Here is a 72,089-nt window from a genome sequence, read left to right as displayed (position 1 = left end):
CAAAATATATACAAACGTTTCTCATTAAATATACACAGTGGCATTTTCTCCCATAAAGACAGTTTTAAAGTAACTTTTATTGCAAGCAGCAGAAAAATTGTCTGAAAGCACTTTTGCTTGGTATTTTACTCTCATTTTAACTGAACTGCAGGCCATGATTTCACTGGTGGTTAAATATTTAATGTGAGATGAAGCAGGTCTATATTTCTGAGCATCTTAAATGGGAGTTCACAAGATCACAAGATTTTGGAGCAGACGTAGGCCAGTTGGCCCATTGAGTCTGCTTTGACATTTTATCATGAACTGATCCATCCACCCACTCACCCCGTCTCCCCGGCCTTCTCCCCATAACCTTTGATCCATTGACTAATCAAGTACCTGTCAATCTCTGCCTTAAATACACCCAACAATCTCACGTCCACAGCCGCCTGTGGACCACAGACTCGCAACCCTCTAGCTAAAGAAAATTCTCTACATCTTAGTTTTGAATTGACACCCTTTTATCCTGAAATTGTGCCCTCTTGTCCTAGACTCCCCTATCATGGGGAAACAACCTTGCCACATCGACTCTGTACTAAGCTCCACTGGCCTTTATCATTCATAGTTCCAAGGACATATTTGACGTAACTGTAATATTATGGGCGGATACCCACTGTCAGTGTCTCCCCATTAGTGGGGAACAGTGGTATACCATTGTTTATTCGCCTGGTCCAGCTTTCAAACCTGACATGTTGTCAGCATGTGCAAGGCATTAGTGCTACTGCCGCCATGTCCATTTAACCTGGGCATGTGATGTAGAACCATAGAACATTACAGCACAAAAACAGGCCCTTAGGCCTTTCTAGTTTGTGCTGAACTATTTTTCTGTCTAGTCCCACTGACCTGCACCCAGTTTGTAGCCCTCCATACCCCTCCCATCCAAATTCTTCTTGTATGTTAAAACTGAGCTTGCATTCACCACTGTAGCTGGTAGCTCATTCCACACTCCCATCTCTCTCTGTGTGAAGAAGTTCCCCCTAAACTTTTCCCTTTTCACCCTTAACCCATTTGCTCTGGTTTGTATTTCACCTATCCTCAGTGGAAAAAGTATATATTTATTCTGTCTATATCCCTCATCATTTTAAATTTGTTCCATCAAATCTCCCCTCATTCTTCTCTCCAGGGAAAATAGTTTAGTTGAATGAATTTACGGAAGTGTATGCGCACAGTCGACGTAAGAGGTAGTAAAATAACAGATAATTACTGCTCTGTCTTTCTTAGATGCCATTACAGCAATTTGGCATTTTCCCTCCTGGCTCACGTTCTCGCCAATAACGTGGCCGGGACAGATTATCAGCACTGGATTACTGAGCATGTCTTGACTAAAATTGGAATGGAGCACACTGGCTTTGAATTCACACCATCAGTCCGTGCTCAGTTATCCGTCGGCGTTTACAGCAATGGGAAAGCAGCTGAGCTTTATGACCTGGCTTGGTACCGGCCCTCTGGCCAGATGTATTCAACCGCTGCCGACCTGGCCAAACTCTGCATGGTGTTGCTGGGAGCTGTTCGCAAACGTGTCCTGGAGGCCGAAACGCTGAAAGTGATGTTCACGCCGGTGCTCAGGTGTTCTGAGGATTACTTTGCCAACAAGACCGGAACGCCTTGGGAGATCAACGAGCAACTTGGTCACGATGTCATCAAAAAGGATGGCGATGTGGATGGTTACTCCGCTACGTTCTCCCTGATACCTCGACTCAAGGTAGGGTTTATTATTTTAATGTCAGGTTCCCGACCCCAGGAGGAAGACTTGACGACGGGAGTTTATAATTATCTAATCCCAGCCATGGAGTCTGCATTTCGGCAGAGCAACAGGATTCTGTTCCCACCTCCTGAATCCAAGCCATACATTGGCTACTACACATTTTCGAATTTGACCTTTTATGAGATAAAAGGGGATAAGCACGGAATTTTAGTGATGCGGCAGTTTGGCCCTCACATTGAAACCTTGATACCCGAGAAATACAGAACGATCAAGCTGTGTTATCTGGAAGATCGGGTCTTTCAAATTGTATTTGAAAAAGAATACCCTTGTGTCCTGAAATTCAACACTGCTTCTGTGTCACTTGAAACTCAAGACGGACAGCTGTTTAATTTTTTTCCGTTCAACAGCAAAGGCCTATCTACCGGATTTGATGCTCCAGGTCTGAACACGTATAATATCCTGAGAATAAGGCACAAGCCACGGTTTTGAGAATTGCTGACAGATTGTAGATCCTCTTTTGGATGCTTTTGAAAAGTCATATTTATAGCATCAGGCACATGAACTCTGAACAATGAAATGAGTGTCAACCCCTTCTGTGTTATTATTCTACCGTGACTCCCACATCTGCTGTTCCCCTCATTTAACTGCCGGGAATTTCCTGGATGCTGCTTCCTGACGTGACCCCTAGTGACCTTCAGTGGTGAAATGGGCAATCTGAGCAAGTATTTTCTTTGCTCTCCCCTCAAAAGTAATCAGTTATATCTTTAATATAATCCTCAACAATCCTTATCAGCATTTTATTGGTCTGACTTAGAAATGCCAGTATTAATTGGTCTTCCAATGAGCATAATCTTATTTTCTGTGCTTGTCTTTTAATGTTACCGCATTCTGAAGGGCGAGTCCGGGTACATAGTAAACTTTATTGGCTGCTGCTTGTGGTATATCTTTGGATAAGTAATGAAGAGATCTGTTCCCCTTATAACGATGAGCAGATTTCATTGTATGTACCACACCCAGAGTAATTTTAAAAAAAATACTGTAGGGATATCATCCACCTTCAGAACAGTGAGTGGCAGTTATGTGGACAGACTCCCTCTGGCAGTTGACATTGTTAAGGCTGGTCTCTATTTACGAATGCCTAGCCAGAATCTAACTTGATGGTGAAGATCCACAATTTCATACTATTTTAATGGATGCACAGAAACCATTTGAGACACTGATGTTTAGCATTGATGCATCTGTTAGTATTTATCGCACTGTACAAGTTTATCAGTGAATAAAATTCATTGAAACCTGCGATGAACTGGATGTAACTGAGAGCTGTCTTCTTGATAAATGGATTCATGAGAGTCGGAGATAGTGGTCCAAGAACGCATGACCCAATTATCTGAACGATTGCTTTGAAATTGTGCCTGTTTCATGATCTAAATGGGATATGTAGGATATAAATGGGATCTGGCTTGCTCAGTCCTACCCTATTTTTTGACCCTTCTGATGCCAATAGGTTAGCTGTCGGAGTGAGGGGAGCTGCAGCCCAAACCTTTCTGGGAAACCAATAAAAACCACAGTTGCTTTCTGAGCACTGCTCTACACTGACTGATGCCACTTGCCTCCTCATAAGGGCAGCAGTCCCCGACTACACAACACCATCCCAGTTACTGTGCTCCCTTTAAATCTACCTGATTTGCTGTAAAATTTATAATGCAATGATGCTGTAACGTGTATAAATTAAAAGTGTATTGGGATATAACTAGAAATAGCTTTCAATGATCCATAAGATCTCTCAGTTATGCACCACCGATGTCCCTCATGTCCCAGGTTGTCTATTGCTGCGCCCTCCTGGGTCTAAATGCCAGGACTCGCAACTCAAGCCAACTGCTTTGGGTCAAGATTGTGGTAAATTTAGACTGGGCAATAAATGCAACAACAAATACTAAATTATTTCTTTAGAAGTGGGAACGCTGCAGAAAATAAATGTATTTTAATACTCCAATCATGGAAAGGAATAGGAGGAATTAATTAAACCACAGTCCATTTATAGTAGTGAGACATTTCAGTCCATTGAAGCAATATTGGTAAATAGATGTTAAAAGCTAGTTATTCATATTTTGAAAGCACATTTAACATGAACTAGAGTGGAAGTACTATTCTTGACTTTTTTTTCAAAAATTTCTGTAAAATTGCACAGAGAAAATCACGAAGATGCTTTTTATATACGGTAGAAGAAAATATCTTAGAAGCACGGATCATACAGTGATATGTGGGTTGCAAGAGGAGAACAAAGTGACACAATTCAAGTAAATGGAAGGTCATCTTAAGGAATATCATTGCAAAATGCTCCACGCTGACAAACTGGGGTCAGGGATACCATTCCAGATGGGGTAGAGGAAGCACAATATCTCAAAGCAACCATGAAGCAATTGAATGCTGCAAATGGGGGCAAGGTCAGTTTGAACCATACAGAACAAAGTCTACAATAATGAACGGGTCATAGTAGTGGAATATTCATCTGGCCCTGCTCCCAGTGACAAGCTCCCTCTTGTTATTACCCCCATAATGTGACCACTCTGCTGTGCCAATTTCATGTTTCTATCACAACAAAGACCCACCACTATAACACCTCATTTGTTCACAAGACCTTACCAATTATGGAGTTAAACAAGAAAGTCTGTAGATGTTGTGAGTGTACTTCAATATTCAATGTAAGGCCTCTATTTTGGAGAGACTGGACATGGACTGGGAGATTGCTTCACTGAGCACCTTCGCTCTGCCTGCTGCAACAGCAGGGACCTCTCAGTGGCCAACCATTTCAATTCCATGCCCCACTCCAGCACCGACCCGTCTGTCCATGGCCTTATGCACTGCTAAACCAAGGCCACCTGCCAATCAGAGTAACACCACCAAATATTCTGACTAGCACTCTCCAACCAGATGGCCTTGACATTGACCTCCAGTTTCAGTTAGGCCACTGCCTGTCTCTCTTTTCTCCCCATTCCTCTGTCTCCCTTCCTCCAGCTCCTCACCCCTTCCCTCTCCATTCAGAGAGCTATTCCCTCCACTTACCATCCCAGCTTTTCTCTCTTCTGCCCTTCCACCTCTTGCCTGTTTGCCTGGGTTATTCCCTCCTCCCCCATCCCCACCATTTTGGTGCTTTTGCTCATTCCTTAATGAAGGCCTCAGGCCCAAAGCCTTGCTTACACATCTTTGCTGCATAAGGGAATGCTGTGTGACTTTCTGCATTTCTCCAGCACCTTGGTGCATTGAACCAGTCACCTGGGAGGCAAAGACCATTTAGTTTTCCAGTCACAAGAAAACTTCAGAGCTCTCCATTGATCAGCCAGGGCAGCAACTAAGCAAGAAGGAATGGCTTTGGTTCCAGTTGTTAATATGGCACAAACAGACTGGGGGGGCAGGAGCAGGAAGGTACTGGTGCTCATGGAGTGGCTGGTGAACCCAGCTTTCTGAACTGTGGGGAAAGGAGTGCTGCTATCTGGGCTGCTGCCACCAGGATCTTGGGGGAGGGTGGACATGTGCAGAATTCACTGATAGTGCCGAGGTGTCTGCCACCAAACCAGAAATGAACTGCGCAGTTGAGTATCTTGATGCTGGGTTGTCATGGGCAGATTTTTTTAAACTCTGTTGATTAATCCAACAATGACCAAGATTGGAGGCATTGTGGACAGTGAAGAAGGTTTTCAAAGTGTGCAGAGGGATCTGGACCAGCAGGAAAGATGGGCTGCAAAATGGCAGATGGAATTTAATGCAGACAAGTGTGAGGTGTTGCATTTTGGAAGGACAAACCAAGAAGGGGCATATATGGTAAATGGTAGGGCACTGAGGAGTGCGGTAGAACAGAGGGATCTCGAATACAGATACACAATTCCCCGAAAGTGTTATCACAGGTGGATAGGTTTGTAAAGAGAGATTTTGGTAGATTGGTCTTCATAAATCAAAGTATTAAATATAGGAGTTGGGATGCTATGGTAAAGTTGTATAATACATTGATGAGGCCAAATTTGGAGTATTGTGTGCAGTTTTGGTCACCTAACTACAGGAAAGATATTAATAAGATAGAAAGAGTGCAGAGAAGATTTGTTAGGATGTTGCCTGGACTTCAGGAACTGAGTTACAGAGAAAGGTTAAACATGTTAGGACTTTCTTCCCTGGAGCGTAGAGTAAATGTAAATGGACTTTTTCCACTGAGGGAAGGTGAGCTATAAGCCAGAGGACATGGGTTAAGAGTGAAAGAGGAAAGATTTAGAGGGAAAAGAGGGGGGGGGGGGGAAAACTCCTTCATGCAGAGAATGGTGTGGAATGAGCTGCGAGCTGAAGTGGTAAAGAATTTGGACAGGTTCCTGGATGGTAAAGGTATGGAGGGCTATGGACTGGGTGCATAGTCCAGTGAGACTAGGCAAAAAAAAAGTTTGGCACAGATTAGAAGGGCTGAAGAGCCCTGTTTCTTTGCTGTCGTGTTCTATGGTTCAATGATGGAAGAGGTTTCAAAATATTCTGATTGTTGCATTCATAAATCCCACAGAGTTTTACAGGTATTTGAGGGTTTTTTAAATCCTTGAATAAAAGCAAAGTCTTTTTGAAATTTGATGAAAATAGATGAAATCTATTTTCATTCCCTGGTGCACTTCGAATCATAATCACTCAGTAAAAGGAATTTTGCTCCTTCTCCCACCACATTTCAGATTTATTGTCAAAGTATTTCGAGACTTGTTCATGTTGATGAATTCTGATACATGGGAACATAGGAAGTAGGAACAGGAGTAGGCCAAAAATGGCCCATCGAGCCTGCTCCGCCATTCAATACAATCATGGCTGATCTAATTTATGACCTAACTCCACCTACCTGCCTTCTCCCCATATCCCCTAATTCCTCTATCATGTAAAAATATATCTAACCGAATTTTAAATACGTTTAATGAGGCAGCCTCAACCACTTCCCTGGTTAGAGAATTCCAAACATTCACTACTCTCTGGGGAAAAACTATTTTTCATCATCTCTGTCCTAAATCTACTCCCCCGAATCTTGAGACTGTGTCCTCTCGTTTTAGTTTCCCCGGCCAGCTCAAAAAACCTTCCTACATCTCTCCTATCCATACCCTTCATAATCCTATATGTTTCTATAAGATCTCCTCTCATTCTTCTGAACTCGAGCGAATACAATCCTAGACGATTTAATCTTTCATCATAAGTCAACCCCTTCATCCCAGGGATCAACCTAGTAAACCTCCTCTGGACCGTCTCCAAAGCCAGTATATCCTTCCTCAAATATGGAGACCAGAACTGGACACAGTACTCCAGGTGTGGTCTCACCAGTACCTTATACAGTTGCAACATTACTTCCCTACTCCTGAATTAAATTCCTCTAGTGATGAAGGCCAACATTCCATTTGCCTTAATAACCTGCTGCACCTGCAACCTAACGTTTTGCGATTCATGCACAAGCACTCCCAAGTCCCTCTGCACAACAGCATGCTGTAGTTTTTCACCCTTTAAATAATATTCAGCTCTTTTTTTCTTGCCAAACTGGATAACCTCACACTTACTAATATTGTACTCCATCTGCCAAACCTTTGTCCACTCATCCAGCTTAACTATATCCCTCTGCAGACTCTCCACATCCTCATTACAATTTGCTCTTCCACTCAATTTGGTGTCATCCACAAACTTGGCTACACCACATTTTGTCCCCTCCTCCAAGTCATCAATGTAAATGATGAACAGCTGTGGGCCTAACACTGACCCCTGTGGCACCCCACTTACCACTCTCTGCCAACCTTAAAAACTCCCATTTATCCCGACTCTCTGCCTCCTGTCGGACAACCAATTTTCAATCCAGGCCAATATATTTCCCCGGACTCCACTTTCTTGTAACTTACTGATAAGTCTCTTGTGCGGCACCTTATCAAACGCTTTCTGGAAATCCAAATATACAACATCAACCTGTTCCCCTCTATCCACCGCACCCATTATATCCTCAAAGAATCCTAACAAGTTTGTCAAACAAGATCTTCCCTTTCTAAAACCATGCTGCGTCTGCCTGATTGAACCCTTACGTTCCAAAAGTTTCACTATTTCATCTTTAATGATGGCTTCAAGCATTTTTCCAACCACAGACGTCAAGCTAATTGGCCGATAATTTCCAGTCTTCTGCCTACATCCCTTCTTAAAAAGTGACGTGACATTTGCTGTCTTCCAGTCTGCCGGGACCTACCCAGAATCCAAGGAATTTTGGTATATGTCCACCGATGCATCAACTATAACTTCTGCCATTTCCTTCAGAACCCTTGGATGCATATCATCAGGACCAGGTGATTTGTCTGGCTTTAGTCCCATTAGTTTCTCCATCACTACTTCCTTTGTAACAACTATTTTATCAAGGTCCTCCCCAACATTCACATCCTTAACTCTGCACTTGGGCATGCTGGACATGTCTTCCACCATGAAGACTGACACAAAATATTTGTTTAATGCCTCAGCCATTTCCTCATTGATTCTGAGTACATACATGACATCACACACAACCCTGAGATTCTTTTACTTGCGGGTGCAGCAGAATTGGTAGAACAAAAAAAACTGTACATCACATGCACAGGTAAACAAATAAAGAAATTAAGCAAACTTAACTGTGATGCAGAGAGAAAAAAATCAATAAAATGCCAAAATAAGAGTCCTTAAATAAGTCCCTGATTGAGTCTGATGGTGGAGAGTTAGCAGCTACTCCTGAACCTGGTTGGGCGAATCTTGTAGCATCTAAACCTCTTTCCTGATGGCAGCAGCAAGAACCGAACGTTTGCTGATGGTGTGGATTCTTGATTGCTGCTGTTCTCTGACAGCTGTGTGGATGTTCTTGATGGTGGGGAGGGTTTAAACTGTGATGTCCTGGGCTTTGTCCACTACTTTTTGCAGGGCTTTATGCTCAGGGATCTTGGTGTTTCATACTCAACCGTGATTCAGCTGGTCAGCACACTTTTCTCGACATATCTGTAAAAATTTGCCAAAGTTTCTGGTGTTATACCAAACCTCAACAAACTCCTGAGAAAGTAGAGGCTCTAGGAAAGATCCTCTGAGATGGTGACTTTCAAGAACTTAATGCTCACCCTCTCCACCTCTGACTCCACAATCATCACTGGATTGTACATCTCTGAATTTCCTGAAGTCAACGATCAGCTTCTTGGTTTTGATGACATTGAGAGCGAAGTTGTTGTTGATGCACCCTTCAGCCAAGTTTTGTGTCTCCATCATGAGTGCTGACAGTACCCTTCGTTCTTTTGCAGTTGACCTCAATCTTTGTCCTCTGATTAACTAAACTATCACAATCTTCCCCCCCCCCTCCCCCGCCCCCCCCGCCCCCAATTGGATTTTAAGATTTGGTTGCAGGAAAATGCACAATTAATATTAGTTTATGCAAAACAGTTTGCACATTTCAAGCATAGCCTCGTGTGCTTTTTTTTAATATACTCTTCAACCAGTAGATGGTACTGTTTGTTTAAAAGTTCCCATTCCCACTTGTAGCTGCCTGTGGGATAGGTACAGCCTTCATCTGCTCGTTATAACCAACCATAGATTAACAGAATGGTGACAACGCTTGTACACGAACAAGTCCAGCTACAAGTCAATGGTTCAACCAAAATACCAAAGGTGATGAAAACGCTTGGCAGGCCAGGTGATACCCATGGTAAGAGGAAGTCAATTCATATTTATGCTTTAATGATGATTCATTGAAACATAGATCCTGTTTCTCTCTCCTCAGATGTTGCCTGAGCTGCTGAATATATCCAGCATGTTTAGCTTTTATTCTACATCATCATTACCTACTTCAATGAAGCACGCACAGATGTCGGCTGTGTCCTAAACATCCCCGAGTCCAAAGTCCTCGACCAACCTGCACACTGCCCCAACAATGGTGATGTACAAGAAGATGCTAGAAAACGTGGATCATTTCCCCGAGCTCCTACATTCATCACTTCCACTGCACCAACAAAGCCTTTGGATGATTGATAAGACAATGTCCTCATGGTCTCCTGAACTTCAGTGCCTCCCACCTTCCTCGAAACATAGAACATTGCCGCACTTAAAACAGGCTGTTTGACCCTCCTCGTCTGTGTCGAACTACCTAGTCCCACTGGCATGCACCCATTCCATATCCCTCCATGCTCTTCCCACCATATACCTTTCAAAATTTTTCTCAAATGTAAAAATTGAATCCACATTCACCACTTCCTGCATGGAGAACCTCAAGTTGGTTTATGGTTACACACCAAAGGTGCAGTATTGAATCTACAATGACCAACCTTCTTCCACAGAATCCCTTTGACAGAATAGGCTAACAATTTCATTTCACAGCCCCACATCCCCAACACCATGGCTCTGAACACCTCTGAACAGCTCCTGCGGGTGATTCCAAACCTGTCACTGCTTGCCCAAAACAAGCTTAGTGCTCAGTTGTGGCTATACATTTCTATACATTCCTTTGGCCCATGATGTTGTGCCAACTCTTATATACCTACAGAAAAAAAACCAAGTCCTTGCTACCTCAAAATCTTCTATTTTTCTTTCATCCATGTGCCACCACCACCCCTGGCAATGTGTTCCAGGTACCCATAACTCACTTGTGTTTATTTTTTAAAAAACGTTCCTGACGTTTCCCCTAAACTTTCCTCACTTCACTTTGCTATTCCTGCCCTGGGAAAAATATGCTTACTTAAGTAAAATATGAAATTCTGCAGACACCAAAGAGAGAAGACCCAGCTCTGCCTCATAAAGATATATTTTCCAATCCAGGCAACATCCTGATAAGTATCGTTTGCACCTGCTCCATAGGTTTCACATCCTTCCTATAAATGAGATGACCAGAACTGAATACAAGTGTGGTCTGACCAGAGATTTATAGAGCTGTAACATTACCTCAGGACTCCTGACCTCAAACCCCCCATTAATGAAGGAGAAATGCTTCAAATCCTCCTTGAAAACACCACGTAGTGTGCCAACAGGCTCACGAGTTCTTGTCCCTGTATTCCATGGGAGATACAGAGGCCAAATCTCTGCAGTGGAAGGGGCACATCTCAACTCCAATAACCCACCCACATGTCAGTCAAGAAACCTCCCCACACCTCCAGGCCTCGTCGAATGCCTCAAAAAGCGTACACTGGAGTGGAGTCAAGTTAGACCTGACCCCGAGAGAAAGCAGATTGGGGTTTTTGTTTCGCAAGGAATGCACCGACTACCTTCGCACCGACTACCCACTTCGTCCTGACAACATTCGGGTTTAAATCCATAAAAAATGCAGAATCCTTCCAAAATGCAGACTTGGCTAATCGGGGCAAGGGGGGAATAATTCCACGTTACAGAAACGCATTTACGACCTGTTTTATAAACACAGTTCCCCAAATCTCTCAACAATGCTCATTCTCTTTTAAAAATACTCAACCATGTGAATTTCAATTCTGCCACCTTTCCGCTGGCTATAAAACAGAGCGCCGGATTCTCATGGGATTCGTAAAATTTCTTGTAAAAATTCTTCGAGGTTGGGAGGAGGTTTGTGGGGAGAAAAGGGAAAAAAATATATTTTGCAAAGCCCTGTCTCCTATGACATCGTGTCGGGTTTCAATGTTGGTAGCGTTTTGTGTCCATTCTAGGGGAAAAATGAGAGGTGCGGATTCTTGACATGCTTTTTGCTTTGGGGTTTGCTCACAGCGAACGTTTAAAATTTAGACGTAACAGAACCTTTCCACCCTCGAGTCCGTCCCACCCAATTGTTTCCCCATTAACCGACACCCCCGCATGTTTTGGACGGTGGGAGGAAACCGGAGCCCCCCCCGGGGAAAGTCCATGCAGACACGACGAGACTCAATTGCAGACAGCGTGGGATTCGAACCCTCGTTGGCGCTGCGAAGGCGTTGCACTAACCGCTCCACCAACTCATTCCCTCCTTCACTTCAATACTGTACTTACTTCTACCTGTGGAATTTCTGCCCATGCCAACCGAAGTATATTGTGTTTATCTAAAGGAGCAAATGTTTTTAAAAATCCCACCAGGAGACTTGTCTGATTTAACGAGGATTTATTGAGTTAACTGTCCTCCCACCCAAGGCGACGTTGTAGTAAAACAAACAATCGCTCTACCCCCCACTTCGTCACCAAATTCTGAACATTTCAATTGTAGGAACTGACAGAACTTTTGCCTAAAATGTATTTATGACGCGAATGGTGGCGGGTTGATGCATAGCATTTTTAAGCATATCACGGATTGGGGATTTAAAAATGAGATTAACACGAATCCAACAGATTGCGAATACCTTTCTCTTGATTAAAAAGGGCGATGTCAATCTAGAGGGCGGCTGGAGTTGTATTTCATCTAAACCTTGAGGTTCATTGCAGAACGTACTAACTTCGTGTCTCTCGGCACTCACATTTTCTGTATCTGTAACACTTGACTGACTTCACTTGCTGCGCGCACTAATTGGGGTTTGCATTCCCAAGAGACATGACTTCGCGCAGCCGACACATTTGGTCGTCGACACGCCGTTTCTTTCCCCGATGCTCTCAATTTCCTGTGGCCGACGCTCCTGGCTGGATTTCCACAGAGACCGATTCCTGTTGCTTGCAGGGTTACTTTTCACAGTGTCAGTTCTGCTAATATCCCCCATTACCATAAAACGCACTTAGGTTCCATCACAGGGTTGGACTTGGGTTAAAAAAACGGTAACGTCCAGCCAGATCCCAATAGTGCCGTTTTGCTTCATATATGACACCAAGGATGGGAAAAGACTGAACCGGTCTTTTGTACATCATTTATTGCAAATTAAGTTTATTTTTGAAGATAATACTAAAAGGGTTGATCTAAATAGGTTCCACATTTATCACAAGAAGCCAAATAAGTGACCAAGAATAATGTGTTTTTATTACCAAATAACTTTAAAATCGTTATTGTTCTAATGTTTATAACTTGCTGTAATTGCACTGATATTACCTTTTATGCCATTTATTTAAAGGTTGATAAAATGTATCAACCAGCTTGTTACATTTTATGTGACGCATTTAGCTGAAATTTTACATTTAAACATAGCTATTTTATATTCTTCGGTTGATGTAAATCCACTGCGAGGACGAGCTTGCAATGTCTCGTTCTGGCGTCTTTTTCGTGTATGTTATGTTTAAAATGTTAGAGAAATATGATCATATTTATCCGCCACGGGAACGCGACGAATGATATGGCAAATCACTGATGGTCAAGCGCGATAATGCAACCTCGCGCTATAAATGTGAACAATGCCCCAGGGAAGGCGATGAAAGGCAGTGATGGGTGAGGGACTGTCACAAACCCTGGGTTCAGACTCCCTCTCAGGGACTCTCCTCTTTCCCGCGGCGTCCTATTAAAAAGAGGCAGACTCGGAGGGAGCGCGCCTCCTCCGCTGCGGATAATGGATTAAACAGACGGCACACAGACTCGGTGGGGGTTAGCTCCCCGCTCTCCTCCTCCTTCCAACAAACAAGGAGCGAGCGATCGGAGGCATGTGAGAAATTCCTAACCTCTCTCTCGCTGCCTCCTGGAGTGATTCTGAGCACTCCTGTCGTCCGGATGGTCAGGTTATTGGGATCCAATCCTTGACATCTGACGGTCAATTCCCTCCGAAAGGAAGATTAGCGTGAGGCAGAGTTTTCCTTTAACATCTTAACCCCCACCCCACCCCCTCCCTCTGCAACCGTGAGTGGGATCGGATTAAAGATAGCGAGGCCGGGCGAGGAGCGGAGGGATGTTCCCGGAGCGGCGCCTGAAGTCCGCAGCTGCGGGAACCCTCGCACTTCACCGGCCCCACTAGCTGGCCAGAGCGAGTGGCCAGCTATGCTTCATCTCAGCCCGTGGACACTCCACCACTGCCCCGGGATTTAGTCCCACTCTCCCCGTCTCCAGTTTTGTTTTTAACCCCCGCCCCCCAACATTTCTCACATTTGGGCCGAGAAAGTGGTGTTTCTCTGACGGAACCCCCATCCGATTCACCCACGTGTGAGGACGGCGCATCCCTGAAGCGGTCCGGCATTCAGTTCATCGCACCGCCACTTTCCAGCGTTGGTTTTTTTTACCGCCGCTGCGCTGACGATGAGAGGCTGGAGAGCGGCGATCCTGACCACCGTCCTGTGGCATCAGCTCGCCGTGTTCAGACAGGCGGCTGCCAAGAGGTCGCCGAGGGTAAACCAGCACACCGAGCCCTACAACACCAGCCTGACCAACAGCGAAGAGGTGAGCAAAGGTGCCAACTTGTTCTTTCTCGCCTGTCTACCTTTTCATCCTTAAATAGCAGCCACCTTCTCCAGGTTGGTAGAGCTTCTGGGGACATTTGTAACCACCCCGGGTCAGAGGTGGTGAGGAGCTTGGAAGGGTGAGGGGAAGCTGCAGAGCGACCCTCATCTCAGTGTAACCCACAAAGGGGCGGTTAGATGCAGTTCGGAACAGTTCTGAGAAATGGAACGCATTGACACGGGTGGTGAATTTTGGCCTGTAGGGAGAGGGAGACGGCGGTGTGGGAAAGCAGCTGCCGAGAGGGAGAAGGCCGGGATGGGAACGCGTTCCTGGGTGAACGGTCGGAGGTTGGAGGCGTTGCCTGCATGCCCAGGACCTGCACTTCCGCGTCTCAGTGACAGCACCCAGTGGGAATCGGACTGCGGCCACGCATGGGAATCGAGTCGCCGTGCACTTCTCCGCCACTTTTCATCTGCCCAGTCGGGCGAAACCAGCGCAAAGTAGCTCGGGGGACTGGAAAGAAGGGGTGGTGCTTTCTGGCATCTTTTTACACTGGTACAAGAGCGGCCCACAGCGAAATTCCGAGTTCAGGTGAATGGTGGTCATCACCGCGCCAGTCAGTAGGTTAGAGGCGAGGCGGGGCCCAGGGAGAAAAATCTAAACCAAGTGACTGTTTGTTCAAGAAGCGGAGGAAGACAGAGAAACTGCATCCTAATATACGGCGGACAATTTCTCCAGGAAAATGCAGTGAGCGGAGCAACAAAAAAAAATCACTCTTCTTGGTGCAGTCTAATCAGGGGAATTGCTCGCTGATCCCCAGTTCAATAGGGTTGTAATAGAGTTTCCACCATTGCCCTGGTTCGGGAACCCCCTTGAAAACTCCTCCAGTTATCTGAGAAGCAGAGAGAGACACTTCGTTTTTTTTTACTATAGATCACGATCTCACAGTGAGGTGAGGATTACAATTTTCTCCAGGCGCTTTCACTTTTTATATCAGGTGTACTTTTAGTAAAACATCTACTTTTGTCCTTTGTGCTTAAATCAGTGGTTCTCAACCTTTTTTTCTCCACTCACATACCACTTTAAGTTATCCCCAACTAACCACAGAAAACCTAGGGCATCGTGCTCCATGTTAGTTAGGGATGACTTAAGGTGGTATGTGAGTGTGTGGGGGGAGATTGAGAACCACTGGCTTAAATCCTTCAAGGAGTGCTTTTCTATGCAAAGAAAAATAATATTCTGCCTCATCATGTTAGTTTTGCACTATAATAAAAAGATCCAGAGCGGGCAGCTGGCCAGGCGAGGTGTCCAAGAGGAGGATTTTGATACCTGGATGAAGGACTCAACCTTGAAACGTTGGTTATATAGCTTTATCTTTACTGCATAAAGTACATTGTTTGACCTGCTGAATTTCTCCAGCGTTGTGTTTTTACTGATAATGTTAGTCAATGGAAGATTTGACATTTGGTTAAGTTAAGATTTAGTATTTGTGATAACACAAATGTCAATGTAAGGAGAATATAATCAATTCAATTCCAAGCATGTCATGAGAACAATTTCACAATCTCTCCAGAGTGAAGGCGTCACCTGAAAGGTTTTTCATGGTGGGCTGTTTGAACAAAAAGCTGTTGGAGAAATATTAAGTGTGTTTGATTCATGAGTTGGAGGAACTTCAGGGGCTTGCAGACTTCACTGCCCAATTGGCTCAGCAATGGCAGGAATGGAATAAGGTGGTGGTTCTCAACTTTTTTTCCACTTATATACCACCTTAAGTTATCCCTCACTAACCACAGAGCATCCAGGACATCTTAGTAACAAGTAAAGTGAATTGAACAACACACAAGAACAATGACACCACTGCTTTAGATAAACCCAGATCATACTTTTTTTTGGAGGGAATTGTCTTCATTGAGACAAAGAGCAACGGGTATAGAAGTAGCAAGAATTTAAGGTAAATTCAGGGCATGGATGTTATCAAGTCTAATGGTTGATTTTTGGCAAATGATCTGGTGAAAGTATCTGGCACACTATTCTCAAGATCAGCAGATGAATGTCTTTCACCCACAGGTACTCCTGAATGACTGCAGTTCTAACAACCTCTGGTTAATTCTTTGCTTGGTTCCTGGGATAAAGAGGTTATTTATAGTGAATAGCTACAATGATATACCACATCTCCTCCAGTTGGGTTGCATGCTAATTTAGCCTATTATGAATGGAAGAGAGCATATTAATGTGCTAACCACCAGGGAAACTCTTCATATCTCCCACTCAACCCATTGGTAAGAAAATGTATTTCCCAAATCAGGCAAAATGATCAGGGGTCTAATTTTTCTGACCATAGTGTGAGAGAAAATGTTTGTTTGATGAGTGTGAACTTCAATTAATTTTATAGTCACAGAAGTGAGGAAGAAGGGGTTTTTGATTTTAGGATCCAATCCAGGGTCATCAACTATTAGGACCCTGCCCTAAGATCAAAGACTCTGATGGTAATCAGATCAACAAAATTCAAAGGCACTTCCATTCTAAAAGTCCTTTAATTTTATCCTTCAGTAGCAACCAACACACCGTCAGGGCCAGGCCACCTTTAGGCTTTGACTCCCAGTGCCAGACCTTTCCCATATTGGAACCACACAATGACTGGATCATGCAAATAACTTGGAGATGGGTGGAGCTTGACACTTTGGATGCTGTAGTTTTGTGTCCAGGCAGTTACAAATAAAATTGGTATTCTGAAATAAAGCAAATCAAGGTAATGCTGGCTGATAAGAAAACTGGGACTGATAATATATAGTCTAATTGAGCTCTTGCCATCCATTCTCCATAGTTAGACTGATCTCTTGGAATTTCAACAATTCCTTGGCAAGGATGATACAGAACTGTAAACTGGCACTGTGAATGTTAATGGTCTAGTTTTCCCATGTCCTTCAGTGACAGAATTTTGTTTCAAACTGTATCATTAAATAAGGAGTGGACATGAAATATGCGTCACAGACTCATGGATTCTCAGAGACCAGCATGAACTGAGGAGTCTTCCGACAGCTCCTTCTTGCATAGTTCTTTCATCGAAGGAAAGTTGGCGTTTTAAAGACGTGTTGTTACAAAAAAAAAAGGCAATTGACAAAGCTCATAATTTTGGATCCTGAGAAGCATTTGTAATTGGTGGCTATTTTCAAAGTGCAGCCATGACTCGCTGCTCGCTGTGGTGGTAAAATCAGGAATGAACACATTTCCACTCCATCTGAATCTGAATGGTCAGTCAGTCAGCAGACCATACCTTTCATCTGGTGAATGATTCTATTGCGCTGGTTCAGTAACTTCCTTGTGAATTCTGCGCCTGCTGCTTGACTAGTTTTATGGTTTGACATGTTATGTTAATTGTGTTCACTCATTGGGTGCAAGGCACACCTCCGCAGTCACCTCTTCCATGAGAGCTTCCCATGTTTTCCGAGCTAAAGTTACTAATTTGCTTATTTTTGCTTAGTTTGTTAGTTGAATACGAGTCTGACTTGTAACTCCTTCAGATTCCTGAATGAGCAATGAACCACAAGACACCGCCTTTCTCTGTCTTTTTCTTTGTCTTGCACTATATCTTATTTATTTTATAATGTGGTTTATAGAAACGTTTGCACTATAATGCTGTTGCAAAATAACGAATTTCGTGACAAGTTCATGATTCTGATTCACACTGACACACCTATCTCATCCATACATATACAATATTGTTCTGCAGAACACCGTGCTTATGCCACTTTGATGTGACACTTATAAAGGGTACTACACTGATTAGGGAGATCTTGATCTTGCCAAATGGCCCTGAAAATCCCCAGCAATCCATCGTATGTGCACCCTATCGATGTTCATTGCTGTCAGAGGAAATGTGGTTACTTTAAGTAAAAACACAAAGCTGGAGAAACTCAGCAGGTCAAGCAGTGTCCTTTTTATAGCAAAGGTAAAAATACACAGCCGACGTTTTGGGCTTGAGCCCTTCATCAAGGTATGGAAAAATGTTGGCAGGCTTATTTTAAGTTTGCATCATGACCTGGCTTTCCATGAATGATTTATGATCGGAGAGAAAGAATTTTAACTGCTAAATCAGGTCAAGCTATTTCCACCAGTTGGCAAGTCAGGAAACAGAGTGCATAAGTTTAGGATATCATCAAAATATTATAATTGGTCAAGTGTGCAACATTCAGCTTGTTGGGAACATCCTTTATCATTGGTTGAAGTCACTGTAAAGGAAGGAGTCACTGTAGTTAGGGTGTTTAATTTATGCTTATTGCAAAGACCATGTTGATGATAGATTTACTGAACATGGCTCTGGGAATAAGACTGGGCAGTCATTGTATATTGTTCAATGCATACTTAAGCTTGTTCTGATGGAAGGTTGCTTTGAGCCACACCTGTTCCAGTCAATTTATTTGCTTAGAAATATAATTTTAAGTGAATCTTCTCAAAGATTTATACTTTGACCTTTTTTTCTCCATTCTGCCCATGGATGTCCATAAGCAGGACACATCCAAGTTTCTGCAGCAAACATCTGGCACAGAATGTCACGTTTAAACTGTGGCTCGTTGCTTCTCACAAGTGAATGATCCATGTTAAGGTTGGGAGAGCTCAGCAGCATTTGTTTTTAAAATTTATTTGAAGAACAAGCAGGAAAGAAATTACTCTTTTGCTGTAATCAGTTTTGTGAGTTCCCTCTTGTTTAATTTATCTTGATAATGGTCTTTGTTAGAGGGGGACAAGTGTGTCTGAGAGGATGCCTGTTCATGAGGTGATGTGCCAGTAAAAGGTAAAGGGTCCATTATTGTCATGTAAAACTACATTTCGAATGTAACAACCATGAAATTCATTAACTAAGGCAGGCAGAGAGTTGTCACTACAGCACCTGATGTTCCTACTCGGTCTCCCCTCCAAGTACTGACCAGTCCTGTGCCTGCTTAGCATCCGAGATCAGACAATCCCAGCCATATTCAGGCAATTTGGTGCTGTGTAAGTAGAAGATAAATAATTAGTTGGATTTGTTCAATAGATGAATCAGATTGAGATGGAAATGTCAATATGAATGTATGTTTAAAGTAAATCACAAAAATCTGTATGTCTATATGCAAGTACAAGATAGACATGTCTGCATGGGACAGAGATGCTAATAAAGATGGATAAATGAGATGTTTGTGTCAGTATAGGATAGATGTGCCAGTACAAATTGGGTGTGTCTATAAGAGTTAGGTGTGTTGGAACAAAGTGAATGTGTCAATAAAAGGTAGGTGTGTCAGTAGAAGACAGGTGGGTCAGGAAGAAGATTCACATATGAAAAAGGTATCACCATGTCAGAAAGAAATGGTTGTATCAGTGCAAGATGAGTATGTCAGGATGAAATAGGTCTGTCAGTACTAGGTGACCATGTCAACATGAAATGGGCTGGACTATTCTCTTTATCTCATTAGTTAGGTCACAGATATATTACGAATTTTTTTTTAGGAAATCTGTTTGTAATGGGTCAGAAGAAATGTATCTGAGGTTGCTTGTTACCTATTACACTCAGTAAAATTATCCACAGCACCTTGAAATCTTGATCTGTAAAGGAACTTTAGAAAATATCTTTTTGGTTGAAGCATTTCAGTTATTGTAATTAAAATTTGAGAAGAATGTTGTCAAAATAGATGAATGCAGTGTAATATGTTTGACACTTTTAGAGAAGAGTGTTTGGACTTTTACTTTCTTTGTCAGGTAGTCCTGATGGATTCATAAAAGAACACAACCAGATTGTTTAGAGTAAGTGCTGTGGGTTCAAGTTAAGAAAGTCTTGCTGCTGGTGACTGTTGTCTTGGACTTGCAGACAAAAGCATCTTATGGATGTTTGTAAACATGGAATTTTTACATGTCCTGTATTGCCTTTTTTCAGTTTCTCTTGACTGAACTGAGTCAGAGTGGTAAGGCTTTGGCGAGAACAGGTAAGAGGCAAGGAATAGTAGAAAAAGTAAGAAAAGGCCACCCTTTTCAATGAACAACAATGATTCAGCAGGTAGGCACAGGTAAGGGCAGGTTTTAGATATCATATATCTTGTTCCTCTAGTCATAAACAGTGAGAATGGCAGCCAAGGCAGGGGAATGCTCCTCTTGCAGAATGTGGGTCATCAGGGAAACCAGCTGTATCCCCGATAACTTCATCTGCGAGAAGTACATCCAGCTGCAGCTCCTGACAAGCTGAGTTAAGGAAATGGAGCTGGGGGAGTCTCCAGGTGGCGCTCATGGAGTGAACACGTTTTGGTTTTTGCTCCATAAAATATACTATTTTTAACCTGTATCCACCTTTGAACTAACTTCACAGAAGTCAGAAAGATCTTTATTATTTCTCTAATTATACTTGAGTCTGAAAATTTTGAAGAAATGACTGAAGGAAAAGCTACACGAGCCAAAACCCGGGCAGAAGAAGGTGACGGCCGAGAGAAGAAACAACCAGACATTAAACTAAGTGAGATGACCTTCACTGACTTTTTAAAATTCTTTCGTGATGAATTCAAAGATGTTTGTCGCAAAAAAGACCTAGCTGAACTTCGTACAGCTTTAATTGCCTCAGAAGCTGGAAATGGAGCTGGAGTTGGATGAACTCCGGATCATTCGGGAGGCAGAAGGAGTGATAGTCAGGAGTTACTATCACACCTAGGAGGCAGGAGGAGGGTAGATGATTAACAGTAAGGAGAGTAAAAAGGAACAGCAGGCAGTTCCCCTCAATAACAAGTATACCATTTTGGATACCATTGGAGGGGGCAACAAGCCATGGCGATCAGGTCTCTGGCACAGATTCTGGTTCTGTGGCTAAGAAGGGAAGGGAGGAGAAGAGGCGAGCTGTAGTGATAGGAGATTCCATTGTTAGGGGGACAGATAAGAGGTTCTGTGGAAGAGATATAGTATCCCGAATGGTATGTTGCCTCACTGATGCCAGGGTCCAAGATATCTCAGATTGAGTTCACAGCATTGTCAGGAGGGAGGGTGAACTGCCAGATGTCATTGTCCATATAGGGATCAATGACATGGGTAGGAAAGGTGAGGAGGTCCTGCAAGGAGTGTTCAGGGAGTTAGGTGCTAGGTTAAAGGACAGGACCTCCAGGGTTGTGATCTCAGGATTGCTACCCATGCCACATGCTGCTGAGGATTGAAGTAGGAGGATAATGCAGCTTAACACATGGCTAAAGGCACGGTGCAGGAGGGAGGGCTTCAGTCTTCAGGATTATTAGGCTCTCTTCTGGGAAGGTTGGACCTGTTCCAAAGGGATGATTTGCATCTGAAAAGGAAGGGGACTAATCTATTTGCAGAAAGGTTTCCTTGTGAGTTTACGCTAGATTTGCAGGGAGATGAGAACCAGAGTGGCAGAGTAGATAGAGGATTGGAGGAGGGAAAAGATGTGAAAATTACATGTACTGTTAGAAGTCAACAGGTTGTACATGGAGGAATTTTTCTAAAGTACATCTATTTCAATGCAAGGAGTACTGTAGGAAAGGCAGACAAGCTTAGAGCATGGATTTGCATGTGTTATTAAGAAATTTGGTGGCAGGAGTGGCAGCTCGATGTTCCAGCCTTCTGTGGCTTTAGACACGATAGAACAGAGCAGGGGGTGGGGGGGGGGGGGCCAGGGTAGGGGTGGAGTTGATGAAAGGGGGAGGAATAGCATTGCTTGTCAGGGAAAATATCACAGCAGTGTTCATGCAGGACAGACCAGAGGGCTCGTCTACTGAGGCTATATGGGTGGAGCTGAGAAATAGGAAAGGTATGACCATATTCATGGAGTTATATTATAGACCCCACAATAGTCAATGAGAATTGGAGAAGCAAATCTGTGGAGAGATAGAAGACAGCTGCAGGAAACATAAGGTTGTAATAGTAGGGGATTTAAATTTTCTACATATTGTCTGGGACTCTCATACTGTAAAAAGGCTGGATGGCTTGGAGTTTGTCAAATGTGCTCAGGAAAGTTTTCTAAATCAATATATAGTGGTGCTGTCCACTGGATTCACTAGGGGGTGCAGACCTCATTATATGACACCATCAGAGGGGGCGACACCAAATTGACTGTCCATAAAATGTTTGTGCAGTGTTTCAGTAGAAATTTATTATTTTTTATAAAAAGTCCCTGTAATTGGTTATAACAACAAAAATATTTTTTGTAAGCCCAACTTGCATGTTTCAGTATATCTACAAGGCTAAAACTCGATGCTAATTTACATTTTGAACTGTCATTATTACCCAATTACAATGACGCTTCGAATCACATGCTTTCTTTCGTCTGCACACGCTACAAGCACACGCTGTTGTTTTCGTGGCTGCTGGTGTTTTTATAGTCACTGCTTTTGTCAATTTTTCTGGTGCTTTAGCAACAATATTGTGGTAATTAGTATTTGTGAACCTATTATCAATAACTTTTTTCAGAATAAAGTAGTAATTAAAGGAAAAGAAGGAGAAAAATCAAAAAAATCAGTTACTAATAATGTTATATAACCATATAACCATTTATGGAGCGGAAACAGGCCATGTTGGCCTTTCGAGTCCACACCGGTTCACTAATTTTGTGCGCCCTCTTCAGGCATTGGTCCCGGTAGATCTTCATTCAATAACGATGGGCAAATTCAATGCAGGTGGAATCAGTCGTAGATAATCTCGCATGGAAGACCTGGTTGAGAGAATATCATGTCCTTTTCCCATTTGGGTAGCATTCTGTTCACATGACAGAGCTCAATGTCTGTTTCAGGAGTCTGGTGTTGGACATCTAAAGAACGTGAGCATCCAGCCAAGCTCAGGCCTCAGTGTTGGGGATACTGGCCGACGTGATGAGGCCATTGTTGGTTCATTTATCCTCCCAGTTATTTTGTAAGATTTGCAGAAATGACTTTGGTGTATTTTTTACCCAACACCTTGAGACAGCTGCCATATGTACTCCTGGTCTCAGAAACATAAAGGAGAATGGGGATCACTGCTGACCAGTGGACCTTGAGTTTTGCATCTTTTATCATCTTGATCTTTATAATACATTTTCTTCAATTGACCAAAGGGTATAATGATTCTTTGAGGGAGGTGGTGAATTTTATCACTGAAACTTCCCTTCTCTGAGAAATGTCTCTCAAGGGATGAGTGATGTCCACATTTTTAATGTCAGAGGACAGCAGTGTGCAGCAGGGACAGATTGTAGAAAGATTTTACAAAAGTTTAACATTAAAATCAACATAATTTTAATGTAGTTCTTAAATGTTTTTATTTTGAATTCTATTGCTTTCTTACCAAATTTTCACTTTAACCTCATGAAACTATGTAAATACATTTAGGCTGTGCATATGATATTGTAATTTAAAGGTGCAATTTTAATTGTGCTAGTTGTTTATCTCACTGCTATTGCCATTACATTCAGTGATTATTACGGGAATTACAATTTATGAATAACATGGGTACAAAAAAGATTCTGTATGGATTGGTGTGGGAGGAGGTCCATCGAGAGGGGTGGGTGACACCATGAGTTACTGCACTGGGTGACACCAACCCTAGTGATGCCACTGGTACAAACTATAGAGAACGCAACACTGGATCTCCTTTTAGGGAATGAGACAGGACAGATGACAGAGGTATGTGTAGGGGAACATTTTGGCTCCAGTAATCATAATGCCATTAGTTTCAAGTTTATTATGGAGAAGGATAGGGTTGAGATTCTAAACTGGAGAAAAATTCATTTTGATGAAATGAGAAAGGATCTAGAATGTGTGGATTAGGATAAGTTGTTTTCAGGCAAAGATGTGTGAAATAAGTGGAGGACTTTCAAAGGTGTAATTCTGAGAATATAGTTTGAATGTTCCTGTCAGGTTTAAAGGCATAGGGAAACTTGGTTTTCAAGGAATATTGGAGATCTGGTTTGGAAAAAGAGAGAAGTGTATAACAGGTATAGGCAACGTGGAGCAAATGAGGCACTTGAGGAGTAGAAAAAATGCAAGAAAAACATCAAGAAAGAAATCAGAAAGGCAAAATAAAAGACATGAGGTTGCTTTGGCAGACAATGTGAAGGAAAGGCCTAAAGGTTTCTTCAGGTATATTAAGAGCAAAAGGATAGTAAGGGACAAAATTGGTCCCCTTGAAGATCAGAATGATTGGCTTTGTATGGAGCCAAGAGAGATGGGGAAGATCTTAAATGGTTTTATTTCATCAGTATTCACTCAGGAAACTGCCACAGAGTCATGGGAAGTACGGAAAACAAGTAGTGAGGTCATGGAAACTATACAGATTAAAGAGGAGGAAGTACTTGCTGTCTTAAAGCAAATAAGGGTGGATAAATCCCCAGGGCCTGATAAAATATCCCCCCGGACCTTGAAGGAGGCTAGTAAGAAATTGCAGGGGCTCTGGTAGAAATATTTCAAATGTCCTTAGCCAAGGGTGTGGTGCATGGGATTGGAGGGTAGCTCACATTGTTCCATTGTTTAAAAAAGGCTGGTGAGCCTGACTTCAGTAGTAGGTAAATTATTGGAAGGTGTTCGAAGAGATCGAATATTCAATTATTTGGTGGGCTCTGGAACACTGGTCTTTACAAGTAGTGGGAAGAATCAAGAAAGGTGATTGCAACATTGATGTCAAAATTGAGAGTTAAAAAATGAGGACATATGGTCTACGTGAGCATTCAAAGTAAAGGGATAAGCATACTGAGAATGATTAACTGAGGAAGAAGCAACTCCATTGTGACTGGGAGGAGCGGTTGAACAGAGCAAGTATCTCATCTGGCTGGGCTCCAGCACTGCGTCAAGAGAAGGCTAATCCGCTTTTATCAAAACCAATCTGCCTGAATTTAACAAATTAAGCAAGTGTGAGTTTTTCAGTCAGTGAACTTTATCTGGTCAAGATCTGGATTAATTTGGAGGCCAAAACCTTCACACAGAAAGATATGATCTTGGAAAAAATCCTTTCATCGCAAAATTAAAGGATAATAAGCCGCTGGCTCTCAAAAAGATCTTCTTGCTTTTAAAAAGAATGTAACATAGATGGGGTGTAAATCTCCAATCAAAAACTAGCCCGACCTTGGTGGTTGGCCCAAGTTGGGCTGTGGTTAAAGATTGGCATGTCCAAACAGAGCATACCATCATGAGTGCGATTGCTCTGATTTTAGCTTTATCCAGCACACCACTGTATGTGTAATATGGATGAGATATTGCCTCTCTGTATCAATATACACCCCTTGACTAACAGGGAGGCTCACATAAATTATATTTTAATATACAGGTGCCAGTTTATCTACAATGGGTAAAGTATCCAACCATTCCACTGACTTATTCAAAATATAAAACCATTCACAACCTAATATACCCTCTTAACATGAAGAGGGATTCAGGTCCAAAACAGTGATTATATATGTTTACCTCCAATGAATGTTTCGAGATCTGCTGAGTTCCTCCTGTATTTCTGTGTCTTCACTACAATCATAACATCTACAGACCTCATGCTTCACAACCTAACATTATCCTATTGGTGAAGATAATTATTTAATTGAGGGTAGTGGCACTAAAGTGGACAAGGGAGAGGCTGTGGATGTTGTGTATTTGGATTTTTAAAAGACCTTCGATAAGAGATCTTCGCATAAGAGGTTGCTTAATAAGAAGAGGCCCCATGGAATACAGGGAAGATATGACTGGATGGAGCATTGGCTGATAGGCAAAAAGCAAAGGGTGGGAATAAAGGGATCCTGTTCTGGTTGGTTGCCGGTTACTAGTGGCCCTCCGCAGGGGTCAGTGTTGGGGCTACTAATTTTTACAGTTGTAGAGCGCGTTGAAAGAACCAAAGACTTGTTGATCCAAACCAAGGCTTTTATTAACTAAAAGACTGGAGCATATCACATGTAGGTCGACCAGTCCAGAATGACCTGGTATGGCTAGGAGCAATCTCTTAAGACCTGCCAGTAGGTGTGGCTATGCTCTCAGCCAATCAGAGTCATCCTACATATACACATTGGTGATAGAATCTGTACTATCACAACAATGTATATTGATGATTTAGATTATGGATTGAAAGGTTTTGTGGCAAAGTTTGCAGATGACACCAAGGTAGGTAGTGGAGTAGGAAGTGTTGAAGAATCCAAAAGGTTGCAGAGAGACCTGGACAGTTTAGGAGAGAGGGTAAAGAAATGGCAGATGAGATACAATGTTGAGAAATGTACAATTGGACATTTTGGAAGAGGAAATAAATGGGCAGATTATTATTTAGATGGGGAGGAAAATTCAAAATTTGGAAGTGCAAAGGGACTTGGGGCTCCTCGTTCAGGATAACCTAAAGGTTAACCACCAGGCTGCATCAGCAGTAAAGAAAGCGAGTGATACGTTGGCATTTGTTTCGGTGGAATAATGTATAAGAGTAAAGAGATGTTGATGAGGCCCTATAGGGCACTGGTGAGACCTCATTTGGAGAAATTTGTGCACTTTTGGGCCCCTTATCTTAGAAGGGATGTAATAATATTGGAGAGAGAACAGAGAAGGTTAACCAGGATGATTCCTGGAATGCAAGGACTAACATATAAGGAACATTTAGCAGCTCTTGGACTACATTCATTGGCGTACAGAAGAATGAGAGGGGATCTCATATGTGGTGAATCCAGGACGAGAGGGCACAGTCTTAATTGTGCTAGTTGTTTATCTCACTGCTATTGCCATTACATTCAGTGATATACGGGAATTACGATTTATGAATAACATGGGTACAAAAAAGATTCTGTATGGATTGGTGTGGGAGGAGGTCCATCGAGAGGGGTGGGTGACACCATGAGTTACCATTTAAAACAGTACCTATTTAAAACAGAGATGAGAAGAAATTTCTTCAGCCAGAGGGTCATGAATTTGTGGAATTCATTGCTACATCCAGCTGTGGAGGCCCAATCATTGGGGGAGTTTATAATTGAAAGGTATATAATTAGTCAGGCTATCAGGGGATATGGGGAAAAGGCCGGAACTTGGAACTAGATATGAAAACAGTTTAACTCAGGGTGGCATTGTGGAGCAGACTCGATGGGTTGAATGGCCTACTTCAGTTCCTTTATCCTGTGATCTTGTAAAAGTAGGTTAGGGTACAACGGACATCTTGTTTGTTTCCATCTTATGTGCTTACATGTTCTGCGACTTTGCAGAGTAATACCTAATTGGCACATAGAACGTAGAATATTACAGCACAGTACAGGCCCTTCAGCCCATGATGTTGTGCCAATCTACTCAATAAATTAAACCTTCCCAACTCGTATCCATAACCTTCTATTTTTCTTGCATCCATGTGCCTGTCTAAGTGTACCAGCCTCCACCACCACTCTTGGCTGTGCACCCACTACTCTGTGTAAACAGTACCCTTGACATCTCCCCTAAACTTTCTTCCCTTCACCTTTTACAGATATCCTCTGAGGTTTGCTACTCTGGCTGTCCACCCTATTTACATTGCTCATCATCTTGTAGACATCTATTAAGTCACCTCTCATCTTTCTTCACTCCAAAGAGGAAAGCCCTAGTTATGTTATCCTTGCCTCATAAGGCACGTTCTCCATTTTAGGTAACATCCTGCTAAATCTCCTCTCCATAGCTTCCACATCCTTCCTGTATTGAGGTAACTAGAACATGTAGTGGAATTTTCTCACAGACTCTTTCAACATAGACATCTGCCAATGACGTGTCGAATTAGCAGTCTGCTTAATTCTGGTCTCACGGATTATAACTTTAATATACAAATGCACTGAATAATATTGTAATAACTTTTTCAACAATGAGTAGACTGCCTCAAGCAGAATAATTCTGTTTCTGTGATGACAGACTCTAACATATAACCCCAACATAATTGGAATGCTTGTTGTACCTTTTCTGTGCAGGAAGGAACATGTGCAATGAGTTTCGCACCTTGCTCTTGACCTGCCTATAGTGTAACATGGATTGCTCACATTAAACACCTGTAATAGAGGGGATTATGGCAAAATATTCACATGGCATGTGCTTTACATTTAATTGAGACTGGAATCATGGAGGCGAAGCCCAAATAGTGTCAGAGCTGGCAGGGAAAGTCATGCATGTATCTTGTGGATTGTGATCATTTAATTCCATTCTTCTGACCATTTAATTAGAGGGAGAATCAACTCTAACAGAAAAGGAGGCAGTGAGAACTTCTGCTTTGATTGAGTATCCTTCCTGTTCACGGTTATCAGACAAGCTCCATCTCTCCTTCTCGACAGATGCTGTCTAACCTGCTGAGCATTCCCCACGTTATTTCATATCCTTCTGGTTTATTATTCTTTAATATGAGTCATTCATTAATGGTTTATGAATATAACAAAGTAAAGAAACTTGATGGGACTGATTTACTAATGTATTTACTAATGCAAGATAAGGCGCCAAAGTACTGAAATATATGGTTTTTGGAAGCACTCAACTTCAGATGTTCAGGAATGAAGATGGGCTTTTAGTGGAAGTACATGTCAAGGCTGGGAACTGAAATCAAGCAACATGATTTTAGTCCTGAGCAATGGTATTTAGTTTCTTGGCCAATGAAAGGTGAGTTTTCTGTCACACTAATACCTCTCTCCATGTGCTGAAGAGAACATGTTTGGGAATGAAGGGCTGAACATGCTGAAGCAAATATTTGCTCTCTGTAACTCTGATTAAAAACAGTATACTGGTATCTTTGGATGACAGAACCAGGAATTAGGACATCACAGAGAGAGGCCAACTGCTCTATCAAATCTGTGAAAAGGTTTTGACTCTCTCCCGTAACCATGAGGGAGCCCCTTTTCCACTTAAAGGTTTATTGTTTGAAATCTGGCCCAGTCTGCAGGCCAAGAAAACGAGATGATCTGAGGCCAGTGAAAAGATGCTGTCCAAGCTGTGGGTTCCAACTCCAGCTACCTCACCCCATTCCCCAGTGTTTTCCTCTAACCTCACTCCATTCTCATGTTTAACTCCAACCTCACTCCATTCCCCAGTGTTTAATCACTCCATTCCCCAATTTAACTCCAACCTCACTCCATTCCCCAGTTTCACTCTAACCTTACTCCATTCCCCAGTGTTTTACTCTAACCTCACTCCATTCCCCAGTTTAACTCCAACCTCACTCCATTCCCCAGGTTAATCACTCAATTCCCCAGTTTAACTCCAACCTCACTCCATTCCCCAGTGTTTTACTCTAACCTTACTCCATTCCCCAGTGTTTAATCACTCCATTCCCCAGTTTAACTCCAACCTCACTCCATTCCCCAGTGTTTTACTCCAACCTCACTCCATTCCCCAGTTTTACTCTAACATCACTCCATTCCCCAGTGTTTAATTACTCCATTCCCCAATTTAACTCTAACCTCACTCCATTCCCCAGGTTTACTCCAACCTCACTTTGTTCCCTAGTGTTTAACTCCAACCTCACTCCATTCCCAGTCTTTTTGAACCATAGAACATTACAGCACAGAAAAAGGCCCTTCCAAATGCCAAACCATTTTTCTGCCTAGTCCCACTGACCTGCAGCCACTCCATAGCCCTCCATACTGCTCTCATCGATGTACCAGTTCAAATTCTTAAATGTTAACATTAAGTCTGCATTGGCCACTTCAGCAGGCAGCTCATTCCACACCCCCACCATCTCAGTGAGAAGTTCCCCCTAGTGTTCCTCTTAAATTTTTCCCCTTTCACCCTTAACCCATGTCCTCTGGTTTGTATCTCACATACCCTCAGTGGAAAAAGTGTATTTATATTTACTCTGTCTCTCCCCCTCATAATTTTAAATACCTCTATCAAATCTCCCCTCATTCTTCTATGCTCCAGGGAATAAAGTCCTAATCCGTTAAACATTTCCTTGTAACCCAGTTCCTGAAGTCTGGGCAACATCTTAGTAAATTTTCTCTGCAATCTTTCTATCTTATTGATATGTTTCCTGCAGTTAGGTGATCAAAACTGCACATAAAACTTGAAATCTGGCCTCACCAGTCACATACAACTTTACCATAACATCCCAATTTCTATAAATACTTTGTTAACAGGCCAATATGCCAAAATCTCTCTTTACAACCCTACCCACCTGTGATGACACTTTCAACGAATTATGTATCTGTTTACTCCAATCTTACTCAGTTATCCAGTGCCAGAGGTAAGGTGCAGAGTGTAGGGAAGGCTGGGCCATAGGAACTTCTATGCTTCATAAGTGCTCACTGCAATAACCATGCTTCCTACTTTTAACAACCTTCTCCTCATTACGTTATTCACCACCTGAAAATTAGCAGCAAATGCTCAAAAATTGCTGTACCACAATGCTTCTCACAGCTAAACATGTTGTCGGAGCATTTTCTCCAATTGTGGATTGGGGAAGAGGGTGAACAGTAACTATGGGAACCTAGTAGGACAAGTATTAGTCAGAGAGTCATATGGTGCAGAAACAGGACCTTTGGCCCATCAGTCTGTACCAGTCATTCAGCTCCTAATTACGCCATTCTTCAGACTAATCCCATTTTCGCTCCACTTTCCCATCAATTCCCTCCAGACTCTACCTGCATCCAAGGAGTAGTTGTAGTGGCCAATTAACCAACCAAAGTCAAAGTTTAAAAAGTCAAAATTTAGATTTATTGTCCGAGTGCACATGACATCACATACCACCCTTAGATTCTTTTTCCTGTGGGTGACGCAGAATTACCACTTACTGGTAGTGCGGAAAAAATACTGTACTCAACATACACATGTAAACAAATAAAGAAATGTAAACAACCTGACTGTACAATAGAGAGAGAAAAAAATCAATAAAGTGCAAAAGTAAGAGCCCTTAAATGAGTTCCTGATTGAGTTTGTTGTTGAGGAGTCTGATGGTGGACGGGGAGCAGCTGTTCCTGAACCTGGTAGTAACTATACCTCTTAAACCAGCCAGCACATCTTTCAGGTGAGGGAGGAAATGGGAGCACCTGGAGGAAGCTCACATTCATGGAGAGAACATGCAAACTCCACACTGACAGTACCAGTGATCAGAACTGTTGCTGGAGCTTTCAGGCAGCAGATCTGCCAGCTACTGATGCAAACTTCTTCCATGAAATCAGCTCCAGTCTATTGGCAAGGCTTTGGGAGGTGCAGGGCTTTCTAGTCAGAAGTCCTTCTTGAACATTTAGACAGCTGGTTCGATTGCACCTCCACGTTAAATCAGCTGTCGAAGGTTTTGAATATCTCTGACATTCACAGACATTATTAAAAAATAATCACTTTCATGTCAAAAAAATACTCACAAAATAAACAAAATGCCTTAAGGACAATTGGAAAACAATTAAATACATTTTACTTGACTCAATTGGAGAAAAAAATTGTAACTGACCTCAGCCTGCAGCTGAGCCTCTGCATGATGATGAATGGAATTGCTGACCTGGTGCCAGATCTAACCTGGCAATGGATCAGCAGGCAGATTATCCAGTGTAACTGCTGGGAAATTGCAGGCAGCTCACACTCCACCTCTGGAACCCAAGAGCAGTCTATGATCAGAATGCAGTGAGGGTAGGTGCAGTGATGAGCTCTGGATCTTTGGGAATTCTGCGCGTATAAGAGCATTTGGAAAGGTTGAAGTTTTATTTGTCACATTATGTGTTGTACACCAGGAAGGGATCTTTTCAAGATTCTTTTATTGTCATGTAATAAAACAGGAAAAGTAATATTACACAAAACTTCCTTTAGTTGATTGTAAGGCAGACAAAAATTTGGCAGCAGTAGAAATTGCCTGCTGCCCCTCATATTCAGAGAAAGAGAAGCAAATTGAAGTCCTTCACCCCCCCCCCCCACCCCCACAGAGTCACCGTGTCCGTGGATTTGCCTCCAGCACTCCTGCAGCCTCCACAGCTACACAGCCTTCAATCCAAAGTAATAGCAACCCCAGCTCTAGATCTAAACCTCTGACATGATCAGGGATCTCTCAGCGCCCTCGGTATCCTCTCACATCTTGGTTCTGATACCTGGTACCCCTTCAGCCAGTCTTCAGCAGTCTGCAACCTGGTATAAGTCCCTTGACCGCAATTGCAGACTGTGTGGGTTCCTCACCTTGATTCGCCAACAGTCCACAAGCTGTGTGTTCTTCAGCCGCAGAGCTCCTGGCTGGTCCGCTGTCATGATCACCGTCCCGTGGGTCATCTCCTCTGCTACTCCTTCTCAAACAGAGGGTGATCTCTCTGTTTTCTGGTGCCCTGCTCCAGTCCTCTGCTTCCCCCCCCCCCCCCCCCCACAAGTCTGCAACTCATTGAGGCCGCTGCCAATCACAGGCACTGCCATCTTGGACCAGAGTCTGTGGTCACAGGATTTTTAATTAGAACACTGCTGGCTCCTTTAAAGCTTGTACGCAGCCGTTGGGAGCAGGACTGAGCCGTACAGCCCTGCAGCGGAGCGCTGCATCTCCTCTCATCACTTTCTAAGGGTCTCCACCAGCAGCAGTGCTGCCATCACAGCAGCTCCAGCAGCGCCGCCATGTTTTCTCATAATTCCTTGCAATTCTGTGTGGGATTGTTAGTTTTCTGGTGGAAATTTCAGCCTGCACCTTGTTACCTTCTCTTATGATCAAATAGCAAGTCCTTCCTTCTCTTTCCTCTTCCTCATCCTCTCTACCTGTCTGTCACCCACACCTTTTTTCCTCCAGCTCCCGATCTTCATTCTACGATCAAAGCGCATCATTCTAAGCCTTCTGTGCCTTCTTCCAATCACCTCCTAGCTTCTTTTTGCCTATTTCTCCCCCCCACCCCCAGCAGTCCTCTGCTCCTTCCTGATGAAGGTTGACTATCTAGTGCCTTCCCTGGATGTCGCCTGACCTGCTGAGTTCCTCTAGCCTTTGGCATGTGGTTCCAATTTTCCATTCTTGTTTGACTTTGTATCATAGAATGTTTTCTCCCTTCCGGGTTACATTCATACTGAGACTTATTTTTGTTAGGTAGGACAGCTACTCACAGGCCAGAGAAGTGCCCCTCTGACCCTGCTCCTTGCAGACATAAACCTACAGATATCCTGGCAGTTACAGAGAAGGAGGAGGCTGAGATATAAAGGGATAGTCAGTTTAGAGTCGAGAAAGAGAGTCAGAGGGTGGGGGGCGCGAGGGCAGGTCCAGCTCGTTACCTTTGTGATTTTGGTGCTAATGTGAATGGCAAGGTGGACCTTTCCAGATGGCATCCTTGGATAATAGTGTTGGCCAACATTTGAGCTGGTTCCATTTCCACAGATGACCATATTGGCTGATTGGGTTAAAGTAGGTGACCTCCTGTTCTCATTTAGGTCAACGAGAACATCCTTTTCCTTCAATTCCCAAAATCCCTTGAATTGATTATCAACTTGAGACGTAAAGAAAGATTTGCACTTGTGTAACTGCTTTGGGTTGTCCCGAAACACCCTATGGTCACACTTGACAGTATGAGATCGTCAGCGATAAATGCTGATTTTACTGCATACTTGTATTTTTGTATACATTTTTTTCACAAGTTTACCATTACACTATAAAATGGAAACAATTAATTAAATCAAGGGATTTTTTTCTATTAATGCATATTTATTGTTTACATTTTGTTAGATTATCTAAATCATTTAGTGTCACGCTATCACTGATAAACTTTGTGCCCTTACACCCCAACATTTTTTTTTGCAAATCCAAACTGTTAAAAATGAAAATTAATGCATATTTGTGAACATGGATTTTAACTGTTGAAATTATTACAAATACATACATTGAAGCCCAATCACAAACACTCAAGTACTTTTAAAATGCAATTGTAGTTCCAATGCATTTCAGTTTTAATTTGTTTCTGGTAATTATCTCAGGATTCATCTTCTGCAGCCATCGGTAGGAGGTTTGTTGACCATTGGACAATCAGCAACAAGCGGCTTGTTAAAAAGTTACAACTGAAATAACCTTTAATCAGCAGCTGTTTCCATTGTAACGTGTAACACACCACAGTGTGGGAAGTTAAGTCTGTGAATCAATAATGAATGGGTCCTTACGTGTGGTCGGTCACCTCACATATGAACTGGCTGCAGTTGTATTTTATTTGTAATTTTTTAACTAGGCCTTCCAAAATCCATTTCTTCTCCACGGGGATGAGCTCTAAGAATCCCGTTTGCGCCTGCTTCCTAACGGCCAAGAAATGGGGCTAGTTTCCATTTAGCAGTGCAGTTCTGACGATTCGTGGCTGCGAAAGGGGTCGGCAGAGGTAGCACTGGCCTCATTGCTGGCAGTCTCACCAGTCTTTGGAACACACAGAGAGAGAGAGAGAGAGAGAGAGAGAGAGAGAGAGAGTCAGCCAGCGGTCCCATCCTCTTTTAATCCAGGCAATTTGACCAGATCAAGAAATATTTATTATATTGACCTGTGCACAAATTTGAATCTCCTTTTAACAACTTTAATAATGTTGAGATTTGAACTAAAATGGTGACCTCTTGGATTTCAAATATAAATGAAAGGAATATTGGTTCTGAAAATAAAATCATCCCCTTTATTTGGTTTCTAAAAGAGAAAAATTCAACTTCTTCCTTTTTTTATTTACGACTTTCCCTTTCTCCCCTACCTCAAGGGTTCTTCCCTCCAGACCCCCTCTCCCAGGCCAGAGGGTAGAAGAACAGGGCGTGGACAGCTTCATGACTTCCGACGCCAGTGCCAGTCCTTGGTCAGCCAACAGGTGGCACCCTTGCTGCAGGGTGAGACGACCCATGTGAGTTTAACCTCTTCACCAGGTGAATGACGAGCCGCCGCACCTTGCTGGTAAAGATGGCAGCAAATTAGCGGGCGAATTTGGGCTCCAAGATTCCAGAGGAATCAGGCTTGGGTTTTCTACCTGAACCGCAACTTGAACATTTCTGCCCTTGCTCCAGTCCCTATCTTAATCATAAAGGATCTAGATTCCACAGGATATTGGCAATAACTTTTAAATGACCTTTCATTCTTCAACTTATTAAGTTATAAAGAAACTCAAGAAGCCGTCTGTAAGGAGTTTGTACGGTTTCTCCGTGTCTGCGTGGGTTTCCTCCGGGGGCTCTCATTTCCTCCCATCCTTCAAAACATACGGGGGGGGACATAGGTTAATTGAAGTATATGGGCAGCATGGACTCATGAGAGCCCCAAGGTCCTGTCACTGTACTGTATGTTTAAATTTTAAAATTTAATTTAAGACTTACTACAAAGATATTGTAACAAAGACAGTTGGCTCGTGCTTTAATACAAATAGTGAAGCTATCTGCAATTCCTGCGTACAAGGACGCTGACCTTAACTTCACTTTTACAAGGACAAATTTCAATCTCCACATTTACAACGGTGTGCAATTATTCCCACAATTGCGAGGCAGCTGGTTTATATAACAAATCAGATTCAAATTGTAGGCAGCAGGGTAGAGAATCAGACCTGGTACGTCTCTGCGCCACAAGACTTATTTACACGTAGAGAAAGGCTGCTGCACCATCAGTATGTGCTGGACAGGTTTTAGATCATGGAATTTATTGTAAACAATGAGTGGTTTTTCAGAGTTTACACACTGAGGTACTGAACGAGAGAATTCAGCTTTTGTGCAACATATTAAGAAGCCAACGGTCCTCTTACATTTGCGATGGAAATTTGAGGGGATATGCCTCACTCTTGAGGCCTGAATGCATAAATCTTAGCTGATACTGCAATGGAGTACAGAGCCACAAAGACAGAAAATGCTGGCAATGTTCAATATTTATGGAGAGGGAGTGAGAGTTAAAAGGTCATTGGCCTGAAGTGTTAACTCTGCCTCTTTCCCACCACAGATGCTGCCTGATCCACTGAATACTTCCAGTGTTCTCTGTTTTTATTTCAGATTGCCATCATTTGTGGCACTTTGTTTTGGCAGTGCTGAGGGAGTACTGCACTGCCATATGTGCCATTGTTTGAAGCAGTGGTTCTCAACCTTTTTCTTTCCACTCATACACCACTTTAAGTAATCCCTACACCATCAGTGTTCTGTGATTAGTAAGGGATTGCTTAAGGTGGGATGTGAGTAGGAAGGGAAGGTTGAGACTCACTGCTCTAGACCCAATTGTTACTGAAATATTTTGCTTGAGAAAAATTGTCACTGGCCCATTTCCTTTGGATTTATAAAACCGTGCACATAACGAGTCAATTAGTTACGATTAAAACAGTAGTTTTCAAACTTTTTCTTCCACCCACATACCATAAGCAATTCCTTAATCATAAAGTACCTATGGCATAGGGAATACTTAAAATGGTATGTGAGTGGAAAGAAAAAGGTTGAGAACCACTGGTTGGAAGGAACTGTTCAACTGAGCTTTTTTCCATTCTCTCAAGCAGCTGGTCTGTATCCGGAACAAGCTGCCAGAGGAAGCTATCAAAACACTCGTTAGCACTCTTTATAGTGGAGGGATATACTCTTGGAGGGATGGAGAATGAGGAATGACCTGATAGAGGAGAACAAGATGATGAGAGGCATTTTCCCAGGGCTAAAATGGCTAACATAAGGAGGCATAGTTTTAAGGTGCTTGGAAGTAAGTGCAGTGGTGGGTAAGAGGTAAGTTTTTCACACAGAAAGCAGTGCATGCATGAAATAAGTTTCCAGGAATGGTTGTGGATGCTGGTACAAGAGGATTTTTTAAGAAAGGTACATGGAACAGAGAAAAATGGAGGATTATGCGGTAGGGAAATTCTCGGTGGTTATTAATTATCTCAGCACAACACTGCAGACTGAAGGGCCTGCACTGTGCTATAGATTTCTATGTTCTATGGCTATGTTCTAAGCGAGTGCAATTACATCATTCAAAAGGAATTTGGATAGATAGATGGATAGGAAAGGCTGAGAAGAATGTGACAATGGAACTCATCCAGAATGGCAACTTCTTTAGCATATACGAAATGGCCTGTTCAACAAGGAGCAGGGGGGTTAGGCCTTGTGTTATCCATCATCTGAGTCCATTATTAAATCCAGATGATCTGCTCCCCTCTCATCTCTGTATGTGGGAGCCAATTGGGGCACCTTGATATCAACATTTCTTACCCTGCTACAGTAATTACAGGTCAGAATGGCTACGCCATCAGAAAGAGCTTTGGCATCTTCAGCAGTTAATTTTTACATTTTTTTAAATTTAGACATAGGTTCCTTCTCTTAATCACAGTTTCCAATAACAAGTCAATAATTATTGACCATCGGGTCCATGTGTAAATTGTACGATGTACTGTATATACGTTGACTTCTGCATCTGACAGTTAGCTCCATTTACTCCAATAGAAGCCAATATTAGAAATGAAATCTAATGCACAGTCACCTCTGTACCAAGCCCAGTGTTCTTCTTACCCAGAACACCTCTTTCTTGTGCCAATTTTACCATTATAAAATCTTTATTAATATAAAGGAAACTGCCTGTGTAAAATGATGCTGCAGTTACATCCTCTGATTACAATGCTACTCCTTTCATCTAGGTTGCTCATCAGTCCTCCTTCAAGGCCACAACCAACTGTGGTTCCTGCTTTGTTGTAATGTAAAATTTGAAGCCTCCATGTTAGTTTTGTGAAATGGTAAATCGTACTGCCTTAGAATGGATAAATCTGGAGTTTTATGATTTATTACTTTTAGTAGCTAAACCCTTATTCCTGAAACTATGCCCCTAAACTATGCCTTAGACCCAGTCCATCCCAGGTGGGTAGCAGAATGTTAAGCACCATCATGATGAACACTGGCACACCACAGATAGGGACCTAAAGTGCCTGGAGGACTAATCAGTTTGTTTGTTCCTAGCTCCCGGAGAATCGAGAACACCGTCCAGTGGATCCGCATTCCTCCTGGATTAAATTTGTCCAACGAGATGGAGCCAAGAGAAACAAAAAGTGCAGGTCCAACCGGAAGAAAGTATTGTATTTTCAATGCATTTTTAAAACTTCAATTTTTTCCATCTTCCTCTCTGACCAAGTGGTGAATCACTCCTTGGATATGGTTCCATGGACACCCTAATAACTGTGGGCTATGACAGGAAACATTGGCACAGCAACATAGCTTAACCCAATCATGCCCTTATCCAGGTCACATTCAACAACAGTAGCTATGCCACTTGAGACAGGGATCCCTGGCTGGTTTCTTTGCCATTCATCGCTGTACAGCCTGGGTGTGCTGTTACCATTTACACTGGACAATAAATTTTTTCAAAAGGTTTACTTCCTGAAACAAAATTGGAGTTTATGATAGACAACTTCAAGCTGAACACAAAGATAATTTCAGATTTGCTGTATCACAAAGGAAGTTGGCGAAACATTAAATTAACTTTTATTAAAATTTTAATGCATGTTTAATCATATAATGGTGCTGACTCATTGCATGAGTTCATCTGACCTAAAAATGTTTTGCCGCTGATTTTCATTTGTACTCAGCATCTGATGCCTCTCGTGACAGTGTCAAACAATAGTTGGGCAGTTTTAATGGATTCCAGTTGCCCTTGATACCACTTTTCCATGGTTGCAATGTCCTGGTGAAACCATGTTCAACACTGACTGCACGAAGATCAGCAGTCCAAGTGCAAATGCAGAAAATAAATTTTCAATGACATTTTGTATGCTTGAAGTAGTTGAAATATGACAATAAATCACAAAAATAGCTTGTATCTAAATAAATGGTTTGTGATAGGAAAATTTTAAGGTGGTTTTCATGATTAGCAGACCAAAACCTATAAAATGCAGGAAGCAACATCTTCATTGTCCAGTGTTATAAATCTTTGATTAATGGGCAAATCCAACAGGGATTCAGAAAACAGATACCAGAGAGAATCAATGGCTCAAGCAGCCTCCTCTGCTAGAAATGGTCAGCCATTGTTTCATGCTGGGGATTTTTTATCAAGACTCAGTTAATATGCTGTCCTGAGACATAGACCGGAAGTCTCAATGAAGGGTCTTGCCCCGAAATGTTCATTGACCTGTTCTACTCATGGTTGCTGCCTGACCCAATGAGGCCCTCGAGAATCTCTTCATTCATTCGTGGTTCCACCATCTGCAGGAATTGTGTTTCCAGGCAGAAATTAAATGTCCTCTATGAAAGGCTGCTTTTATCTTTGCTAAGTCAGTGAATACAGTTCTCATATTCAAATATTGCGATGGTCAGTATAATGCATGAATATTGTCAACTTAGATCAATGTGGGGATGATTTTAAACATAATGCGTCTGTTGCAAAACCGATGAGGTCCGCGACAGTTCTGTGCTGTACAGAGACTGGAGAATACCGACCACAGTACGAGTCCAGCTGTTCACCTGATCCAAGAATCAGGACACTATCCCCATCATAAACAATCATTACTTCATATGTCTTGGTTTTGTGGCCCACCGATTTTTAAGATCGAAATAGAACCATGCCCTTCAATTGCTTTGTTTGGTTTGTCTTGTGAACTGGATATACCTCTGTCTGCAACCTCGGAGAAAGTTTTAGCTTTTAACACGTTGATAGCCAGACAAAAAATTTTAATGAAGTGGAAAGATGACTTTTCACCTACCCATGCACAGTGGTTACATAATATCATGTCTTATTTAAGCTTGGACAAAATTAGATATAACATTAAAGATAGAAAATTTCAATTTGAAAAGATGTGGGGCCCATTCAGCAGCTAACTTCCACACTGAAGCTTTTACCTGAAAACTAGTTTGAATTAATTATCAATTCAGAACAAATACCACAAATTGCATGATTGGAAGATGAAGAAGTTTAGATGCTCTGGAGATTCTCTGTCTAGTTTCTGACAGTCGCTACTTGATCCATATCTTTACATTTTTTTATATAAGGTAACTTTGATTAGATTAGTTTTAGGTTTTTTTGTTTTACTTTTTTTTAGATCTAATTGTTAAATATGGGTTTAATATGGTTTTCATAGATCATTCATTAAATTAGTAAGAATTTGCCCTTTGTTTAGATCGTGATAGTTTAATATAGTTATGTTTTTCATCTATCTATATGTATATTTGTTATGTTAAAGACTTAGTATATGGGATTTATATGTTAAACTCAATAAAAATATTTTTAAAAGAAGAAACCCCATTTACTGCTCGCGGAATCAAAATTGTTGTCCAACGATGCTTTTCTTTGTTCTTCCCCCTCTTCCTCCCCCACAACCCAAGCCCACCCTTTCAGGCCCCCCTGGACCTCCAGGGCCACCAGGGCCACCAGGACCTGCTGGAGCTGAGGTCACTCGGGAGACGCTGATGCGTGAATTTAAAGCAATGGTACGAGGTAAGCTGTAAATCTGAGGGGAGCGGCTTGTAGCAGGGCAATTCGTTCTCTAAACAAATAATAACGTGATGGGGTGATGGGACGTCAATCTGACCTGGCCACTGTGGATTTTGCATGGGGTGCCCTATATTCAGATGTCAGGCAGCATCTGTGGAGGGAGATCTGGAGTTAATGTTGCAGGTAAGTGGCCTGTCATCAGAGCCATCATCTCTGCTTCTCTCTCCACTAACACTGCAGATTCAGAATCAGAATTAATTGTCATGAATAAGTTATGAAGTTCGTTGTTTTGCAGCAGTATCATTGTGTAAACATTCATGTAAACCACCGTACAAAAATAAATAAAAATAATGCACGAAATGTTAAAGAAAGGCAGTGTTTCATTGATCATTCAGGAATCTGATGGCGGAGGGGAAGAAGCTGTCCCTGTGCCGCTGGGTGCTCATCTTTAGGCTCCTGCATTTTTTTTCTCGATGGTAGCAGAGTGAAGAGGGCATGGCCTGGGTAGTGGGTGACTTTGAGGATAGAGGCTGCTTTCATAAGACATCACCTCTTGTAGATGTCCTCGATGGAGTGAAGACTGGAACCCGTGATGTTGCAGGCAGAGTTACCAAACCTCTGGTTTTTTTCTTGTCCTGAGCATTGGCACCTCTGTGATGCAACCAGCCAGAATACTCTCCAGTATTCGCCTGTAGAAGTTTTCGAGAGTCTTCGATCCCTGACCATTTCAAGCATTTCCAGCCCCTTCTTTCAGAGGTGGAAGTGGACATTGAACATGACGGTACATTTCTATCCCATAAGAGGGGCCCAAGGTTTAAGAGGGACCTGAGGAATAACTTTTTAAATCAGAGGGTTCTACAGTTGCCAAAGGAAGCTGTAGAAACGGATACAATTACAATGTTCAAAAGGCATTTGCATGGATATATATGAAAAGGATGTGGAGCAAATGCTGGCAAGTGGGACTAGTTCAGAATGCCAACCTAGCAGGGATGATGGGCTGAAGGGCCTGTGCTGAATGACTCTATAACAAGGTCTTACTGATGGCTGCTATTTGTGGCATTTGTTCTGAATTGATCATTAATTCAAACTGTAGTTTTCAGGTAGAAGCTTCAGTGTGGAAGTTAGCTGCTGATGCTAGCCTTGCCCTCAGGAAGCACTGGACAAGCTCTTGCTTGTTGTCCCTTCACCAACCCAGTGACACTGAATGCTCTGTCTGCTTCAATAGCGTGGATCTCCCAGTGGCCATTAATTTCAATTCCCTGTCCCATTCCCTTGCTGACATGTCTGTCCATGGCCTCATGCACTGCCAGACTGAGTCCATCTGCGAATTGCAGAAACAACACTTCTTCTTCGGTCTGGGCACCTTCCAACTGGATGACATTAACAGCGACTTCTCTGGCTTCCATTAACCCCCCCACTTTCTTCTTTTTTCCCCGATGCCTTTCCCCCAGCTCTGGTCCCTCTGTCCCCTTTTCCTCAGTATCTTTCATAGAGCCAAAATTAATTCTCACTTACCTCCTTTTTTTGGCCTGGAATCCTCCCCCAGCCAGCCTTGTCCTTCTTCTGACACCTTCCTGTTCTTTGTTTATTCTTTGAATACAGGCTCAGGCTCGAAACATATCTATATTTACCTTCTATGCACGCTGCAAGACCGGCTGAGTTCCTCCAGCATTTCTGTGTGTTTTTACTACAGTCGCAGTGTCTGCAGACTTTTGTGTTTCACTCCGCAATTGTAATATTTCCTGCCAAAGCACCTTGGCAACTAATGGAATGAAACAGGAAAGTCTGTGATTGTCATTCAATACATAAAAGTGCTGGAAAACTCAGCAGGTAAACTCAGCAAGTCACGCATCGTCTATGCAAAGGGATAGAGCCCCTTGACAAAGGGCCAAATCATTGGTTATATCTTTTTGTTTTCTGTAGACACTGTGTGACCTGCTGAGTTTTTGTGGACTGAACTAACTGGGAGCAGAGGACAGGGCTCAGTCCCGGACTCCCTTCTGGCCTCTGTTGCTTAGTTGAATGCATTGATTCAGCGACGTGCCAGGGAAACAGTCTGAATAATCACTTCCTCAAACCACATGGAATGAGCTGGAGGAGTCTTAGGGCAATTATGGCATCACCTGTATTTAGCTAAAGAGTCTTCACCATGTTTTCCATTCCAACTATGAAAGGAATCCTTATAATGACATGTTGCAGCATATTGTGCTTTCTGCTAGGTCCTGCCAATTGAAGTGACTCAGTCTCCCCATCGAAAAAGAAGTCACAGACTTCATACTTGGCACCCCTTCAGCCATAATCCAAACCTGGCCCCTCAGACAGCATAAGTCAACCACGATCAGTTCATGTGATCAAGGCTAATCTATGCTGGCTCAACTCCTCTCCCCTGCCATTCCACCATACCCCTCTGTTCCTCGATTGTTTAACTACTTATCTCGCTCAATTTTAAATACTTCTGATGTTACAGCATCCACTACCCTCTGAGTTCCACAGATTCACTCATACCACCCCCCCCCCCCACTTCTGCAAAAGGACATTTCTACCCACCTCAGTGCTAAATGACTAACCACTTATCTTGTAGTCATCTCCCCTTGTTTGAGACTCTCCAGATATTGGGGAAAGAAGGGGAAAAGACGCCAGGTTCATGCTTTGTATCCCATGAGCCTGAAGAGGCATTGAAAGCAATTCCTGTAGTTGTAAGCTGTTCACAGCAGGAAGATGGCAAATATCAAATCGTAGCAACAAAGGGAATGGGGAGTGCCCAGGCAATACATCAACAAACAAAATGCACCCCAAGATACCCATGGTTTTGATACCAAATAATCAGCAAACTCCCAAAAGAAGTTAGTATTATTTTTAAAAATACATTCTGAAAACTCATGAAGAAAAATGTGATGGTATTACCTGTCTGATCCATAAGAAATGAAGTGGGAAAGGGAGGCAGAATTCTGGAATTCTCACTTTGATACCTCTTGTTCAATATTTAATCCTACTGTTTTCTGACTTGCCCACATTGCCCTTGTAAATTTCCCTTTTTACAATCTGAATACATAAGCAAATGTCGCAAGTGTGGACTTGGTGCATCCCCTTGACTCTAGCAGAGTAAGGGGTCAAACTGAAAAAGTGTTTAAGCACAGTTTGATCTTTTGAAATTATGTTTCTTTGCCATTCTCAGAAGCAACAGAGAGACGGGCAGCTGTTCTGACTGAGGTGCAAACACCAACTTCTCTCTCATTTGATGATGTCGGTTCCTACAGAAGAGTTGAGGAAGGTTTCCACTGCAAACTGAAGGGGACAGTTACTGTGGACAAAAGGACTCTCCTGGAACTTCAGAACTTCCAGGCGGTAAGAAAGCCAAAATATAGTAGGTAAACAAGAAATTCTGCAGATGCTGGGGTCTAGTGCAATACACAAATGTGCTGGAGAAACTCAGCAGGTCACACAGCAACCATAGGAAGTAAAAGGTAGATGACGTTTTGGGCAGCATGATTAATGTCAATGCTGTGCAGTGTTAGCAATCAGGACCAGAGTTCGAATCCCGCACACTCTGTAAGGAGTTTGTATGTTCTCCCAAACTCTGGTTTCCTCCCACTGACAAAATGTACCAGGAGTTGTAGGTTGGTTGGGTATAATTGGGTGGTACAGGCTTGTGGGTCCATGATACTGTATGTCTAACTTCAAAATTTAAATTTACGGACTGTGCCCTTCATCAGGAATGTTAAAAATCAGTGATTCTGGCCTTTGCTTGATTTCAACATTCCCACTGAAGGGCTCAGGCCTGAAATGGTAGCCCAACTTTTTAGATGCAAGACAGTATTATAATAAATTTCCCAGTGTTCCTGACAGATTTGATGGGAGTGCAGGGCAAAAACATGTTGGAAGGGAATGAGTGTCCCAGGGGTCTCATGAGTTGGCAGGAATGTGGGAACTGTGGAACTGGGGAGTTGGAAGGGAGTGTGGGAATTGAGGCACTGGTGATTTGGGGGGAGTGTGGGGATTGGGGAGTTGGAGAGGGAGTGTGAGAATTGGTGAGTTGGAGGGGTGTGTGGGAATTGGGGCACAGGTAAGTTGGAGGGTGAGTGTGGGAATTGGGGAAAACATGAGTTGGGGGAGGGTATGGATTCCAGGATCCCAGCAAGTCAGAAGGAGCATGGGAACCAGGGCCCTGGTGAGTGGAAAGGTAAAAGTGGAAAGCATTACCTGGTTAGCCAAAGGCCGAATCATTGGGATTTCTGCATGGTCAAAGAGTGGATTGTCAAAGTTTTACAGTTTATTCTCAAGCCAAGTGAATTGTAAGCTCAGCCAGCCTTCAGTCACTTCCCTGTGCATGAAAACCTAAGCTATCTGGGCCATTTCAGGTTCTAGTTCCCAGTTGTAACTGAAATGTCTCAAAGCACTGATCAACTGAGACAAATAACCAGCTCCCTGTTCACAGGGCAGCCTTATATCCAATTGATCAGGAAGATTTGATGGCCTGGTAGATCACTTCTAAATCTACCATATTCTCTCACAGTTTGGGACATTTAGTGGGACATTCCAAGAAACAGGGTAAAGTTTTATGATGGTATGACATGCAATATAAAGCCAAGTTTTACCCTGTTGAATCTACTGACCATATTACTGTAAATGGGGAGAGAAATTAAATTGAATTTAACCAGGTCAATTGACTGCAAAGATAAAATCAGAAAAGGAAAAATTCTGGAGAATGTAAAAGAGGAGATAAAATTAAGGGATTAAAACAGTCGTTAAATGATTCCCATGGCAATGAATTAAGTTAATGATACCTCCACAAGTGAAAGGTTTTAGCTGCGTTTGCAAAATCAACTTTGTTGCATGGTAGACTTGTTGTCACTTGGAGAAACCATCTTGTCAATGGGGAACTATAGTGATATATATCAAGGCACATTCTAAAGATATGGCGAATATGAAATGGTTTCATGTTTTGAAGTGGTTAATGACAGATTATGAAATGAAATGGTATGATAATAGCTGGGTTTTACTAGATCATATTGCATTTTATTGTGAAAGTAAATTCAAATTAATCACACTGTGATGGTCAAGGTAACGAGATCTGCAAAGCGTCTGGTACAAACCTGTCTTCTATTGTCCACAATGGCTGATGTGATGATCTCCAGTCATTAGTAAGTTGTAGAGCAATGTGTCAAAGCAATTATGATGTCGAGAAAATTATACTGTTGTGATACCGTTCATATGTAATGTAATATGGGTTTTGTAAAGTACTGTGTAATTTTATTCCCACACTCCAATTGGCTCCTTAGAAAGACAAGGTAGGCTTGACCAAACAAGAATAAGCACATTTATATGCAGCTTGCTTTTACTGGTCAATAATAATTAAAGAAACCATACTTGCACTGTAAAACCTGAAAGTCTGCAGACACTGTAATTGAAGTAAAAACACAATGTTCAGCAGGCCAAACAGTGCACTTTCTTCTTTCTTCTTTCTTCTTTCTTCTTTCTTCTTTGGCTTGGCTTCGCGGACGAAGATTTATGGAGGGGTATGTCCACATCTGCTGCAGGCTCGTTGGTGACTGACAAGTCCGATGCGGGACAGGCAGGCACGGTTGCAGCGGTTGCAAGGGAAAATTGGTTGGTTGGGGTGGGTGTTGGGTTTTTCCTCCTTTGTCTTTTGTCAGTGAGGTGGGATCTGTGGTCTTCTTCAAAGGAGGTTGCTGCCCGCCGAACTGTGAGGCGCCAAGATGCATGGTTGGAGGCGAGATCAGCCCACTGGCGGTGGTCAATGTGGCAGGCACCAAGAGATTTCTTTAAGCAGTCCTTGTACCTCTTCTTTGGTGCACCTCTGTCTCGGTGGCCAGTGGAGAGCTCGTCATAGAACACGATCTTGGGAAGGCGATGTTCCTCCATTCTGGAGACGTGACCCACCCAGTGCAGTTGGGTCTTCAGCTGTGTGGATTCGATGCTTGCGGACTCTGCCAGCTCGAGTACTTCGATGTTGGTGATAAAGTCACTCCAATGAATGTTGAGGATGGAGCGGAGACAGCACTGATAGAAACGTTCTAGGACCCGTAGGTGATGCCAGTAGAGGACCCATGATTCAGAGCCGAGCAGGAGCGTGGGTATGACAACAGCTCTGTACACGCTGATCTTAGTGTGTTTCTTCAGGTGGTTGTTTTTCCAGACTCTTTTGTGTAGTCTTCCAAAGGCGCTATTTGCCTTGGAGAGTCTGTTGTCTATCTCGTTGTCGATCCTTGCATCAGATGAAATGGTGCAGCCGAGGTAGGTAAACTGGTTGACTGTTTTGAGTTCTGTGTGCCCGATGGAGATGTGCACTTTACATAGCAAAGATAAAGATACAAAACCAACATTTTGGGCTTGAGCCCTTCATCAAGGTATGTACAAAGTGTAGGCAGGTGCCCAAACGAAATGGACATCGACTGAAGCAGCTGGCAAATGGCATTAAACATTGTTGACTGTCAGAGTCGGGATTCGGCTCAAATTACACAAGTCAGAGCTGGAGGAAGATTTGTCATCCGAAGCGAATGCCCGACCGCTCAGAGGAACTGATGCCCAAGGCTATGGTGTTGAGTACAAAGCGGGTGACCCTGGCACATTTGTGGATCACCTCCATGCCATAGGTTAAAGACACAAGAGAAACTCACCAGGTCAAACAGTGCACTTTATAGAGCAAAAATAAAGATACATAACCAGCGTTTTGGGCTTGACCCCTTCATCAAGGTACGAGCAAAGTGTAGACAGGCACCCAAACCAAATGGAGGGGGAAGGGTAGGGGGAGGAGCACAGTCCCAAAAGCAGGAGGTAAGAAGTGGATAAGGGAGGGAGAACACACCGGCAAGCAGGGGGAGGAGGGATGGCAACTTGCACTGTACACAGTTAGGGTGAGATCAAGAAGGAAGGCTTGTGAATCTTGTCATCAGGGACTGTTGGAGGAAGGATGTGAGGGGAGACCCAAGCATGGACTGTAGCGGCTGGGCTGTTTAGCAGGCCTTCCCTCTTGTAGCAGCTGCAGTTCCCCTCAGCAGGGGTGATGAGACAGGAGGGGAACTTGGCTACACAATAGTTAAGTCAAGAGAATGCAAGAGAGAGAGATCCATAAAGACACAGCTGTATTATTAGAATTTCCAACAGGACAGATCCAACTCAGGCAAGTGAGACATTACTTTCAAATGTCAGAAGTGAAGAATCATAAGATCTGCAGTGCACCTCACCCCTATTTTACAATCTTTTTGAGGAGACGGTGAGAATTAGTGTTCAAACCAACTCCCAAGACCACTCTGGAGAAACATGCTTAATTTTGACTGTGTACAAACCAATTCTGATATTCTTAGTCATGCTTAACAATTACTGTTCATCATTACTTCACTTATCACGATTTCCATCTTCCTACCCAACCTACCAACCACCTTAATATCTCTCAGAAGACAGAAAGTTCTGGAAGTGCTGCAGAAAATAGATGAAAAGTCACCTACCTAAAATGTTAACTTTGTTTTTCTCTCTCTGCAAATTCCACCCAATCTTTTTCTGTAACGAGGTGACTAGAATCGCACATGATTCTCCAGGTGTAGCCAAACCAAGGTTTTATATAGCTGCAACATGACTTCTTTACTCTTATACTCAAAAACAGAAGATGCCGAAAGCATTCAGCACGTCTCTGGGAAGAGAAACAGATTTAAAGTTACAGGTCCAGGACCCTTCGCCAGAACTAGAAAAGTGAGAATACAAACATTTCAAGTTGCAGCAAATATACTGTATTTGATGTTCACAACATGGACTCCTACACAGAAGGGAAACATAATGCAAATTTGGTGACTGTTTTACAGGGCCTGTCCATTCACTCCTCAAAGGTGCCCTGACATTCCAATCAGCTGTAATTGTAATTCTCCATCCCACACTCATAGTAACCTTTCTGTCCTCAACTTCCTCTATTGGTACAACCCTAGTCCAATCATAACTCAAGGAGGAACATCTCATCTTCTCCAAACATATTGCAGTCTTTGGGACTCGATATTGAATTGGACTCAATTTAACAATTTCATGATGTGCTTGCTTTCTCTCTCTCTCCCACCTTTCTCTCTCTGTCACTTTACTTTCTCTCTCTCTCTACTATTTCTTTTCTCTTTCTCCTTCTCTATTCTTTCACTCTTTCCCTCCTCTCACCCCTTCTCCACTCTTTCCCCTCTGTTTCCTCCTCTCTCACTCTCTCTTTCCTATCTTTCTCCTTACTCTCTCTCCCCTCTTACTTCTCCTTCTCTACTCTCTCAATCCTTCTCCCACCTCTCTCCTCATTCTCCTCTTTTTCTCTCACCCCACTCTATCTCTCTTCCTCTCTCCTCTACTCTCCCTCCTACCTCTCTTTCCTCATTCTCTCTCTCTCTCTCTATCTTCCTCCCCCCCCCTACAAAAAAAAGGTGGTGTGGTACCTGTCTCATGTATTTCTCTTTGGCCTCCAACTGCAGATTTTTCAAGTCATCCTTTCCTTGGTCTGCATCCTATAACAGGCATTCCCTCTGTTCTTGCACCCTCCTTTCTTTGCAAATTAAAAGTCTCATTTGGCAAGTGGCAGATGATCAACTCTCCTTCTATCCCACAGATGCTGCATGACAAGTGAAGTGCTCCTGGCATTTTCTGCCTCTGTTTCATGTTTACTGGAGGTTATTCTGTGATTTTTAAAAAAGAGGTGTAATTTGAAGAATAGGGGGTCTTGGTAACTTTAATACTCCTGGACTGAAGTTGGGTTATTTCAGTCTTGCCATGAAAACACAATTATATATCTTTAGATTATGTCTCTGATTAATGCACTTACCTAAAAGCAAAAAAAATGTAGAATAAAATGTGGATAAGAATGCTAAAATAATCTTACATATCAATTAAGTTGTTGAAAGATGTGTCTGCTTATCTGCCATGTCAAAAGTAAAGCTTGGAAATTATTGTTGATAAAATTGGAAACAGCTTTATAATTCCTTATGGCATTTTTCATGTGCAACATTGGAGCCATTAACCTTTCAATAAATCTGTTGATGCCTCATTAAAATCCCAAGGAACTTTATAAAATGGTGCCAAGCATTAGTGACCAGTATAAGGTTTGGAAATTTAAAGGTAATGTCTTTTTTTTGGCATTAGTTTCATATGACATTGTTACAATTCCAGATTGGTTTGTTTTCTCCTAGCCACTTTCAAAAGGAGCGTTCCTAAGAGGATCTGGGATGAATCTGACAACTGGACGATTTACTGCGCCAATAACTGGCATCTACCAGTTTTCTGCCAATGTACACATTGGTAAGTAGCACTTCGGAACTCTGCCCATTATAATGGATGCTTATTTAAGAGGGAAATTGTAATAAATTAACCTTAAACTCCGTTTGAGAAACAACATTAATTCCATCAAGGGAAAGTCATTCATTTGCTGAGTGCTTTGGGAATGATAGTAAGTTGGTTATTTATTCCTCGTATAAGTGGTGTTATGGAAGACTAAGATAAAGAATTAGAGTGACTGACAATTTTCTGCCAATTTTTCAGTGGAATATATTTTAAAAATGTAATCCTGGTGAGAGGCCAAGAATGCTTGGATTGGAACTTCCAGTCCTAGTACAGAATGGGAGTAATCTGAGATAGGGGGCATTAAACTGGTGGAGGTGGAAGGGAGAGGTGCAAATTTACAGTTATGCAGTGTCTATGCCTCTCTAAAATCCAGGAAGTCCTAATAGTAATAGTGCAAAAGTAAGATTATTTCTTGATTAAGTTATGTAGTTGAAAGAAGTGTCTGCAGTGTCAAAAAGAGGAAAGCTCAAAAAATTATTCCAAGCCAAATTGGAAGGGGCTCCCAGAATAGAGTATCAATTTCTGGCATTGGGCACGCAAACAACCTGACCTTCACAATATGGCTGCTTGAGAGACACTAGAGCAGTGGCTCTCAACTTTTTTCTTTCCACTCACATACCACTTTAAGTAATTCCTTATTAATTATCGGAGTACAGAATGCCACAGGTGCTCTGTGGTTAGCAAGGGATTACTTTTTTGGGGGAAAATTTTATTTTTCCATTTTTGAAAACAAACAGCATCACGTTTAAAAAATAGTCATTTTTAACATAGTGCACTTTGTTTCTGTGGTTCAAATATAATATTAATTTACTTCCAATTCCTCTCCCTCTCTCCCTAAACATCAAAAGAAAACTAAAACAACTGAAAAGACAGAAAATAGTAAAGGGGTAAAAAAAAAATCAAGAAAAATTCAGCATACCGCTAGCATTTCTAATCTATTTCCACTCTTTGAGGTGCTTCACTGCTGCAGTTTTTATATTATTAGATCTTTGAGCTACCATTATAACTGGGCATTAAAGTACTTAATCCCTTACTAATCACAGAGAACCCATGGCATAGAAATTACTTAAGGTGATATGTAAGTGGAAAGAAAAAGGTTAAAAACCACTGGTCTACATCGTGGAAACTGTCCTAAAAAAATTTGTAGACAATGTTAATGAAAAATAATTGCAGCAGACTCACAGTTTCACCAGGATTTCAGATGGGGATTTATTTACATCGGGGTAACTTGAGCAAAGTGGGAAAAAAAGTCATTCTTCGAATTCTATCGAAAGGAGCAGAAATCCAAAATCTGTGCCTGAATTTTGACAATGGCAGCACAATGCAAAGTGATCTGTCACCTGATGAGCTTTCCATTCCCATCACCTTAGATCACAGTGAAATGAAGAGCAAAGGTGCACTCCGGCCAAGAGATAACGTGCGAGTTCTCATTTGCATTGAGTCACTCTGCCAACGCAACACGTAAGTGTGCGCATTGTTCCTAAACTTCCTCGCTGAATCATTAGGTTGACTGCACTCCCAATTCATGGGGAGATCTCGGTTCAGGCAGATGTGGGGAAACGATCCTACCTTGTTTAGTCTTTTACGAGCAGTGCGATGCCTTTTTGAATTTAAAAAACAGGTGATAAGATTTTAATAACTGACAAAAAAAAACCCAACCTCATCTCAGCAATAACACCAAGATTTCACTTACTTCAGTAATTGGCTGGCTACACCAATGTCCAATGAGGTTTATCTGCTCACTCTTAACTTTTTAAGGGATTTAGTTAATGTAGACAAAGATTTTCAACCTTTGCCGGAATGTAGCTCTTTTTAACTCTTGTTACTGCAACTTTATTTCAACTTCTGTGCCTGAGATAGCTCTTAATGAATGTCATTCCTGGCTTTAAGAATGTTTTCGCTTAAACTTTGAAATTCAGGTTAATTTATCAGTAAAGCTCAGATTTAGAAACCATTGTAGTAATTTCTAAAGCAGGCTCAACGGCGCACGCGTGTACACACGCACACACAGACACACCCAGTCACAGACACATACGCACACATGCACATTGAGACACACACACACACACACACACACACACACACACACACACACACACACACACACACACACACACACACACACACACACACACACACACACACACACACACACACACACACACACACACACACACCATCATATCCAAGAACTGTCAGCACTTTGATGAGCAGTGTTAACAGTGACAGCCCTCAACATTTCCTCGTCACTCAGAGATTCAGATACTTTCACATCGGCGGCCCCAGGCTGAGAAACAGCCTGTTCACAAACACAATGCTGACTATACCTTATGAAGGGGCAGACAGAAAAAGGCTTGCTGTCTCACAAAATGAGCTCTGCCATGAAGAATCTGCTGATCCATTGTGTAGTTAGTGAACACCTCATGATCTAACAGCTGTCACAGAACCAGTAAGCAACCCCCTAACTCTGGATGCAATGGGTGAGGCTGAAGAAGAGGGCCCCTCTGACCTTACAGGAACAGCGGTCCTTATCCCAGAGGAAGAGAAACTGATCATCTTGGGTGTCTTTAATGACAGGATGGGAATATACACAACCCTCTGCAAAATCTATTTTGCAAACAATAAAAGAAGCCATTATAAAGGGAATTAAGAGAATTAGATGGCACAGTTAACGTCACCGGGTTTGAATCCGGCAATGTCTCTTCTCCTTGTGTCAGCTTGGGTTTCCTCCAGGTGCTCCAGTTTCCTCCCAACTTTCAAAAAGTATGGGAGTTGTAGGTTAATTGGGGTATTTGGGCAGCATGGGCTCAAGGGGCAGAAGGACCTGTTTCTGTGCTGTATGTCTATATTAAAAAAAATAGTGCAGTAGAATTCCTCTCTCGAGCTCCTGCTGTAGAAAGCCAATGAAAGGTCAGCATCTATATTTGCTGTTTCCTGTATTTCTTTGGGGTGTCGAGGGAGGGGGTAGCACCTCTGGTTGGGGAGGGGGGGGTCTGCCATGACCTTTTGGCCAGCTCATCCGCCTTTGGTCCCCACCCAACCTGTGGCTCCAAGTAGCTGTAGCATGTGCAGCGGCCACAATCCGGTAAACCATCTCGGCAGATGGGCTAAACCAGGTGAGGATTTGCCAATGAATCGTTGACCCTCAGTGAGGTAGGGGATCTGTCTATTCCAATGTGTGAAATCTGTCCCTGGCAGATTGAGCGGAAGAAACCAATTAATGGTCTAACAGTAAAGAAGGCAGGCCCAGCAGGTGTTGTGGAGCATGACAAGGCACTTAGACATCCTGGTTATCCACTGCAGCAAGAGAGGTCTCCAGCCATGATAATTGTCTGTGCCACTGAATCAAGGTCTCTTCTGCTGTGATAGTAGAATTGCCCCTGTGCAACAGCTGTTCCACTTACAACTCCATCACACATGGGTTTCTGTGATCCGATTCATCACAGTCAAGACTGGGACTGCAAAATCACCTTCATGTCCACAGATGAACCTCATTACAATGTGTCCTCTTCGAAGGACCAAAGGACCACCAGTAAAAAATAAATCATTATAGAAACTCATACTGGTTTAAGATATTCCTTCCACCATTCCAAGCGGGAGAAGGTCATCTATTGAATCGATTTCTGGGTCCAGAGGAAATCTCTTCATCAGCCATGAAGAGGCGCTGGTCCTGAACTTCATTTCCAACATTCACCAAAACACTGACTGACATTTCCTCCTTTGGAATAAGTGCCACATTTCAAAACGCCTGGCTGTTGTCATCAAGAATGTGGGGCAAACAACAAGCCTCAGAAAGATCGGGCAGCATTTGTGGGAAGAAGGGCAATGGAGAAAAGTTCCGGACAACCTCAGTGGGTCAGACAGCTTCCAGAGGGTTGTGCGTTGAACAAGACACCAGCATCTGCAGATTTTCTTGTTTAACTCCTATTGTGGAAAAAGAATGAGGATCAATATTTTAATGACCCTTCATCAGAACTTTGTGGATCATAAATAATCTAGCAAGTTTGTCGGAGATAATGAAAACCAGAGGACGTGAGTTTAGGGGAAGAGGCTTACAGGGTATCTGAGGAAGAAATTTTTCACCCAGAAGAAGTTTTTCCTCAGATCCCCTCTCTAAGCCCCTCACCTTAAACTTGTAAATGTATAAATTTAAATTTAAATTAGATATACGGCTCGGTAACAGGCCCTTCCAGCCCAGGAGCCCTTGCTGCCCGAATTACACCAAATTAACCTACAACCCCGTCATATTTTGAAGGATAGGAAGGAAACCCACAGAGACATGGAGAGAACATACAAACTCCTTATAGACAGTGGTGGATTTGAACCTGGGTCGCCAGCTCTGTAGTAGCAATGCGTTAACTGCTACGCTAAGCATGCTGTTCTCTAGTTTGACGTGTCTCCTGAGTTTCTGTTGGGGTGGGTGGTGTGAGCAGCAATTCTCACAACATTTCTGAAGTACCTTAAGAGCACTTGAATAACCAAAGCAGAGAAAGGTCATCATGGCCTTTCTCCAGCATATTTTTTTTTGCTTTGAAGTACAATCACAGCGTCTGCAGACTTTCTTGTTTAACCCCAAACTCAGTTATCCAGCCTGAGATGACACTTGCATTTGTGCATGGTCAAAGTCCAAACACCAATCATTGTCAACTCGTTCAGTGAGGCAGGGAAGAGATGGGCCTTGCATTAAACATTTCCAAGTCCAAGGTGCTCCATTAAGCTGCCCCTGTTGAACAATAACACTCTCCAGCAATAGAGATCTGTGACAAACATGGAAAAATGTGGGCCACTTCCATATCCCAGAAGCCACTCAGGAAGGCAGACACAGTGGCCCACTTCTGCTTCTATTTCTTGTATTCTAATTGTATCTTCAGCAAAGACACTTAAGCTGCATTTTCATTCTGACGGACAAGAGTAAATCCAAGACGATCCATTACAGACAAAAGGAATCAGTGTGCATATTATTCAGGGTCTGGTCTTTATTGCTAGGGAGTGATATCCTGCCAAATAAAATCCTATTTGCCACATTTATCTGTGTATTAATCACATAAAATATTCTGACTCAAGTTTTTCTTTACCCTAAATTCAACCATGCCAGTTACAAATGAGAATGATTTTTCTATAGATTTTAATGCTAAACATCAGAAGTTCATCTGAACCAACTTTCCTTGTCCGAGAAGGTAGGCATTTGTGGACGATATTTGAAGAATGGGATAAGTTGGTTCATGCTGTCATTTCTCTCCTTTATCCTCCCACACGTCACTTTTTAAATTTAATCATACATCACGGTAACAGGCCCTTCTAGCCCATGCTGTCCAATTACACCCAATTAACCTACAACCTTGGTACATTTTTGAAGGGTGGGAGGGAACCACAGCACCCAGAAGAAACCCATGCAGACACAAGAGGAACACACAAACTCCTTACAGACAGCTCCAAATTCAAACTGGGGTTGCTCGCGCTGTAATAGCGTTGCACTAGCCATGCCGCCCATTCCTTTTTTATCCCCCATTGTGTTATCCCCTTCCAAAATACTCCACAGACTTCCCCACACATGGGGAATATTATATTTCCAAACACAATGCATTTGTTTATTTTTAATAACAAAAGCCCTGATTACTTCCGTCTGTTTAAATTTAACAGCATCTTGATGTGACCTTTTACCTTTTCTGCTTCACTTCCAGCTCCCTTGAGGTTATAGTTGGTCTGGAGAGCAACAGCAAAATATTCACAGTCTATGTGCATGGGTTACTTCAATTACAGGTGAGTGTACACCAGTGACAGAAACTGCTCAAACTTCACAAGATTGGCTCCACTGGCTGCAATGAAGTGATACCATTCCCAGAGGCTTGGTTCAATTCCAAAGATTGTCAAAGAAAAACAGAATTTCCCCTTTGCTGAGGCTTTGGTTATTATTATGGAAGGGAGTGATAGACTTTCGGGAGTGCCCTGCTTAACAAAAGAAGTCAAGTATGTGGGAGCAGAGCAGGAGTGAGATTGGTATCAAAAAACCTAACAGAAACAGTATGGAGTAAAGATCATGATTACCAATAAGAAAATAAATTAACAATGGCAGTCAGCAAAATCAAGGAAACTGGAAGATTGAAGAAATAGTTGTCTTGATGTTTTTTTTGGATTGCATTGCAACCCAGAAACACAACTCAGCACTGATTTTTGAGGATTTCAAGACTTGACATACACTGAAATATATGGTAGTTAAATTGTGCAGAGTGGTATTGTGGATTTCCAAATTTATACAAATTTTACCAGCTACAAGAAACAGATTTGTATCCACAACCTGTATCTGTAAATTACAGAGAGTAGAACAAAAGTTCACGTTGGTTTCGGGTTGAATTCTATTGTGGCAGGAGGAGTACAGACGCACAGCCAGTACTATATCCCAGGGACAGAGATCTTGGCCCCATCCTGATCTTGCTACTGTCTGCGTGTCTGTTAGCCTCTCCCATGAATCTCTCCTCCAGCTCTCCACCCCCTTCCCTCTCCATTCTGAGAACTATCCTCTCCCCCTTTCACTTCCTAGCTTTTTTCTCTCTGCCCTCTCACCCATATCCAACAATGATCTCTTTCTTGTGGTCCTGTGCCTCTCCCTCTGTCCCTCCCTCCCACATCTTATTCAGGTGGTTGCCTGCGTTTTGCTCATACCCTGACGGAGGACTCAGGCCTGAAACCCTGGTTATGTATCTTTGCTACATAAGGAACACTGACACTTATATGTATTGAACTACAATCACAGTGCCTGCAGACTTTCTTGTTTAACTGCTGTCCGTGTGGAGTTTGTATGTTCTCCTTGAGACCGGGTGGGTTTCCTTCGGATGCTCCACTCTCCTTCCATGTCTCAAAAAGTGTGGGTAGGGAGGTAAATTGGCTGCTGTCAATTTTCCTGTCAGTGTATAGGTGAGAGGAAGAATCTGGAGGGAGTCAATGAGAATGTGGGGTGAGTATAAATTGGGTTTAATGTAGAATGAATGTAACACGATGATCAGTGGTCACCAGTGGGCTGAAAAGCTTGTTCTGTGCTTTATCTCTCCATCACTCGATGCCTTTGGGCCTCTGCAGAACATAATCCCTCATCATTAACAAAATATTCGGATTTGTCCTTATGTATGTTACACTAATGGAATTTACAGCGCTAAGTTCATAAGTTTTGGCGATGTAGCACTGTAACTCTTAGTATTTATTTCAATACTCTGTGCATGGGTTAAAAATCTCCTTAATAAATCTGGCTCTGTGAGACTGATATTTCAGCAGTTGTAACAAGCAACAAAGTAAGTCGCCAAAATTTTAATTGAATAAAAACATCAAACAAAATGAGCAAGGAGTCTGGCAGCACAGAGAACAAAAAAAAAATCGCAGATGAAATTAGTTAGCCCAGGTATGATTGCTGAAGATATGTGATGTTCACAAATATACACTGACATGAACAAACTTAAAAAGCAACACAAAAGATCTGAAGCCCAGTTGAAGATGATGCCAACAAAAAAATGCATCCTTAATCTACTCTGAGTGTATCCTATCGTAGATGCACATCTGTGGAATTTTCATGTGCAGGGAGTCTGCCAGGGAAGCATCATTACCTTGAGGCACGAGGATACTGACTGAATACTCAGTAAAAACACAATGCTGGAGAAACTCAGCAGGTCATACAGTGAACAGATAAAGATACATAACTGACATTTCGAGCTAGAGGCTTTGACGAAGGGCTCAAGCCTGAAACGTTTGTCTTGTATCTTTCTCTTTGCTACATAAAGTACACTGTTTGACCTGCTGAGTTTCTCCAGCATTGTGTTTTTACTTCAACCATGGTGTCTATAGACATTCTTGTTTTACTTCTTACTGAACACTCACTTTGATTGATGGAAGGGGGGGGGGGGTGGGGATGAAGTAAAGGCATCTTATCCATGTGCAACTCAGGTGGTGACTGAGGTACCAACATGAGACCAGCTGCATTCCCAGCTGTCATCACACGCCCTGCAAGCCCGATCTTATCACCAATCACTGTTGCAATTTTATCATGAAGAGTCTGTCTGAAATACATGCAACCGTGGTGGGTGTCATGCTCAGTGGAATTCAATAAAGGCACGAGATGATGTCTAGAAATGTATTTACATTTTGGTTTATCATTCCCAAAGGATCTCCTAGGTGCAACATTTTTGCATCCAATTTTGAGTATCTATGTTGAGGCTTAGGCTAAAGATTCCTACACACAACCTCAAACAAACAGTGCCAGGTTGTTGGATATTGTTTCTCCTAGGAGAAACAATACACAAACCAGGGCGTCCTGGTATCTGTCAGCAAATCCTGACTTTTCTGTGGGATTTTTGTTCGGCCAGGAATCTTTTTTATCCAGCATGAAGTTCTGAAGATGATGCCAGTAATTGCATAACACTCAAAATTTATCTCAAGCGCTAACTTTCAACTTCAGTGCTCTACGACAAAAGTTCTTATTTGCTCACAGAATAGAGAACTTGTACTGATTCGCCAAAACGGTGCTATTAAAAGAGCCAAGACATAAACTGCCTTCTTGTCTTCAAGATTTGTGAGCCTCCTCTATACAGTCTTGTAGTGCGCGTCGAAAGAACCAAAGATTTGTTGATCCAAACAAAGCTTTTATTAACTAAAAGACTGGAGCATATCACAAGTAGGTTGACCAGTTCAGAATGACCTGGTCTGGTTAGGAGCAATCCTTCAAGACCTGCCAGTAGGCGCGGCTACACTCTCAGCCAATCACAGTCATCCTTCACTACCTTCTGTACATATGTACACATTGGTGATAGAATCTGTACTATCACAAGTCTCTTGTATGAGCCTTGACTGCTTTGCCTCTGGAGACCAAAGTCATGATCACTCTCATTCCTCCCCTAGGAGGTCACTCAAAGGTGGTGCTGTTGTTGTCTACCACATCTCACTCTTTGTTGCTGATTGCTGCATTAGGGAGGTATCCTCTTTCATCTGCTTTTCCTTCAGCTGGCGGAGTGGCTATATGCATCAGACTGCCTTACGGACTTCTCCAAAGTCCACACACATAAAATAGGGGGTTCTCTCTAGTTTTATTGTATGAAGAATATTCTTCCTGTGACCACTGCTCTTCGCCAGGCCGTCGTGGTTTCTCTCTTTCCATTCTCCCTCACTGGCTGGGAGCACTTTCCCATCATTGCAGCATCCACTCATTCAGTGGCAATACTCCCCTGCAGATGGAAGACTGTTGCTTGCAGTGTGGTGTACAGCTGTCTAAGGCATTAGGGAGTACTATAGGAAGGATGTCAGTAAGTTAGAAAGGGCAAAGCAGAGATTCACCAAGATGTTGCCAGGACTGGAGCACCTGAGTTATAGGGATAGTGTGGGCCTTTACTTCCTGGAGTGTAGAAGGCTGAAGGGTGACCTTACAGAGGTTTATAAAGTCATGCAGGGCAAGCTTAAAGTGGATGCTCGCAGTCTTTGTCCCATAACTAGAGGGCATAGGTTTAGTGAGAAGGGATAGATCTAAGAGGGTCCAGAGGGAAAGCATTTCACTCAGAGAGTAGTCCACATCTATATCCAGAGGAAGATGTGTAAGTGGATATAATTGATGTTTCAAAAGATGTTTGGACACATATGTGGATGGGATGGACTTAGAAGAATATGGAACAAATTAAGGCAAAAGGCATATTCCCAGAATGCTAACAGGCCTAAGAGCCTGTTCCGTGCTCCATGACTCAGTGTCTTTAAGAGCTGACTGCAGAGATTGTATCTGCTAGGCTAAATGACAGCAGGTGTGGGAGCCTGTAACACACCAACAGGACATGGTGTACTGAAATTAACACTGTAACATGTTAACACGAATGGGGTCCTGTGAACTTCACCTTTGGAGATCACATCAGTGGAGAATTTTCACAAACAATGAAAAACTGGCTCAGTTAAAAGGCAACAGCACAATTTCTCTGCTCCTTTTTTTTACCAGAGGGTCACTGCTTTGGTTGTCAGTGAATCTTTTGAGTACTCTGGTGGTCTAGTAAACAAGCACACCAGTTCCTGGTCATGTTCACCAATGACAAGAGATGTAGCTTAGTAAAGACAACTGCAACTTTAGCACCTGTTCTGCCACACCTCATCTCCACCCTCAAAAGAGAATGGAAGATGGGCCATGGAGGTGATGACTATATCCAGAGGGTGGTTAGGATTATGTAGAGAAAGCGTCACATCAAAGCAGATCAGGTGCCACATTTCAGTCCAGTGGCATGGCTGCCACCTCATTGTTCCAACTACCTGCTTCAATCCTGCCTTCCAGTGCTGTCCAGGTGGAGGTTGCACATTCTCCCTGTGACTGTGTTTCAAGTTCAAGTTGATTGTCATTTGAGTGTACCTAGACAACCAGATGAAACAGCGTTTCTCTGGACCACAGTGCACAGCTCATAATAATAACATAAAAGGAAGGCACGGTTAGTGTAGTGACTAGTGCAACGCTGTTACAGCATCAGTGTCTAGGGTTCAAATCCCACGCTATCTGTAAGGAATATGTACATTTTCCCCATGTCTGCGTGGGTTTCCTCAGAGTTCTCTGGTTTCCTTCCTCTGTTCAAAAGGTACCTGGGTTGTAGGTCAATTGGGTGGCATAGATTCGTGGGTCGAAATGGCCTATTATCATGCTGAATGTATGTCTAAATTTAATCTCACAGCCTGTAGAAAGAAGCTATTTCCCAACCTGCCAGTCCTGATTTTGATGCTCCTGTACTCCTGTGCTCCTGTGGTTGAAAGATACTGTATGCTGAATGGAAAGGGTCCTCAGTAATATTTTGAGCCCTATTTAAGCAACGGTCCTGGTAAATGTGATCAAGAGAGAATCAGAATTTATTGTCTTGAACATGTGTCACAAAATTTGTTATTTTGTAGCAGCATAATTGTGCATTGCAGGTGCCCCACCCCCCCCCCCCCCCAACTCTTCATTCACCTCCTCCAAAATAAACATCCATTCCCATTGGAAATCCATGCACTGTGGTGGCTGAGAAACAGCTCTTCCAATGGCTTTGTCCATCACCAGCGCTTTCCTCTGGCCCCTGGCAGTGGGAAGCCAATGGGAACACCTCCCTATTCCCCAGGGATCCCTGAAACCATGTGTTTATGGTCCCAAACCATCTTCAAAAATGTCAAAATCAGCAGATAACGAAAATGAAATTTGACTTTCACTGACCGACAACATCCTGCACGTATACACTGACCATGTTTGACATGCTGCAGAAAGCTGCCTCTAATATATTCCACCATTCCATTCCAACATCTGTCAGGTCTTTGTTTACATGATACAGTTTTACTCAGTTCAACATTACAGAGTATAATTTTATGACCGTTCTTCAAAAAGTTAGCATTCACACAGAGGAATTATGTTCTCTGTATCTCTCTCCTCTGACCTGAATGTTTAATAATTTTTTTAAATAACCTTGTTCATTTTAGACCTGATACCAGAAACATTCAGTAGCATTTTTTTCTTTACAGTTGCTGATGTGCCTACTACACATTTCCAGTGAATTTAAAATTTATGTTTTTATAAGTAGTAAAATGACTAAAGCAACTTTCATGTCTTTGAATACCTTTTTACTCTACCTAGTTTTGGAAATCCATTTTGAAACTGAAGCCTTTTCCAAACTGTCACCTCATCCACTGCAGAGAGTTGGGCTTCCACCGAATGGACAACTTGTAGCTCAAGTCGTGGTCTGGACAGTGTACACCATTACTGCATTCTGCCCATTGTGGTTCAGTGTCCAAAATTGTGGCAGGTCTCTGAGATTCACTGTTTTCCCATTGATCTGAAAAGAAGACCGCACATATGCCTTTTTTTTTCGTGTATCGTTTTCAAACCCAAAAAAAATACTTCCAATGACTTACAATTTCACTGTAAAAAGCATCTAACTTAAAAGGATGCTTAAGTAGATAAATTAAGGAATATTTTCAGCTGGGCCTCAGAAGAAAATCATTCAGTCCAGAGGTGCAGTGCTAATTTTTTAGGTGCCGGGGCTCACCAAAAACCAAGAGCTGGAGCCGCCCCATGACGTGCCTGGAGCTGCCTCCTGAGGTGCCAGAGTAGCACTCCAGTGAGCTCTGGCAGCACTGCACCCCTGATTCAGCCCAAATATTGCTGCCATCTCTCAAACAGAGCATTCTTTGAGATTTTGTGTTCCTTTTCAATCTCTCTTGTTTGGTAGCCATTCCATGTTCTCTTGCTATTCCATGTGTAAAACGTGGGGGAGGTATTCCTACTCAATGAATACAAGGTGACAACATCATAAATATAATGGGGTAAAGATACTGACGCCATTTAGAGTCAACACAAAAGGAAGTCATATAGCTCATCAAAAGTTATGTCTGCTCGTTTAAAAATGCTTCCAAATTTATCACTGGTTCTCCACTGGCTTGTTCCTGATGCTATTTAAATTAATGCTTCTCAATGGTAAAACTCCCAGTAACATAGTTAAGTTGGTTTGTTGCACTGCCTGGAAGATCCCATTGTTGGTTCAGGCCCAGCCAAAGGTGAGAAGGGAAGTGGATCTGCTGAGACAAGGAGAAGGAAAAGAACTTGAACTAATGCTGACCTGGTCCCTCCTCCCACTCCTCCTCTAACTCCCACCGAACCCATCCCTCTATGTTCATCCAACCCTAAACTCCATCCAGATTCCCTGATACTCTTGTCTTGATGCTGCATACATGCTGAAGCACTTGTTCACGCACTCACTGCCCCCAGCTGTCTGTTAATGAGGAGGACTGCTTTTACAAGTGGGGGGGGGGGGGGGTGGGGGAATGTGGTCATTAATCCACCTGAGAACAGTGTTGACCGGCACTTTTAAATTTAGATTTTACATTTTTTATGATTTAGACATACAGCACGGTAACAGGCCCTTCCGGCCCATGAGCCGAACTGCCCAATTATTCCCAACTAACCTACAACACCACCCCCCCAATATGTTTTGAAAGATGGGAGAAAACCCATTCAGACACCTAGAGAACATACAAATTCCCTTCAGGCAGTGTCGGATTCAAACCCAAGTTGCTGGCACTGTAACAGTGTTGTGCTAACCGCTCTCCATTTCTTTCCTTCCATCTCCCCCCAGTGCTGTGCTCCTTGCTCTTGATTCCTCACCTGACCTTTCTCTTCTTATTCTCTCAAATTGATGAGAGTATTCTTTTCTAAATATAGACTAATATTTTGAAATTGTGATCACACTTTTCTGTGCCTCTCCATGGTTTTACCAATATTGTACCTAAATCCCAGCAAATGCCTTCAATAAATCTATGCACAATCCAAATAATGTTTGTTTAGAAGTAAAACATGAAAATCTTCAGACACTGTGGTTGAAGTAAAAACACAAAACCGGAGAAAGTCAGCTGGTCAAACAATGTCCTTTATATAGCAATGGTAAAAATTTCGGACTTGAGTCCTTCATGAAGGTATGGAAAATTGTAGGCAGGCGTCTGAACAAAAGAGTAAGGGGGGGGTGTGGTCGCAAAGGCAAGAGGTAATAGGTGGAGAGAGAGGGAGGGGACAGCAGTGATCAAGGGTAGGAGGAATGGCTAGGTGAAGGGAGGGAGAAAAACTGGAAAGGGGAAGGGGCAGTGGGGGAGAGGAGAGCAGGTTTAGTAGAAGCTGGAAATGTCCAGTTGTGGACAGTGCCCAGATGGAAAATCAGGTATTGTTCCTCCAATTTGCAGATGGTCTTGCTGGGACAGTCCACAAGGCCAAGGAGAGACATGCGAGTGTGGGAAATGTTTGTTTAGCTTTGGAGTTGAAGCTCATTGAAGCAAGAGTGTGGCTGGATTCCTTGCTCCTTGTTGCTCTGCTGGTGTCTTCCTGATGGCATTTTAGCTTCTGGCTATTGATATAATTCCAACAGACTTGCTGGTATCATTTTGTCCGACTGCTGGTGTCATGGGTGTCGATTGCTGATTCAGTTAAATCACAAAAACTGGTGAAGAAATAGAAAAAATGATGAGTGAGACTCTTAGAGGGTGTTACTATTAATATGCCTGCTGCTGGACTCAAGAATCATTACACAATTGTTATATTGTGCATTTTTACCCAACTAAAAAACAATTGCCAGCATTTACAGCTATGCTGCTGTGTCTGTGTGGGTTGGTGTCAGTGCATTGATGCAATGTGCACTGAATAGATAAGTGTTGCTGGATCTGGGCTAAAGCTGGAAGACAGGACAGTGGTGTGACTAGGATGTGATTAGCAGCAGCGGTGCAGCCGTCCAGGTCCCTGGGCTTGGGAACCTTTACAACACACACTGGAGGTGGTTAGAGTGTGAACAGACTTATCAGAAGAGGTGGTGGTCTTGCTCCAGTTTTGTCTGTATCTGTGCTTCAGAGAGCTTGATTCCAAAACGATTTCCTGTGCTGCCATTACCATAAAGAGAAAGACAGATTGTTTGGAGGCCAAGAGTACCTGTTCCAGCAGCTCAATGTAGTGTGGTGCTCCCTGAACCTCAGGGTCACATCTCCTGAAAAATGGCCTGACTAATTCTGTCCATGGACCAGATGTTCTCTTTATTTCATTTGTCAACTTAATCATTATTGGAAATTTCCCTTGACCAAGTTGTGATTCAAAAAACTAGGGTTTAACAAAGAGATAATTATAATTCCTTTGTTTGAAGGAAGATTGCAGAAGCTCCGTTTGATGTATCTTTTCTCTGTTTTCCAGGCTGACCAATATACCTCTATATTTGTGGACAACAGTGCTGGGGCATCAATATCTATCCAGAGTGGATCTGATTTTATGGGCTTATTTGTTGGTGTATAGCAAGTCATATCCTGCGTAGAAACATGCCTTAATGCCAACTTTACGGCGATTTCAACACTTAACAAAATAATATCAGAGACAGAGTTGCATATCTGCTGAGATGAAATAAAACTGGTGGGTTCTTTCAACAAAGAGTTCTCCCTTTGTTCTCTTGCCATCTAATCTTCATCAGTTTTAAATGATCTGTGTTTCATTAGAAGTGAATTGCTTCAAAATTGCACACAAAAGTCAAGCTTGAAAAGAGGTTTTCATCTGCAACATGGGACTGCAAGATACTACATCTTCCATCTTCTGTTGGGGCAATGCACCAGAAAGGCTGGTATTAACAAATTATCAGAAAAACAAAAAGCATTCTTTTCTTAAATATTGCATGCTCAGTGGTATGGTGTCTTTCAGCTGTAACACAGAGCTTCCCGACAACTTTGAGTAGACACCAGATACTGAAGGAGTATCAGTACAATCTAAGAACTGCACAGTGTGCCTCTGAGTTGTACAGGAACTCAAAACAGAAGAAAGTGTCCGCCTAGGAATCCAAGAAAGAAAGTGTTCAATACACTCCAGAGCGTGAGCGTGAGGTACAATCATTACTGGAGACAAGTGGCATTTTGCAATAGAAATATCGAGGTTAACTACAAATTCTGATATTTAGAAATAGTTATGAGGGGTGCAACTTTATTAAAGATAATATCTGGATTTAGAAGTGGTGTTGCAAACAAGTTCTGTTCTCGAGGGTAATAGAACATTTTCTATCATTTATATGTGTGACATTTTGATGTAATTTCAAATATTTTGAACCAAACATTTGATATATATAACTTCTGTCTATTCGTCTACATCTTGTTCTTAATCTTATGTGCTTTGTATAGTACAATGCTATCTGTGCTTGTAACATTAGTGATGGGAATGCCAGTTACCTCTACCTACCTACCAAACTGACAATCAAATGGGGATTCCACTGTTACTTGTCACACTGTAAGGTGAAGCCATGTTATCTTACCCCAACAAGCTACTTAAAATGCTCTCCAAGTAAATATCATTGACCTTTTTTTTCTTATTAAGTATCCACAACAATGGCTGCAAACAAAGCCGTTACGAATAGGTTTTAAAGAAACTACCTTGTATGTGTAGCCCAGCAATATCGTGAAAGTATTATTATCCCCAGGTCTCGGCAGCTGGATGGCTTTGCCTCAGAACAATCAGAGCTCTAAATTATGAACACTGACAGAAAGCATCTGGCTCATCCAACTGTTTCTGTGCTGCAGTTCTCTGTGTGACCCTCAGCTTGTACCTCTCACAGTTTCTCGGAAAGCAATTTGTCTCTCAGAAGGAGCTGGAAGTTGGAAAAGCTTCCTCCCTATTTGAAGAATTTCTCCACTCCCTGCAAACAAAAATCTTTGAGTCCAACAACTGCATTTGCAAAGCCAATAGTGAATTTGACATCACTATATTAACAAGTTATATAAATCATATGCCTCTGGTTTGGCTGCTTCCAAAAATTTCTTGCTACCTCTGCTTCCCCCTAATAAATGTAATTCACCACTCTCTTGTTTACAGTTTTAACCTGCTGCCAAAAAATACTGCCAGCATCCACCTCACACCGTTTTAAAGTCACCTGTCCTCTGACTCACTGAGAATTGTGCCAATATCATTACTGCCAATTTGTTCAATATCCACTGAGAACACAGCTTCCTTTGACACGCTCGCTGACAGTGAAGAAGGTATGTTAACCTGAAAGATTAACTGCTTCTCTTTCCACAGATGCTGCCTGAGCTGCTGAATACTTGAAACCATTTTTTTAAATATTATTTCAGATTTCCAGCATCTGCCGTTTTGTGGTTTGCTTTATGATCGCTGAGTTAAAAAGCTTCCACTTTGGCACATTTCAGCCATGTTGGATTAAACGGGATTTTTTTATTCAGACTCTGCTAATACTGACAAGGTGGTTCATCTCATGTGAGTTCCAAGTTACATTGTCATTTCCATCCCCAGTTCACTGCCTACACTGAGCATTTGATGTTTGGATCCCCCACCCCGCTGATGGCCGACTGCATTTATCTCATGGCCTGCATTCATTCTGGCTGAGTTCTCCCAGTGGCCTGCGTTCATCCCAGCTAAGTTATCCCTTTGGCCTGTGTTCATCCCAACTGAGTTGTCCCACTGACTTGCATTCATCCCAGCTGTTTCCCACTGGCCTGTGTTCATCCCAGCTGAGTTGTCCTGCAAGCCTCTGTTAAACCCAGCTGAATTGTTCCACTGTCCTGCGTTAATCCCAGCTTTATTCCACTGGCCTGCGTTCATCCCAGCTGATTTGTCCTGCTGGCTTGCGTTCATCTCAGCTGAGTTTCCCACTCACCTGTCTTCATATCAGCTGAGTTGTCCCAGCTGGCCTGGGTTAAACCCAGATGATTTGTCCAACTGGCCTGTGTTCATCCCAACTGAGTTATCCTACTGGCTCGCCCTGTGCCACAGCCTTTTGCCTGAGGTGACGAACCTCAGCGTTCCTGCTGATATCATAGCACATTAACTTTCCACTGTGAGGATATCATGGGAAGATGACAAGAATCAGCCAAAGACTCTCTACTCCAATAAATCTGCTTCATTACTCGATGGTTTTTGGCTGCATTTGCCAATTTAAATTTGCCACCTCCCTTCAGTGTCAGATGGCACAAAGGCTGCCACTCCATTGAAAATATGATAACTTTATGTTGACATTGCTACGTAAATGAAGCTTTGATTTATTTCATTGTCAGTTCTCTGCTGACGCTGTGTCCAGAGAGCAATGATTTCAACCTGACCTTCAGTCGTCAGGCAGGCTATTTCCGGTTAGGAAGACCTTCAGTTATTCCCGCTGAACCTGAGCTGGCCTCTAGCACTGTCCCAAGCCCAAATGAGCCAAAGCAGGAGAAGTGTACTTTGAACATGGGGTCAGCATTGCCCTATCTCTGGGCCCCATGAGATGCGGTCAACTAGGAAGTTGCTAAACAAATCTTTGTTTTGCAGGTTTTGCAGTGAAGAATTGCAAACATTTCTTGTCTAAAACACTGTTCAATAGGAAACAAAAAGAAAAATCTCACTTCCCTATTTTATTTAAGCCACTTCTATTTTCCCCTTCTGTTTATTTCTTTCTGATACATATTTCTAATCCTTTCTATTTCTGTCTTTTTCTTTTGTTTATATTTATATTTCTGGCTTTTCCTCTGTTTGTTTTATAGTCTAATAATTATAGGACCTTAGAAAGTTAGGGTACAAAAGGAGGCAATCTGTCCCTGCAATTTGGCTAGAAAAGAAGCTTGTGTGGTCTGTAATTGACAAGTTATGTACATCAAATGTTCATACAAATTTCTGAGCCAGTCTATTTTTGGTCTTGCTTTGTTGACTGTTTTTATTTATTTTGTTAAATCCTGCTTTTAAACTATTTCATACTCCACTAGACCCTGCCTACCAACACCTCTATTTAATGGAGCCTCCCATTCATCAGCACTTGATTCTGGTGGCCCATCCCCAACACCCACATTCCAAAGCCACCTCCAAAATTCCAAGATTCCATAACCGTTTGAGATTGCTTCCAGTTCTGTCATCGGCCTCCCACAACTGTCACACATCACTCCCACATCCTGCCTATTTCAAGTTGCTTTTAGAGAAACAAATAGAAACCCTCAGATTCTTTCATGGAAGGACAGATGCCTGTTTGTCTTTGAGATGCGTGCAGTAAAATGTTGAACTCAGCAATGAGGCAAAGCTCTGTGGGTAAAAGTATCCCCTCATAGGTCTGATTTTGTTTTTGGTGACATGGAACATTAAAAGTTGGAAAGTTTAGTAAAAGTATTGCAATGTGCAAAATGAAACACTGTTAATTCTGTTTATAAAATGTGTGATTTTAAAATTCTGCTTGAAGTCTAAATTTGGACATTGTGAATTTCAGTGTCTGGAAAGGTGGGTGATTATAACTTGGAAATGCATTTTGAGTGATGAAGATGGTTCATTAACAAAGAGTTATTATCAATTGCTTATACAGGAGAAGTTTAATTATAAATATGTGTCCAACGTCAGGGTGAAATGTGATAAGCAGAAATTGAACGTGTGGTTACAAAGTTCACACAGAGGGGAGAATGTAATTAATGCAACCAGTCTCGGATGACAGAATTCAGTTCCTATTTTAAAATCCATGTACAATGCTTATTTAATGTAATAGGTTGATTTGATATGTGTGAATGGCCCAACCATCTGCAGGGCTGGGGTAACATTATGCTTGCTCATCATTCACCCTCCCAGATTTTAGTGCATGTAACTGGGCCACTTATTAGTGTGAGGACCAGCGGTGACCATCACGGTTAAATAGGAAAGTCTGCTGGCACTACGATTGTAGTGCGATACACAAAAGTGCTGGATAAACTCAGCAGCTCACGCAGCATCTCTAGGAAACAAAGGGCAACATACAAAGGCTGCTTGCTATCGATGCTGTGTGACCTGCTGAGTATTCTGAATATCAGGGTCATGCTTTTGGGCATCAGCTGCTTCCTGCCCCCGGAACCCATCTGCTGTACAGTGTGCACCTACACTCTTGTCAAAGCTCATCAGTGTTGCACTAAAAAGACTTCGACCATCAGGTGGATGTAAATAATATTTCAAAGAGGAGCAGAGCTGAGGGGTAGGGAGGGCTGGTTGCTGATGGGGTTGGAGGTCGTTGCTGGTTTCTGTCTCATATTTGACAAGCAACATCACTGCTGTCTGTGAGATTTGTGTATTGGTCACTGCATTCCCTGTATGAATTGGCTATAATGTGCATGCTAGGGCCACAAAAGACATCACACAAATAGTTTCTCCCTTTCCTTATGGAAACAGCACATCAGATGACATCTATTCATGGCATGATGCTAGTGAATACTTCATGTCCCTGTATTGTTCAATATTTGGCCAATGGTGGTCACTCTTGAGGAATAAAATCACCCTCCTAAAACTCATTCCACTTGGTTGACATGAGAGGCCTATAGGGCTGTTTTTATTAGGACCTCATGAAGTTGCATAACAGAGTCCTTGATAAAGAAAATACTGCAAATGCACACTTGTAAGTGTGAAGTAAAAATAAACCATGCTGGAAATACTCAGCAGCTCAGGCAACATCTATGTAGAGAGGTAGAGTTATTATTTCAGATTGAGCTAGGTTTCATGAAAATTCATTGCTCTGTTTCACTGTTCACAGATGCTGCTGATCTGCAACTCCATTCTTTCTGCTTGTTAGACATACAGCGAGTTTATTAAGTAACAGAACCAGTAGCAATTTAAAATGCAGTGGAATTGATTAGAAAATAAGTATTATTTTGTGGTTCAAGCTGATGAGTTGCAAGACTGTGACACCATTAAAATAGAAGAAACTGGAGCAGCAGTAGGCCATTCCCAAACCCTAACCCTCAAGCCTGCTCCAACATTCAATAGGATCGTAACTGATCTGACTTGATTCCACTTTACTGCTTATCCCCATTACCCTTGGAGCTACTGTAGATCAAACATGCATCTCAACCTTGATTTGGCCACCAAAGATTCAAATTCCTCTTCTTGATCATAAAGATCACAGGGCAGCACGGTTAGGGCAACGCTAATACAATACCAGCGACCCAGGTTCAAATCCGGCACTGTCTGTAAAGAGTTTGTATGTTCTCTCCATGTCTGCTTAGGTTTCCTCTGGGTGCTACAGTTTCTTCCCACCTTTCAAAAATGTACTGGGGTTGTTAGTTAATCGGGGTATTTTGGGTGCATGGGCTTGTGGGCTGCAAGGGCCTGTTACTGTGCTGCATGTCTAAAAGTATGACCTCTTATGCCTCTCGTTCTCAATTTCCCAAGAGGCCAACATCCTCATAGCATCTGCCACTTCAAACCTCCCATTTCAATAAAATCCCCTTACATTGTTCTAAACTTCAATGAGTACAGACACAGGCTGGTCAACCTATCCTCATAAGACAACTGTTTTTTTGTCCCTGATAAGAGCAATCATTGCAACACATCTTTCCATTGGCAGTTCCCATTATGGCTGGATTTAGCAATTTATAATGACCTTGCATGGATAAATAAGAAAACTAATGTATTATACGCAAATATATTTATTCTTTACATATGCTCACGCAATCCAAAACATATATATGTTCTATACATGCACATGTATAAATTCATTTGTATACTTTTATGTATTTTGCAACTCTTTAAACCATTTACTTTATTCATAAACTTATATAAAATATTTCAACTATATAATTGTTCTTATTTTCCTTTTACACGCTTTTATTTCTACGTAACATCTACCAAAAGGTGAATGTATATTACATTTCAGTATTTTCCAACAGTCTAAATTTATAATTTATAATTATAATCAATGTGTCAGCTTAAAACTGAAAGATCTCTCAAGTGTTTCATTGAAAATGTCATGTAACTGTTGCTGGAGATACATCAGGGTAAAGAGTTCATGTTTACCTGGTTACCCCATAATATTGCCCTATCCTGGGAATCCAGTAGTTGTTGGGCATGCAATATGGGAGCCGCAACTGGTCTCCTATAGAAGCAGCTTATAAGTGTTATATATATATATATATATATATATATATACACACACACACACACATCTGATGAAATGCCAGCCATTCTGTGGCTTCAGTGAAAGACAAATTTGAGGCTGCATTTGCTAAAATAATTCCACGGAAGAGGGATTTCAGCCTGAAGGTTAAATCTCTTTAGAACAAAGAATGTTGGTGACAAGATTTGATAGTGTTATACAAGATGAACTGCTTTAAAGATTTTAAAAAGACGGGAACTTTTCACTTATTAAGTAACAAAACCAATGGCGTTTTAAAATGTAGTGAATTGTTTAGAAACTAAGGATTATTTTTGTGGTTTAAGCTGATGATTTGCAAGAGGTAAGACTAAAACACCACTACACAGAAATTGGAGCAAGAGTAGGCCATTACCTTACCCTAACCCTCAAATTTGATCCATCATTCAATGGGGTCATGACAGATCTGACTCAACACCATTTTCCTGCCTGATTCCCCATGACCCTCAATGCTACTCTAGATCCGATATGCATCTCATATTGAATATATTCAATGGTTTTGCATCCAAAGATTCAAATTCCACATCTTCATGTGTGACTTCTTATGGCTCCAGTTCTAGATTTCCCTAAGAGGGCCAATATCTTCACTGGATCTACCACTTCAAATCTCCCTTGTCTCAATGAGATTCCCTTGCATTGTTCTAAACTCAAACGAGTACAGACCCAGGCTGGTCAACCTATCCTCAAAAGACTTTTTATCCTTGATGAGAACAATCATTGCTTCTCATATTGATAGAGAAGGAAACCATTCTGCCCATCAAGTCCATATTAGCCCTAAGCAATCTCATTCTCCCACCAATTCCTCAGTTACCTGTTCTCTCCCACATGACTATCGTTTCACAAAACATGCTACTATCCAAACCCAGTCCTTGCCTTTGCAAATGTAAATAAATGTCATCCCTCAAACTCCCTTTCAATAAATGATGTGAAACAGTCATCAGTCTATAGTTCCCTGACTTATTCCTGCCTTATTATTTCTTTAAAGTGGCAAACGTGAGCTATCTTCCAGTACTGCACCTGTAGCTTATAAGAATCTCTGCCAAGGCCCCAGTAACCTCTCTTGTTTCCCATAACATCAGGTCAGACCCCAAAGATCTATCCACCTTTATGTGATCCCAGACCTCCAACACTTCATCGCTTGTCATGTGTTATGTAGTCTAGGATATCACTGTTCCCTCCCCTGAACTCACCAGCTTCCTTGTCCTTC

At 42.3% G+C, this 72,089-nt stretch overlaps 2 protein-coding genes across 3 annotated transcripts in view; both read left to right on the top strand.

The window, feature by feature from the left end:
- LOC138752490 (putative beta-lactamase-like 1) overlaps nucleotides 1–2,973 on the top strand; it is a 7,814-nt gene extending 4,841 nt beyond the window's left edge. The window contains exon 6 of the mRNA XM_069915304.1: nucleotides 1,261–2,973. Coding sequence (XP_069771405.1) covers nucleotides 1,261–2,233 — 973 coding nt within the window. The 3' untranslated portion in view covers nucleotides 2,234–2,973. The remainder of the gene's footprint in view (nucleotides 1–1,260) is intronic.
- Nucleotides 2,974–13,073: 10,100 nt separating this feature from the next.
- On the top strand, nucleotides 13,074–65,117 carry c1qtnf12 (C1q and TNF related 12). Of its 2 annotated transcripts, XM_069918773.1 has the most exons (9): nucleotides 13,074–13,997; nucleotides 34,534–34,671; nucleotides 37,724–37,834; nucleotides 40,079–40,190; nucleotides 43,363–43,532; nucleotides 49,352–49,460; nucleotides 50,873–50,963; nucleotides 55,184–55,262; nucleotides 64,186–65,117. In XM_069918773.1, the coding sequence occupies exons 1-9, from the start codon at nucleotides 13,857–13,859 to the stop codon at nucleotides 64,282–64,284; spliced, it is 1,050 nt and encodes a 349-aa protein (XP_069774874.1). In that variant the 5' UTR covers nucleotides 13,074–13,856; the 3' UTR covers nucleotides 64,285–65,117. The 2 variants fall into 2 exon arrangements, with proteins under 2 accessions (XP_069774874.1, XP_069774875.1); XM_069918774.1 differs by lacking the exon at nucleotides 34,534–34,671.
- Nucleotides 65,118–72,089: the final 6,972 nt, after the last annotated feature.

The sequence above is a fragment of the Narcine bancroftii genome, chromosome 2, assembly GCF_036971445.1.
Source record: "Narcine bancroftii isolate sNarBan1 chromosome 2, sNarBan1.hap1, whole genome shotgun sequence".
NCBI classification, from domain to species: Eukaryota; Metazoa; Chordata; class Chondrichthyes; order Torpediniformes; family Narcinidae; genus Narcine; species Narcine bancroftii.
This window is presented reverse-complemented; position numbering and strand designations above follow the sequence as displayed.

Excerpts from the sequence above, each read along its gene's own strand:
- c1qtnf12 (XM_069918773.1), top strand. The coding sequence starts at position 13,857 with ATGAGAGGCTGGAGAGCGGCGATCCTGACCACCGTCCTGTGGCATCAG. Across the intron at positions 37,835-40,078 it reads GCAGGTCCAACCGGAAGAAA|CCCACCCTTTCAGGCCCCCC; the intron begins GTATTGTATTTT and ends CCACAACCCAAG. Across the intron at positions 55,263-64,185 it reads ATGGGTTACTTCAATTACAG|GCTGACCAATATACCTCTAT; the intron begins GTGAGTGTACAC and ends TCTGTTTTCCAG.